Genomic DNA, 72,089 nt, shown 5'->3' on the forward strand with positions numbered 1-72,089 from the left:
TCACATCAAAAGAACTAAATATAAGATTTTAACCCCACCCCCCACAACCAGGCATTACTACAGCCCTTGCCCCGGGGGTCATGAAATTTACAATTTTGGTAGAGGCTCTCTGGGTCATCATTACTATATATTCAGTTAGTCTGCTGTATGCCTAGGATTGCATCAATTTTACAGTTTTTACGCCAACATTAACGCCCCTTGTGGTGGGGTCCATGAAATTTACAATTTCTGGTCCATTTCTCCTACAGATGCTACATATAAAATTTGGTAAAAATTGACCCAGTAGTTTTTGAGAGGCACGACGGACGATGACGTTTGCAGATCAATAGCAATAGGTCACCAATAGGTTTATCATCAGTGGTATTCATAAGATGTTATACTCAGTTCATTTCAGACTTTAAACTGTATAGGAGAACAGTTACGTAATTCCTGTTCAGAAAACGGCTCCTCGAGTAGCAAGGTAACATTTTACAAGGGGACAAATTAGAGAGAAATTTAGTGAATCTCTTTTATTCACCTTTAGATGGATATTAGTAGGATTTCAAATAACATTCTAGAAATGAGTCTGAAATATTAGCACAGTGATTTTGACTGCGGATAACTCTGTTTACCTGATCAGGATATAGGGCTCACGGCGGGTGTGACCGGTCAACAGGGGATGATTACTCCTCCTAGACACCTGATCCCACCTCTGGTGTGTCCAGGGGTCTGTGTTTGCCCAACTATCTACTTTGTATTGCTTATAGGAGTTATGAGATTGATCACTGTTCGTTATCTTCACCTTGCATTCAAGAATAGTCGCTTATTCATATTTGTAAAGGAATATTGCCAAAATAAATTCCACAAATCAGAGAGAAACGCACATGAATGCTAGTGCAGAACTGCAGTTTTAACACTTGAATGATTTTATCACACAATTTTTTAAATTGTTTATATGGAACTTAAAAGTAACAAGAGTCCCATATGGGTCACATCGCTCACCTGAGCAGCAATTCCTATAGCAATAAACAAGCTTGAGCAAAACTATCATTATACCAGCACTTTGATTCAGAAAAATTTCAAAGATAACAACTAAAAATTCATTATTTATTTATTATCCCCCCTGTAAAGGACGTATGGCCCTTCATTTAAACAAATTTAATCTAAGAATGCTTTGTGCCAAGTTTGATTGAAATTGGTCCGGTGGTTTTGGAGGAGAAGATATTTAATCTAAGTCGTCAATGCATTTTCATTATTTCGCTGTTATCTCTACTAGAAGAAGGGTGTGGCCCTTCATTTGAACAAACTCGAATCCTCTTTACCCAATGTTGCTTTGTGCTAAGTTTGGCTGAAATTGGCCCAGTGGTTCTAGAGAAGAAGTCAAAAAGTGGAAAGGTTACAGACGGACAGACGACGGACAATAGAAAAGCTCATTAGAGCTTTCAACTCAGATGGGCTAAATGTTTTAGGAGTGCATGTTAAAAATCAAAACTTTTCCAGAATATTCTTCGTATGGGAATAAAGTATGATGACGTTGTCCATCTGTCAGATTCAAAATAAATTCATCTTTGGAGAAATTTTGAAACGAATATGTATAAATCAAAGTACTGAGAGTACAGCTGGGAGTTACACCGCCTGGAATAGTTACGATAATATCGATAACATATTCACATCTATTAATCCACCGATGACCCGAGAACAGTTGGAGGGGGATGGGGTCCTCTTAAAAGCCTCTAATTTAATTGAAAATTCCACTTTCTCCTAATGAGGTCTTAAGAATCATGTCTAGCGAGAGAACGGGTAGATTCCTTAGTAGCGGCAAAATTTGGAATCAGGAGTAGACAATCAACAGAGTTGTAGAATTTAAGTTTTACTCTACTATCTGTATGAATATCTGTGTTAATCAAGTGGAGAGAGACAATTTTAGTTCCTCGTACGATAAATACTTATCTGTTTAACTAACAAATTCTGAGTTGCCTAAATAGGTGCTGTTTTACAAGCACGAAATATTCTGATTTTACATTCTAAATATATGATTGTTTTACATAACATTCAACTGAATGAAATATTTGTTGAATAATGAATATTTCCAAAAATCCCAATCGAAGGAATTCGGAAATTGACTCTCCATTTAGGATATGAAAGAAATGGATAACTTGAAAAAGATTAATTTCAGAATGGAAAGAATATGTATGGGAATGATCCGCCGTAAACGTAACCGGAATGAAAAGGGGGGGGTCTACTAAATAGTAGGTTTTCCTGGGGGTCATTTAGCTATAAAAGGGGAAAAATCGTACTACATGTACATGTATATATACCACACTTCCGTGGGGGAAGATCTACTATGTAGCCATTTTCCGGGGGGTGTGGCTGGGGGAAAGGCTACTATACAACCCAGTCCCCCTTGCTTGTCGTAAGAGGCGACGAAATGGGGCACTCTTTCGGATGAGACTGTGAAAACCGAGGCAGGTGTGGCACGTTAAAAATCTCTCGCTGCTCAAAGGCCATAAGCGCCGAGTATATGCACTAAACTTTGCAGCCCTTCACCGGCAACGGTGATGTCTCCATATGAGTGAAAAATTATCGAAAGTAACGTTAAACAATATGCAACCAATCAATCCTATTTGATTAGAATTTGTTTTTCTACCCACCCCCTTCAGCAGAACATTCTTCAAAAATCTCCGTAGAAAGGATATGGAGGGCTTTGTGGTGTCTTTTGTTTGGGAATCACAGGGATATATTGAATTGACATATTATGTGAATGAAAATATGTAATGCTAATAGAGAACATGTCGTCGATATATTAAGATGTCGAGTTGAATATCACAAGGTAGATTTTCTTCTCATAAGAATACAAAATCAGGTCAGCTAATAAATGTCACGATTTGTGCCCATGAGAGTTTCAACAGAGTGTTGGAAGACATGACCACCAAGACTACGTAGATGTCAATGAAGGACTGGTTCGCGTTTTTTGAAAAACAAATATTTGTCATTTTTTTTTATGCTAAACCTTAGAAATATAATGTAAAACTTATACGGTACCAATTTTGATGCACCAGATGCGCATTTCGACAAATTATGTCTCTTTAGTGATGCTCAACAATGAAGTCTTAGAGCTATTATAGGCAAAAACAGTGTGCCAAAAAAGTGGAGTCAAATTCGTTTAAGGATAAGAGCTATGCGTCAGGGAGATAATCCTTAATTTTGAAATGAATTTCTAAATTTTATAACAGCAATTAAATATACATCCGTATTTTCAAGCTAGTAACGAAGTACTTAGCTACCGGGCTGTAGAGACCCTCGGGGACTAACAGTCCACCAGCAGAGGCCTCGACCCAGGGGTAATAATGTAAAACTTATACGGTACCAATTTTGATGCACCAGATGCGCATTTCGACAAATTATGTCTCTTCAGTGATACTCAACCGAAATATTTGAAATCCGAAATAACAATGAAGTTTTAGAGCTATTATAGGCAAACTCATTTAATGTTGACAACCAAATGTTGACCTTCTGAATGCAAGGATTATTTAAAGCAATATTGTAGCCTTAACTCTGTGTATTGTAAACAAAGACTCTAGTCTTTTTATGTTTACAAAATGACAAGTGAAACGTTAATTTTGTAATTTAAAGCATCTTAGTTACAAATTCAACTTTAATATGAAACATTTTACTTAAAGAATATTTTAAATGTGATAGATGAAAGGTGAAGATAACGAACAATAATCAATCTAATGTAAAACTTATACGGTACCAATTTTGATGCACCAGATGCGCATTTCGACAAATAATGTCTCTTCAGTGATGCTCAACCGAAATGTTTGAAATCCGAGATAACAATGAACTTGCTAGAGCTATTTTAGGGGAAAACAGAGATAACTCCTATAGGCAATACAAAATAGGGAGTTGAGCAAACACGGACCCCTGGACACACCAGAGGTGGAATCAGGTGCCTAGGAGGAGTAAGCATCACCCGTCGACCGGTCACACCCGCCGTGGGCCCTTTATCTTGATCAGGTAAACAGAGTTATCTGTAGTCAAAATTAGTGTGCCAAGAACAGCCTAACAATCGGTATGAAACAAGTCAGACAACATTAAATTTGACCCAACGATATGTCGTAGTGGCAAACTAGATTGTTATAACGACTATAGAATTTGCGAAATGTTGACTTTAAACGAGACTGATGAAACCCCTGCGCCATAAACTTGTTTGTCAGTAGCCTTCCTCGACTTAAAAACTTATTATACGCAGAACAAGCTCTTGCATATCGAATCGAATGAGAGATATTCATAAACACCATATGCAGGTGAGAATGGAATATTGCTACATGAAATGGGAAGTTGGCGATGGAAAGGCTGAATTAATAAACTTAGATCAATATACATTTCTTTTGAAAATTTCTTGAACAATAGTTACATACCGCAATCTTTGTTTACAAAACGAATACTAAACTCTCTAAAATGCGTCTTTGTGATAACGTATTGTCATATTTTTGTGAAACCTTTTACACACATTTTAGACAGTAGATTGATAGATTGAATATTGTTTAACGTCCCTATCAAGAATATTTCATTCATATGGAGACGTCACCATTACCGGTGAAGGGCTGCAAAATTTAAGCCTATGCTCGGTGCTTATGGCCTTTGAGCAGGGATGAATCTTTATCGTGCCACACCTGCTGTGACAAGGGACCTCGGTTTTTGCGGTCTCATCCGAAGAACCGCCCTATTCAGTCGCCTCTTACGACAAGCAATGGGTACTTAGGACCTATTCTAACCCGATTCCGCACGGGATTAGAGAGTAGATTTTGATCATTAAACGTGAAAATCAAATGGGGGGAGGGGGTGTCGTCAGTCAGTCCCTTTAATATTAACTTTAGAGTATTTGTGCGTAGAATCAGAGTTGTGTTTGACAAAGTAATTGTTTGGATGACTGATCCCAAAATATGAATATCTCCATGTTCCATTTTTAAATAAGCAGTTGTCCATTATGTCTAGAAACCGTCTTTTAATTTATCGTGAGGAATGGTCGCGTGCAGAGTATTGAAATGCAATATGTTGCGATGCTGTTGATTTTGGAATTTTTTTTGTGGTTTCAAATTTTTTAAAAGTTTTTTTTTTTAATGCACAATTGATTTATGAAATTTCTCGAATATATTTTGACACAATACGTCCGAAGATTCTCCTTCACTACAGGTAATTATATAATATAATTGAGCCGTTCCTAGCAAAAACTGGGCCGTTAAGTTTATTAGCTCTAAAGTACGAACTATAGAGAACATCCCTCAAAATATATTGGAGCAATGTTGATTGTCGTTAAAATATTACAGTCAGTCAAAGAGAGCAACCAACTCGTGATTGGTATTCATGACATTTTTCTTTACAAGTATGCAAAAATGACGGCACATTTGACGGTTTTTTTTTTAAAACAAAACATTTTTTGAAAAAGATAAGGGTCCTTTTTGCTAGGAACGGTTCATATCATACTAGCTGCAGAACTGTAGCTCTCCGAAAAAATTATGTTGACAGACTCCGATAATTTTTTCGAGAGCTACAATTCTGCAGCTAATATCATACATACTAGTTACCATTCATATCGAATAAAATCGTCCAACCAATGAAATTTCGAGAGAATAAATTATAGTAAGTTTGTTTTTTTATATGATATGAGTGTATTTTTTCAATAATTAGAAAAATGTTACTATTTATTACAATACTTTATCTTGAAATAAGACACAGAGACGGCGCAGATCTATATGAAATATTTAATGACCAGTGTAAGGAACGATAACTCTGGGTAGCGAAACAGTAGAGAAACTTTCGAGGAGTACCGAATAAAATCGTCCAACCTATTCAACCAATGAAATTTCAATGATAGACGCACCTTTTCTAAGGAAGTCAAGGACGTAGAAGTAATTGCGAGAGTTCGAGAGAATAAATTCTAGTAAGTTTGTTTTTATATGATACGAGTGTATTTTTTCAATAATTAGAAAAATGTTACTGTTTATTACAATACTTTATGTTGAAATAAGACACAGAGACGGCGCAGATATGAAATATTTAATGACCAAAGTGTTGTTTACGTCATGATTCGATCTTGTTTACACAGTTAACGTTGCACCACGTGCGCAATTTGTTTTCATGTTTCTCTAGAAATGTTATGTACTGCTCATTATGGCGGATAGAATCGAACCACTTTATAGCATTAGTACAAACAAATCAAACATTTTAAAACAGTTAATTAACTAAGAATAATTTGAAATAAATTACAGAGCGAATCGAAAGAAAATTTAGAAATATCAACTAGCCTAGTTTAGAAGCGGGATATTTTTGCGCATGGATTATACCAGTTTGATTAAAACCACTCTGTTCTCTTTACGGTATTGCCGACTGTAAGAAGTTAGGAATGGATTTGACAAGACCGGGTTTAGTATCAAAATATTTCTAGAAACGGATCGAATCCATGCACGAATCAACATTTCGCCGCGAGTCATGTCCCTTTGCGGCAACTTTGAAACTTTTTTAAAATACTGGTAGGCCAAATGTATACCACAGGTATCTGAATTTTGATCAATAAATAGACACAGAAAGAAAACAGAAAAATAATTTTATCTCTATATATAAATAGTATATTAAGATATCAATATTAAGAGACTGTGTATCAGAGGATGGAATAAAAGTCACATATGACAGGTAGTCTCTAAAGTAACATGGACACGATTTGAGCTGAAAATTAAATTTTAATTTTCCATTTTTATTGTTTACAATGCTTCACTAAAGTATTTCTAAAGGTCAACCAAAATTTGAATATCAGTTGTTGAGTTATAAGTGAGATTCTTTATTAATGACAACAAGGCTCATGTCATGTATTTGTTTACATTAGACTGTTTAATAGAAAATAGCACACCTGTTTAAAACAAAATGAGATGTGCCAAACCGGTCCTACTAAACAGAGTACTTTAGAGTACGCTGGTGAAATTTCATAATTTAATGATGCAATTTAACTGCTGTTCATAGGTGTTCTTACTTTAGTTTAACCTTATAAATATATATCTGGAATATACTGTGTTTGAATCAATAATTGGCCAGTGGACAAAGAAACAAAATGTAAAATAGATTGATGAATTGAAAAGGGAGGTTTAAAAAGGCATAGAAACCCCCAAAACAACAGGGGGAGAAGAAAATCAAAGATCAAAAATTCTGAATAACTATCAATCATACGTAAAATCAATTGCGGATGTAATATGTCACATCGCTCAATAAATTGAATGTTGTTTTTTGGTCAAAATATCGCTAAAAAACAAATACTTTTGATAAATTTTACAATATTATTTTATAATCATGTTTACTTATCGCAATTCACCTTTGAATTAGAACGCTTTACCCGATATAGTATTGCGTTGTGTGACGACACAATTGAATGAGACGATTGAACAATTTGAATGACATGTTTGATGTAATACAGCAAGAGTTTTCATTGGCCGATTACAGCCCGCCCACTTTCTCGAGCGGATTCAGTGTAGCTGGAGAACTGTACATAGCTCTCTGAAAAGATCCACCTCTTATAAAAACCTTCGATTTACGGGTCACAAAAAGGCGCGGACGGTTGAGGCCTGAAATCGGTGTATTCTTGGGTTGCTGTCTCATAAACTCAATATAAAAAAATCTTAACATATTTTCCTACTATATACTTGCGTCCAAACATACCTTCAAATATTCATTAAAGCCACACACCACCCGAAAACTCGCAGCTTCAAATGATTTCGTTTGTTGACGTAGCCATGTTAGGTAGCCGGTCAATTCGAACTCTTGCTATTGGTATCTATTCATAAAATCGGTTGTAAGTTATGTATTCGCTCTTCATTTATTATCAACACGAATAATTAAAATAGAAATTAAAACATTTTTGTACCAGTTTTTGTAAAGGTAAAATAAGCTCTAGATGAACGAAAATGCTACATAAGGACATTAGATGAAGACCGGCCGGCGCGGCCGCTCATGACTAATGAAAGTCGCACTGCCATAAGTTTAGCTATTTGAATAATTATCATTTAATAGGACTGGGGTGGTATATTATTTAAACAATTTAGCTAAAATATTTGTGGGGTATTAGTACACATCTAGACGCTATTGTGCCAATATGGAAATGAACCGGGATTCGAATTGACTGGCTACCTAGCATGGCTACGTCTACGAACGAAATCATCAAAAGCTGTGATCGAGTTTTTGGGTCGTATGGGGCTTTAATAAATATTTGAAGGTATGTTTGGACACAAGTATAGTAGGAAAATATGTTAGGATTTTTTTATATTCAATTTATGAGACAGCAACACAAGAAGACAACTTTTTTTCTTTCTTCCTTTGAAGTTTTTTTCCCATCTAGCATCTGGCCGTCATGTTTTCAAATGCTGACTACTCCCGTATAAGGGAATTTGGGCGGACTTATACATATGGACCAATGAGAGTTTCTGTTGCATTTCGCAATTGTATTACAAACAGATTCAATTGTGTCGTCACACAACGCAATACTATATCGGCCAAAGCGTTCTAATTCAAAGGTGAATTGCGATAAGTGGTATACATACAAATAAACAATTAAATTGCATTTAATTATGAAATCTCTAAAGTACTCTAGCGTACGTACTCTGTTTAGTAGTACCCGTGCCAAACACTAGAAAATACAGTAAAATATCTGTATCTCGAACATGGTTTATCTCGAATACCCCGCTTGAGTCGAAGTCGACCGCCAGTCCCGGCCGTTTTCCCTATATAAATGATTTTAAAAAACTTCTGATATTTCGAACACGGTAATCTCGAATACTCCGCTTATGTCGAAGTATTTTCAAGGTCCCATACCCTAAATTCACCTGGTTTATCTCGAAGTGCAGTAAATTTTCTGCTCTGCTTACCATACCTGGCGTCGTTAAGTCACACATTCACACCCGCAGCTACATCAATTATAATTAATGACAGCTAATCCACGCTCGCCTTTTCCGAGTAGACCCAGGTTGCAATCAATGGTTCAACAGCTTGGGTGATTAGTGACGCCTTTCAACATTATGGCTTTAAGTTCACCGCCAATTATGAACTAACACACCCGATTCCAGGGATGGTGTTTTGAAAGACACACGCTCTATCGTTAACATGTGGGTTAGATAAACGCACAAAATCGTCGAAGTACGCTTGAAGGTAATGCTCTTAATAACGATAATGTATTTAATAATACATGCTTCATCATTAAAACTAGTACAGAGAAAACACGAACATTTCTTTAATAAACATTTAAAAATTTGGTTTTTTTTAAAATGCGTCTTTTTTGTTTCTTACGTGATAAGTTCTTTCATTACAACGCAATAACTACATCCCAGTCGAGCCTGGACATCAGTAAACTTAAAGTAAGCATATAGTCACGATCATCTTAATTTTGAAACACATTGTGAATTCAATTGGATGTTTATATATATTTAAAAAACGAAATGTTTGTCTTTGAAATTCCACAATATTAATTTATCAACTTGTATTAAACTATAAGAAACGGCAACGGGGTTTTTGTTTATAATGCAAATCCCATACTATGCATCAAATATCCTCCTTCCAAAAAAAATATCCAAGATCCATTTTGGATATCTCGAACCCCCGGATATCTCTAAGTTTTTTCGAGGTCCCTCAGACTTCGAGATAGAGATATTTTACTGTATTTAATTGTGTTAAGAATTCACTTATAAATTGAAAAATCTGCTTTAAACGAAACATTTACTAGGTTATTCAACCTATGTAAACAAAAACATGGCACGAGCCTTGTTTACATATTAACAAGGACTAGTGACCTCTGTATCTCCCATGTACCTTGACTACTGATATTAAAATTGTTGCTGATCAATAGCAATACCTTAGTTAAACATTCTAAACATTAAAAATCAAAAAGTAAAATTGGAAAATTTTCAGCTCAAATTGTGTCCATGTCCCTTTAATACAGGTTGCTGGTTTTCCGCATTGAAGGCATTTAGCAAATAATATACAGAAACAGTATGTACAATGGAGAAAATAACTGTACCTGAATTTTGAATTCATTAATAAGAATATCAAGCATGGTTTCAACAGTTGTGAAATAAAATTGATTATAGTTCAAAATTTAAAACACAATATATTGTCCAATGATTTATCAAAAATTACATTAAGATTTAACCTGTTTAAGAATCTCATTTTATGAAATGCATGCAAATTTCTAAACATTAAGAACATTTTGTTGTGGAGAGATTTTATGTATACTTGTAACTAAAGAAATTGCAATGCTTCCCTGGTGGGAAAAGAAAGTAAGTGATGAATTGTTGCTTCTCCTTTAAAATTTGTACAATAATGCTGGAAAGTTGTTTAATATTCAATTTGAAAGACATTTAGATAAAGCAAAATAACCAATGTGCACAGCATATCATTTTTTAAGCTTTGAATTAATTCAGGCAACTTTCTTTAACCCAGATTTGTCAAATAACTGGGATGTATGACAAAGTGTGCCGCTAGGGATGTCATGTGTACATGCACTTAAATGATTCTAGAAACTTTGGATATCTCGTACAGGAAAATTGCAAATACTCCTTTTTTTTTCAGTTCTAAGCACAATAATTACTTGATTTATGTTGCAAATTTTCCACTCTTTTTAACATAATGGTATACCAGGTGCTAGATTTTCACATCTGATCTGCCTTGCACAACTCAAAATCAGTAGAAATTCATACCTTTGAAAACTAGGCTCTTGTTTCACTGATCCATAATTTTGTTATATAAACAACAACTTTGGTTTGGTTAATTAACCCCACCGATGCACACAACCATGCTCGTTGATTACACATTAATCAGTTGATAGCTTGGGTATAATCATTGATTAATTATTGCAGGTTAAAAATGGCATCCAAAGGCAAGAAGATGAGAATGAGCTGGGAAGTTCCAGCTTCCACGATGTCCCATCAGACATTTAATCCGATCCGTAACATCGTGGATACAATGCAGCTTACCCCCCATCCTGACAAGGAAATGATCGCCCTGTCTATTGGTGGGTTGTATGAAAAGGCTCCAGCTCAAATGAGAGTTGGGATACATAATATATGTGATAGACTATAAATGTGCAGATTCAGAGGGGGAGGAGTACCCCCACCACATATTTGATAGAAATGCATATTTGTAACTACATTCATTTAGGTGCAGTTAAAAATTGGATGCTTTCGACTTCTTGAATAGGTTGGACCAACTCTTTGAAAATATTGTTTAAGATGGATGATCCGATCTGTATTATATAGTTTACTGAGCTTGTAGTACGTTGTAGGCACTTTGTATGTATTTAGGCTTGTAAATTATACTACTGTGCATATTTTTTACAACAAGTAAGGAATAGGATAACAGAAGGTCAAGTATCAACACAAGCACCAGGTATTCTTTTTATACTGGTATGTGTAACAATTTTGATGTCGCAATGATTATGTCTCCCCTTACCAGAAGGGGGACATATAATCGTTTTAGTGTGAATTCTTCTTCCGCTTCTCATACAAAGTTTGTCTGGGCCATAACTTTTTTGTCTTTTTGACATAGGACTTTGATATTTGGTATGATAAGACAGTGTGTCGCGCACCATTTTTGATGAGCCTTGACCTTTATATAAAGGTAAAATAATAGAATTTTTGGGCCATTTTTGTTGTTGTCTGGATCATAACGTTTTTGTTGTTTGACATAGGCCTTTCATATTTGGTATGTTGGTATACCATGATAAAACAGTGTGCTGCAATGCCATTTTTGATGACCTTTGACCTTAAACTTTTATGTAAAGGTCAAATACTAGAATTTTGGGGGGCATTTTTTTTTGTCCAGACAATAACATTTTTGTTGTTTGACATAGGCCTTTGATATTTGAAATGTTGGTAAGTTTAATTTCCTATCATATTTACATAACTCTGTTCTTTGGTTGAAGCACATATACATATAGTTGACTATTATGTGCAGAAATTTTTGATTTTCCACTTTAAAGATGATCCCTGAAAATATTATTTAGAAACTATGCAAATGGAAGGGGGAACATCAGGTTTAGTGTGCTAAAACAATTCTTCCTACTTTATTTGCATTAGTTTCATACAATTAGTCAGACCTGCAATTATCATGCATTACATGTACATTGTACATATACCATTAATGACCCACAATTATCATGCATTACAAATACCACTAGGTCAAAAATCTCAGTACAAAAAGGAAAATTATTAAAGCTGTATGGTCCGAATTACAATATTTTTTTTTCATCTCGTAAAAACGCTATTAATTAAATCATTGCACGTATGTAGTTATGAGACTGTACGACATATCATAAATTATTTCACCTGTTTTAACCCAAATAATTTGATTTTAAATCGATGTTTACAAATAACCGCGTCACTCTGCCATTTCAAGTGACAGTCACGTGACCAGTTTAAACTTTCAAATTATTGGTGGTCTTATCTGTGTAAAGCTGTGTATTTTGTTATAACAGTACCGTACCATAAGTTTAATAGAAATAAAAATATCAAATACCTTTTAGTAATTCGTTGTTTTACGCTCTTTCAGCCTTAAAACTAGACAGTTGCGTATGAGTTAATACATCATGTTGAGATTCCCCTGACGTGCGTGGGTCTATTTATAGACGTCTATTATGGGATGATTTATATATGTAGCCACTATATTTACTTTCTAAATAATATTCGCACTGTTTTTCTTTTACATACAGATGTTTTCAAGCATGTAATTAAGGGGAACTTAATAACTTTATAAAGTAATTAATCTGCTTTAAAGTAATTATGTACAAAAATAATACATGAACATCGGGTCATACAGCTTTAAAGCAGATATGTACAGAATGAGCTTGTATATATGTAAAGCATTCCTTTACAGGAGATCCTACAGTCTTCAACAACCTGCCTATACCAGAGTACATCAACAAATGTGTTGTGGACAAGATCCAGGGACAAAAGCATAATGGATACAACCCATCCATTGGTACGACTTGATTAGCTCTTTACAAAAAAAGTATTGCACATAGCTCTGTATTAACAAAGCTATAACACATATATTTGTTAAGAAAATTTCTGTTATAAAACAGTTTTTATATGCCCATCATTAGACGGGACGTATTATGTTATGGCGCCGGCTGGCCGTTTGTCCGGGGTAATGTTTTCTGGACTTTTTTCTGTATTGGATGCATGTACAACTTTAAAATTTGGTCACAATATGTCCCTCAAGAATTATAAGAGTGAGTTTGCATTTCAGCTGGATTGGTCCATCCTTGACCTACTTTAGGGCTATAAGTAGGTCAAACAGTTTTCCGGACTTTTTTCGTTACAGATACAGATATTGCCCAGCTGAAATTTATACATAAGCTTCCTTTCAGAGGAATACAACTTCAGTTTGCATTTCAGCAGGATTGGTCCATTTGTCCGTGACCTATATTAGGACTAAAAATAGGTCAAACTGTTTTCCAGGCTTTTTTCATTACGGATACAGATACTGCCCTGATATTTAGTCAAAGGCTTCCTCTCGGAGGAATACAAGTTCAGTTTGCATTTCAGCTGGATTGGTCCATCCTTGACCTACTTTTGGACTACGTCCTACAGTACTTTAGGGGTAAATGTAGGTCAAACAGTTTTCCAGATTTTTTTGATATGGTCACAGGTATTGCTCTGAAATTTAGTCACAACCTCCCTTTCAGAGAAATACATAATCAGTTCATATTTCAAACATTTCAACTTAATTGGTGCACCATGACCTACTTTAGGGCTAAAAGTAGATCAGATGGTTTCCTGGACTTTATATCACCATAGATAGATACTGCACCGACATTTTTTCACAACCTCACTCTCAGAGAAATACATAATTATTTCACATGTCAGATGGATTGGTGTACCATGACCCACTTTAAGGCTTTCCTATTCAGAATGTGTGTTGTATCAATTCAGAGTGCACAATATACTTCTAGGTTGAATTTCACTGTCCGACGGGTGTATATTGTACCGTTTGTGGTACTCTTGTTCACAGATCTTGTCTGTGTAACATGTCTTTTTGAGCCTTTCAATGTTCTAAAATTACTAAATGCCAAGTATCCCCACATACAACATGCTTGTAGATCTCTGTACTTTAAATTTTCATTTTGAATAGCACTACTAATATGACTTAATTCACAAACTTGGTTAACTTCATTCAGTTGCTTATTCTTTATCATTTATTGAAATTCACCTTCAAAAAACTTATTTAGTACAGTTCTTTAATAATATCATTATTTAAAAGTGCATGTAATGTTATCTTCATACCATATGAACAGCTTGTAAATATGGAAAATTCCAGGATTTACATTATCTATCGTAACATGCTGATTTTGCTTGTGACAGGTTATGAAGAGTCCAGAGAGGCAGTAGCACGGTACTCATCTACCCCAAATCGGAAACTCACAGCGAAGGTGAATAATTCTAGTACATGTATTTACTGCTTTTATTGTAACATGAATAAAAATAAAATAGCAACGGTTTCTTCCTTAATAATGTTGTAATTTTAATCAATGACACATGCGTACTAATTATTTGTCATGATAATTTTATATACATCCATGGTGTGAATTAAATGTACATAAATGAATTGTCTAGTTCATGCATAGTGTTATGTGCAGATGATGAATAATGAATGTAGGATTTTTTTTTTCTGAGATGGTTGATTTTAATTATCTTCAGCTATGGTACAGAGGTTATGTAACTTGTCTTTCATAAATGCCGTTCCAGCTCACGTAGAAATTCATTTGAAGTACAGATCTGCACTCTTTATAATGAATATCATGACGCAGAAGTGAATTGATATTGTTATTGTCTGCAGAAAGAACTGACATTGAACATTTTCGTTAGGTTTTTAATTTGATCAGCAAATGTCGAACTTTTCAACATGATTGTACATGTCACAAAATTTTCTGTATCTTTTTTTTTTTTTTTTTTTTTTAAATTTGTATGGATTCTAAAGTTAACCATCATCAAGAAAACCATAATTTCTTTGCTTTAAATGAACACTTTCATAGTGACAGACCTCCCAACTCATTTGGTATTTATCACCGGTCTCTGAGTATGAGGTAAAGAATAATTAGATATTTAAGTGATTATAACCAATTTTACACCTCAGCAGGCATTGTCTGTTTGCTGTAGAAGTTGTTCTCGTGTTTCTGACATTATGTGTATAAGTACAGCTGAATAGCTGTGTCATATATATGTTTGTATGCTATTATAACCTGGTTTTGTTTCAGATTCTGATTTATAAAGTAGTTATCCCAGCCAGACGCTAAAAATTTTTTTCACCCAGAGTAAATATTACATTTTCATTATCATTTATTATTATTGCTTCAGTTTATAATCTGACTGTAAATCTGAACATTAATGTTGATGATCCATTATTCCTAGAGTACTTTAATAAAAGGACAAGGATTATTGTAATGGCTGTTTTTGATAAACAGTGACAGCTCAGTATGCATATAAATGAAGTGTTTGTACACGAGAGCTGTTAAAATTATGACATATATTATGCGAAAAGAATGTTATCATGTAAATAAATTTGATGCTATTTTGAACAAGTCTAGCCACTACATATCATATGCATGTCAGATAATTACTATTTAGTGTTTTCACATGTTTTAATGCAATAAGCACCAGTGACGATGGGTTGTTTTGTCAGAAGTTAACATTGACTGATTTGTTGTTGTCAGGATGTGATTTTGACTGGTGGATGTTCCATGGCACTGGACCATTGTATCTGTGTACTAGCCAACCCAGGACAGAACATTCTTGTGCCACAGCCAGGATTCTCCATTTACAAAACACTGGCCGAGTCTCATGGCATCAAAGTCAAGCACTATAAACTCAGGGTAAGGCAGTTCCACCCTCATGTGACTTATCAATATTAATGGATGAAAGTGGAAAAACTGTATTGATTTCCATTCATTATAGTTAAATTTTATTAATAGCCAAAGAAAATGTGTATGTTGCCACCCTTTCTAAGATGTCAGACATACAAAAACAGAAGTATAGTTCAAGATCAGAAAATCACACACTTTAGTAAAACAGAATAATGAAAAACTTGTAAGTTATAATGAGAAATGTTTAATGTCAGCAATTTATAAAAAAAGAAAACCTGCTTATTTATGAATATGTTTAAATTAATTGTGGATATTAGTGTAACCAGAGTTAGTTGGTTTTATATTTAATTACATGTTTTATTAATTAACTTGTGCTGTGTGAGTGTGTTGTGTGCGAGCGTTACATACCAATGAACATAGACAGACTGACCATTATATGCATGACTGGTTCTAACCCACGTCACATTCCCGCCACTTTCTTACCGATCGGACACTCTCTGCCAGTCTGTTGAATAGGGCAGAGCTTCAAGTATTACATACAGCAACTTATGTGATATCCTCAGAATTTATGTCCCGGTTTTGTTATATATACGATTGTGAACTAATAAATGCCCATGTTGGAAAAACATTGTACAATAGACATACAGTAGAGGAAATACTAGCAAAGGAGTTATTGCCCTTGACAACATTTCTTTCTTATAAACAATTTAATTGATTATCTATGGGAAATATAAACTTTTTCACTATCAAAAGTTTACCAGATTTTCTATTAGTCCCCTACCGACGAAGTCGAAGGAGACTTTAGGTTTGCGCTCTGTCCCGTCTGTCTGTCAGTTCAGTTTTCCGCACTTTTTTTTTCTTTTCTTCCAGATATTTATTTGGTATGTTGGTTTGCCATAACAAGTTACAGATCAAGTTCGAATTTCGTCTCTGTCCATTGATTTTTTACTTAGTTACATGTGTATGGCCCTAGGATTTAGAAAAATAGCTTGAATTATCAGTTTTCCAGACTTTTTTTTGTTGTTGTACTTGCAGATATTCATTTGACATAAATTTGGTACTTTACTTTGCCATAACAAGTTACAGATCAAGTTTGATTTTGGTCCTGGTCAGTTGATTTTATTATGGCCCTTGGACTGATAGAATCATGTGATGGTGTTTTGATTGTTTGTAGCCTGAGAAGAACTGGGAGGTGGATCTGGACCATTTAGAATCTCTGATTGACGACAAAACGGCAACGATTCTAGTCAACAACCCGTCCAATCCATGTGGTTCAGTGTTCAATCGGAGCCATCTTATGTCCATACTAGAGCTGGCCAAAACACACAAAGTTCCCATTATTGCTGATGAAATATATGAACACTTCGTAAGTTTTGAAAGAAAAATTTGTGTCATCTTTGTAGTTCAGGCTTAGAAATAAACTTAGTAAACTGCTTTTTAGGCCAATTTTTTAACTGAAATAGATTTGGCAAGGAAGCATTTCATTTAATATCTATTTTTTCAAATTTTACATGGAGGATAAGATGCAGTTGCTACAATTTATGAACACAAAATAATGCATACAGATTGAAAATTGCCTATTTTATAGCAATGGCAATAATTATTCAATTAGATATGCATTAGAATGCTGCTTGTGCAATAATCAGCTAATTTACAAAAACAGGCATTGTTTAGGGTCTCATCGTATGGCAGATTGTTTGTGGTGGATTGCTAATTTTGGCCTATTTTGACCAAGACTAATGATAATTGTAGGTGTTTTCTGGAAACCAGTATCACTCTTTAGGATCCCTGTCAAATGATGTACCCATTCTGTCGTGTAGCGGACTAACAAAAAGGTGAGAACCCCCTCCCCACCCCCACCTACACCACTCACACCACCCACACCATTCACACCAACAACAGCGGACTAACAAAAAGGAGAAAACCCCCTCCCCACCCACACCACTCACACCACCCACACCAACAACAGCGGACTAACAAAAAGGAGAAAAACCCCTCCCCACCCCCACCTACACCACTCACACCACCCACACCATTCACACCAACAACAGCGGACTAACAAAAAGGAGAAAACCCCCTCCCCACTCACACCACCCACACCAACAACAGCGGACTAACAAAAAGGAGAAAGCCCCCTCCCCACCCCCACCCACACCACTCACACCATTCACACCACCCACACCAACAACAGCGGACTAACAAAAAGGAGAGAACCCCCTCCCCAACCCCACCCACACCACTCATACCACCCACACCAACAACAGCGGACTAACAAAAAGGTGAGAACCCCCTCCCCAACCCCACTCACACCACCCATACCACCCACACCACTCACACCACCCACACCAACAACAGCGGACTAACAAAAAGGAGAGAACCCCCTCCCCAACCCCACCCACACCACTCATACCACCCACACCAACAACAGCGGACTAACAAAAAGGTGAGAACCCCCTCCCCAACCCCACTCACACCACCCATACCACCCACACCACCCACACCAACAACAGCGGACTAACAAAAAGGAGAGAACCCCCTCCCCAACCCCACCCACACCACTCATACCACCCACACCAACAACAGCGGACTAACAAAAAGGTGAGAACCCCCTCCCCAACCCCACTCACACCACCCACACTACCCACACCAACAACAGCGGACTAACAAAAAGGAGAGAACCCCCTCCCCACCCACACCACTCATACCACCCACACCAACAACAGCTTTACTTGTAATGATAAAGATTTAAGTACACATACAGTAGGGAAAAAGATTACATGATTCTTTTACATGTATTTACTTATTACAATTTGATGTGAAACCATACATTAACTAAGTTTTACTCGTAATATTAGAGGTTCTAAGATACATGTATGATGCAATTATGGAAATTTGTACATGTATAATAGAAGCAAATTAAGTTGGAAAACAACTTTGTCATAAGTAATATTGCTTGTAGATTTCTAGTCCCAGGCTGGAGACTTGGATGGATAGTAATTCATGATTGTAATGATGCATTGAAAGAGGTAAGAATAATCTGAATTTTTTTAAGCTGATTTAAGTGTCAGAGTACTTTGTTGTTAACTAAGGCAATTATATGGGGGGGGGGGGGGGAATAATTATGTGGTCCCAGTTTCTTTACTTACCCTATTTTTAGTCCCCTACCGACGAAGTCGAGGGGACTTTAGGTTTGCGCTCCGTCCGTCAGTCCAGTTTTCTGCACTTTTTAGCTCACCTGAGCTGAAAGCTCAAGTGAGCTTTTCTTATCGCTTTTTGTCTGTCGTCTGTCTGTCTGTCTGTCCATCTGTCTGTTAAACTTTTCACATTTTCGACTTCTTCTCCAGAACCACTGGGCCAATTTCAACCAAACATGGCCAAAAGCATCCTTGGGTGAAGGGCTTTCAAGTTTGTTCAAATGAAGGGCCATGTCCCTTTCAAAGGGGAGATAATCACAAAAATGCAAAAATAGGGTGGGGTCATTTAAAAATCTTCTTCTCAAGAACCACTGGGCCAGAAGAGCTGAAATTTACCTGAAAGCTTCCTGCCATATTGCAGATTCAAGTTTGTTCAAATCATGGCCCCTGGTGGTAGGATGGGGCCACAAGGGGGGATCAAAGTTTTACATACAAATATACAGGGAAAAACTTTAAAAATCTTCTTCTCAAGAACCACTGAGCCAGAAAAGCTAATTTTTACATGAAAGCTTTCTGACATATTGCAGATTCAAGTTTGTTCAAATCATGGCCCCCGGGGATAAGATGGGGCCCCAAGGGGGGGTCAAAGTTTTACACACAAATATATAGGGAAAAACTTTGAAAATCTTCTTCTCAAGAACCACTAAGCCAGAAAAGCTGAGATTTACATGAAAGCTTCCTGACATAATGCAGATTCAAATTTGTTCAAATCATGGGCTCCGGGGGTTGGATGGGGCCACAATAGGGGATCAAAGTTTTACATACAAATATATAGGAAAAATCTTCTTCTCAAGAACCACTGAGCCAGAAAAGCTGATTTTTACATGAAAACTTTCTGACATAGTGCAGATTCAAGTTTGTTCAAATCATGGCCCCCGGGGATAAGATGGGGCCCCAAGGGGGGGTCAAAGTTTTACACACAAATATATAGGGAAAAACTTTGAAAATCTTCTTCTCAAGAACCACTAAGCCAGAAAAGCTGAGATTTACATGAAAGCTTCCTGACATAATGCAGATTCAAATTTGTTCAAATCATGGGCTCCGGGGGTTGGATGGGGCCACAATAGGGGATCAAAGTTTTACATACAAATATATAGGAAAAATCTTCTTCTCAAGAACCACTGAGCCAGAAAAGCTGATTTTTACATGAAAACTTTCTGACATAGTGCAGATTCAAGTTTGTTCAAATCATGGCCCCCGGGGGTAGGATGGGGCCACAAGGGGGATCAAAGTTTTACATACAAATATATAGTTAAAATCTTTTTCTCAATAACCACTGAGTCAGAAAAGCTGATATTTACAAGAAAACTTTCTGACATAGTGCAGATTCAAGTTTGTTCAAATCATGGCCCCCGGGGGGTAGGATGGGGCCACAAGTGGGGGGGGGGTCAAAGTTTTACATACAAATATAGGAAAAAGCTTTAAAAATCTTCTTCTCAAAAACCATTGGGCCAAAGAAGTTGACATTTACATGAAAGCTTTCTGACATAGTGTAGATTCAAGTTTGCAAAGGGTAGTTTGGGCCATAATAGGGACTAAAGTTTTACATGCAAATATGTATGGAAAGTCTTCAGATATGGGCCAAGGTGACTCAGGTGAGTGATGTGGCCCATGGGCCTCTTGTTTTCTCTGTTCTTGCAGATATTTATTTTATATTTGGTATGTGGCTTTGCCATAACAAGTTACAGATCAAGTTCGAACTTCGCCTCAGTCTGTTGATTTGTTTTACTTAGTTATGGCCCTTGGACTTAGAAAAATAGCATGAATAATCAGTTTTCCAGACTTTTTTTGGTTATGCTTGCAGATATTCATTTAATATTAGGTACATTGGTTTGCCATAACAAGTTACAGATTAAGTTTGAATTTCATCTTGGTCCGTTGATTTTCCATTAAGTTATGGCCCTTGGATGTAGAAAAATATCATGAATTGTTAGTTTACATCCAAGTTTATTATCTCTGTAGATAAGACTTAAGAATACTACACTCATTAAAACTTCTAGCATAGCAATACTACAATATAGCTAAATTATTCATGATCATCTACATGTCACAGTTTATTGTCTTGGTTAAAGACCTAAACCTAATTATAAATTTGTCTCTTTTCTTGGCCTAGTCTCTACTCGAATAGTAGTTGATTTCCAACCATTCCTATCCTGGTTCCCCAATTTTCCCTTTTACCATAACCTACATAATGAACTTTGAATATGTTGTTGTGGTACAGTGATTTTTGCAACTGGTAGGGGACTATGTATTGCCATGCAATACTCTCAGAATGCTTGTTCAATCCGCAACCCTAATTCTTTTAGCTCACCTAAGTCGAAGGCTCATGTGAGGTTTTCTGATCAAAATTTGTCTGTTGGCATCAACAGCATAAACTTTTCACATTTTCGTCATCTTGTCCAAAACCACTGGGCCAATTTCAACCAAACTTGGCAAAAAAACATCCTTGGGTAAAGGGACTTCAAGTTTGTTCAAATGAAGGGTCATGCCCCCTTCAAAGGGGAGATAATCACAAAATGCAAAAATAGGGTGGGGTCATTTCAAAATCTTCTTAAGAACCACTGGGCCAGAAAAGCTGAAATTGGCGTGAAAGCTTCATGGCATAGTGGAGATTCAAGTTCGTTAAATCATGACCCCAGGGGTTATGTTTGGGCCACAATAGGGGATCAAAGTTATACATGCAGATATATAAAAAAAAAAATCTTTAAAAATCTTCTTCTCAAGAACCACAGGGCCAGAAGAGTGGAGATTTACCTGAAAGCTTCCTGATATAGAGTAGATTCAAATTTGTTCAGATCATGGCCCCCAGGGAGGAGGGTGGGGCCACGATAGGGGATCAAAGTTTTACATGCAGATACATAGAAAAATCTTCTCCAGAACCACTAGGTAAATTTTAATCAAACTTCATACAGATCATCCTTAAGTGAATGGGATTCAAGTTTTTTCAAATGAATACCCATTTCAAAATCTTCTCAAGAACCACTGGGCCAGCAAAGCTGAAATTTACATGAAAGCTTCCCTACAAAGTCGAGATTCAAGTTTTAAAAAAATCATGACCCCTAGGATTAGGATGGGGCCTTATTAGGGGATCAAAGTTCTACATGCAAATGTATAGGAAACCAAACTTGACACAAAGCATCCTTAGATGAAATTTGTTAATATGAAAGGCCATACCCATCTACAAGGGCATATGATGATTAATGGATTTGTAGTCAACTTTGATACTTAATGAATTTATAGTTGTTACCTTTGAAAAAACATTTTCTGAACCAAGTGCTTGTATAATGATAGTTTTGTTCAAGCTTGTTTATTGCTTGGAACTGCAGCTCAGATGAGCGATGTGGCCTTGGGCCTCTTGTTTAAGTTCAGGATCAATATCCAATTCTTGTAATCAAATTATCTACCTTTGGTTACCCCCAAAATGTTGATGACACTGAAAATTTAAGACGTCAAAAAGGACGGATGGTATCATAGTTTTGAGTGATATTTACATAATATTTCAGTGTCATAGTAGCATGCATGTTTTTCATTTATCATCATATATCCAGTTACAAGACCTTTCTAATACTTCATCCACAAATAAAATCGGACCTACCTACCCTATTTCTGAAAAGCATGTGATAGGCACCACACAGTAATTTTTTTTTTTTGCCTAATGAGTTTTAATTACTGGAAACAGGTGCGTCAAGGCCTGATCAGATTGTCACAACGACTTCTTGGTCCAAATTCCATTGTACAAGCAGCTCTTCCAGATATTTTGTCAGGCACACCCCAGCATTTCTTTGATGAGACATTGCAATATGTGGAGGAGAATGCAAGAAATTTCTACAATAAACTCAACAAAATTCCTGGACTGAAGCCTGTGGAACCCCAGGGAGCTATGTATTTGATGGTATGGTATACTTATATTACAGAAAAAGGTTGCAGTTTGAAAGCTTAGCATTAAATGGTTATGCTGTGGTTTTATCAGTATTTTTGGAGCACCAATTTTCGTGGATTTTGTTGTTGAATCGATCCACAAAGTTTGGTGTTTCCAATCCATTTTGATTTCTATTGAAGATACCTGTTCTGATATACGTAAATATTTCGAAAATAATTTGATGTAAACATTATTGATAAAATGTTCAGATTGTCCCCATTACTATGATTAGCATTGAACATTTCATATTTATACTTTGTTCCATAAAAAATTTGTATGAATATATTAAATATTAGAAAAGTTAACTAAAACTAGATGTGACTGTCGGCAATATATACTGATAAACACTCTACGGCAAGTCAAAATGCAATCATATCTAATCATTGTTACATGTCTACGATTAGAAAAACAGGTATATCATTGAAGTTTTTCATGGTTTACAAAGCCAATAATATGCATTTTCATAACTTTCATTGTTTCATGGGTGCTAATGACCCAGCACGTATGGATAAAATTAACCACTAAAGTGCAAAGATCAACCAGCAAGGGGGATTCGTCATCACTCTCAAGACTTATGCCCAACTTTCTCTGCATACCAATCATGAATTGACCCTTTAATTTACTGCAAGCAAGGTCAAAGGTTTAAGTATATTCGTGCAACATGCCTGTACAAATAAGGGATTAATTCTATTCTCCTTCAACAATTCTAGCAGGTTGGGGCCTTGGTGCACCCACATCATTTTATTTTTCACTAAATATTTTCTTATCATCAATTTAAATTAAAGTGAACTTTGAATAAATGTTTTTGATAAATTCTATTTGAAATAGTTTCTTTACGATAAGACTAGAGTGGGCATTTGGAATTCTCTGTCATTTACTTTACATAAATGTAGAATACACAAGGGTAATCTGATTGTGGAAGATGGTAAATTATGTTTTGGAGATAATCTCTGCCCATGAATTTACATATCCTCAAAACAGTAGATTTTGTTCAATCCATGAAAATTGGCACCCACAAATTCTAATGAAACCACAGTTTAGTGCAGTCATGTATTTATTAAGGGGTGTTTCTTGATTTTTGTACCAAAGATTTTATGAAATGTTTATGACTGTCACAAACTATTAAACTGTAGAAAATATCCTGTAATGGACAAGAAATTTTCCATGCATTACGATTGAAGTTTAGTTTATGCCACTTTGAAAAAGAGAGGGCATATTGTTTTGCATATGTTGGTCAGTCTCTTGGTGGGTCTGTAGACCAAGGTTCGTCCACTCAATACCTAAAGAACCTTTTGATTGACAGTTACCAAACTTGGTACAGTTGTTGCCCCTGAAGAGTAGATATCCTATATTGATTTTTAAGGTCAAGAGTCAAACTGAACATTATACATTTATTGCATGAAAGTCGGGAAGATATGAAGATCTATTCACCCAAGAAAGATCATAATGCCCAAGGGGAATATGATTTTTCTTGGGTGAATTGATCTTCATATCTCCTAAACAATTATTCCAGGGTTTATTATACCAAAACAAAGCAAGATTACAAAAATGCATCTGAAATTGGGATCCAGTTATTTATATAAGCTGAGATTACTATAACTGTAGCACCTTGTCATCAATGTATTAGAGTGTTCAAGCAGCAAAATAAATAGATATGATAACCATTTTGTGGCTTTTTTCCTCCCTAATGCTGATTTTAATGAAATGGCTCGAATGGCTTCAAGGGGGAGGGTATATATGTTTCTAAAACATATCATGCTAAAGATTTTGAACCACCTTTATCTTTAAAATTGTCAACAAAATTTTCATGACTTTTGAATTGTAGATTAAATCTAATAAATACATTATGTGAATTGTAAATGTAAGAAAATATTGTATACATGGTTATAAGGATTGGCTGATTACAAAAATGTGCTTACAGATTGGTATAGATATAGACCATTTCCCTGGAATTAAAGATGATGTGGATTTCACTGAGAAATTAGTCAAAGAACAGAGTGTTTTCTGTCTTCCTGCTAAGGTAAAGTCACTCTACAGTTTTATCTTGGTTTTTTTTGCGGTTACAAATGTAATTTCCAACATGAGTGCTCATCACAAAATTTCTTTCTTTCTTTCCAGTGCTTTCAGTTTCCAAACTTTTTTCGGATAGTTTTAACTATTCCCAAAGCCAAAGTGTCTGTAGCCTGTGAGAGAATAGAAGAATTCTGCAGAGAACACTACAGTCCAGAAAAAGTATCCACTGGAAAACTGATGAATGGCAGCGAATCTCACTAAAACTGACCACTAACTATACTGTATATATGATAAGGGAAGTCTAGCTTAAGGTTTTAAAAAAAATTGCTGTTCCACTTCAAAAGATACATTGTAATTTTATGCCTCAAAGGTCGAAGATCAAGGGATATTATATCTAGCTTCTCTCCCTTCCAGTTACATTGACCTATACGGACAAGCCAGTTTCTTTCAAATTTTCAGGAATGGTAACTTGCCTAAGAATCTGGATTCCCATTGGTTTCCCCAAATGTTACAGTTTAAAGTTAGCGAAAGGGAAATTCCAAATTTTCGTATTTGCACAATATACTGGTATGCTACATTTCTGATTTCATATTCATCAGTCTTTTAGGAATAGTGATTTGCATAAAGTTGGTTTTTAACATCAAAATGTTAGCAGTTAAGATTACTGGAAAGGAACTGCCAAATTCTCTTGTGTGTAGGACATTTTAGTGTATTTTGTACCCAATTTCAATGATATAATCATGTAGTTTTACAATTGAAAACGAAGACCTGGGTTCCATTTTGGTTTAGGAATCTTGGGATAAGTTTTTTGAAGATATTGGGAATATGTTGCTAGGTGATAACATTGCTTTGTAGATTCCTTGTTCAAAGTTAATGTGAAGACCACATACAATGTATCAAGTATTGTTTCATGGTTTAAACTGCTAGTCAACACTTGGTCCTCAACAAATTAACAAATATAGTCAATTTAGATACATGTATTTGGGTTGTTTGACCCAAATAATGATTCAATTTAAGATATTGAGTGCAGTGGAGGTTAATTTATACATCCTATTAATGTGAATATGTATACCGGTAGACATTTTTAATTCAGGACTTTTAGAATTATCAGTCATAGTGTTGTTATGATATATCTGTTGTACATATGTATATATATTTTGTTCTTTTGAATTGTTACATATTGCATTTATTTTGTGCAGAATTTTGTGCTCTCCAATATATGCAATTTATGTTTACATACTGTACATTTGACTAAATATGATATTATGTATTATATATATATATTGTATAGGGGGTCTCCAGATTATCAATCAGTAAATTTACATTGTACAAAACTTATCTCCCTTTGTTATTGTTTTTTTTTTTTTTTTTTTTTTTTTGGTCTTTGTTATTACTGTGGATATTTGCTGTGTATTTATCTTATATCTTTTATGATAATTTTACAAAAATATTTTTTTTTTAGTTGGTCGTTCTTTTTGTTTGATGAACAAACTAGGATCATTATACATATTTTGTAACATCCATGTATATGATGGTTTCTCTGTTCTGTTCTACATTTTCGTTACAATTACAGGAATAGTAATTCCAGTCTATGGGAGAATTAACAGTGTTTCCTGAACTATTCAACATTCTTTCAATCTTTAAAACCATTTTGTAAATTACCATGACAGTGTATAAAGGTAAAAACTTTTACTTTACAACTCAACAAGCAGTTACTCAGAGGTATATTTTTAACTTAGTCGACAATCTCAGTATTATTTTTAGTGACATGTATGGTATTGGATACATTTTTATATAGAACAATGTACATAATGTATATAGATATAACCCAAGGACAGCATGTTTGGGGTAGGTCATAGTGGTACACCTAGATTGGAAACCACATATCAGGTATGGTGCAGCTTAAATGGTCTGATGGGAGAAGACCAAATTCTTTTGTTGACAAAATGTTTCTGTTTGTTAGATAATCATAAATATTCCTTTATTCTGTTTTTTGTCTTGTTGAAAATAAAAGTGAAGAAAAGTAAATGTGAAGCTTGATTTATTAATAATTATATCATGCACAGTTTAACAACACAAGAAATACAAACTGGGATTTTGTTAATAAGTAGCACTGTCATAAAGATTTGTTAGAGTAACTGACACATTGATGATGTAGTATATGAAATATCTCAATTTATTTTTAACTTCTTCTTTGAAATATGTATTTTGCCTAAAGGTGATATCATTTTATATGTTTGACCTTGAACACTTTGACAAGGCCATAATATCCCCCAATCCACAGCACGTCCCTATACATGGCAACGGAGAACGGGTAAATGAGCCCGTCCTTCTTTGTCAGTAAGTGGCGCAGAAAGTTGCCATCCTGATTAAGGATGTGGATGACGTGGCTAGCGCTGTCGGCCACAATGACGTTGTTTTCCCCGTCGCAACACACACCGTTGGGTTTGAATTCCTTTATCCCGCCTCTCCCCTCGTAAATGAACCGAACACGCCCTTCCGAATCCAGCACACACAGCCGACCAGTGTTTGAGCTCCTGTGATCGGCCACGATGATGTCTTTGTGACTAGACAATGCCATTCGGTACGGTTTGGTGAAAAGTGGCGTCTTCCCATCGGCTTCATACTGGTATGTGGCGTTCACTTGACCTGATAAAGTCATCCTTTGCACGACGCGCGTGCTCGAACGAGAACGAGAGTTCGAAAGATTATCCACCAACGACACTAAAATCTCCCCAGGTGCAGATTTGCATACGCATAATGGAATTAGTGGTTTGGTGCTGAAAAGAATATTTACTTTCTCGGCCGACACTGTTCTCACAGTTTTGTCCGTGCACGCATATACATGACTTCCATCGTCCTCTACAAAAAAGTCGCGCGAGTACGCTCCGAGCTCCATCAACTGTTTCATCTGTCCATTGGAAGTCACCTCCTTGCTGTGGCGAGAATTGTCGCTGTAGAGCCAAGCGTTCGTTGGAGATATTGGAACCACGGCAGTAATGGCCTCTGATCCGTTCGTGAAAATTCCGATTTCCTTTACATGGAATTTGTTTTCAGGTTCCTCGATTCTGTATTTCATGAGCATTTTCTTGTCGTAATCACTTGTGTCTATATGTCCAAACATGGATTCCAACAGCTCCATTTGCAAGTCCCCTTTCTTGAACTTCATCATGTTGGCCTCATCCGGATTGTCCAAATTTTTAGTTTTGCCGAGTAAAGCATTATATTTCTGAACCATACTAACCAGCTCGGCATCTGTGAAGTCCCCAGCATTCTTTTCCACTGCTTCTGTGAAGTTTCTGAGATCAGTGACATGAGCTTTCAGCTCCATTATTTTCGTCTTCTGTAGTTTAGCAAGATGTCTGCACTTTGACATGAGTTTTTGTGCCACCTGAGTTACAGCTATAAGGAGTTTATGTTCCTGTTCTTTGATGACCTGAATTCGTTTCGTTGTGGCATCGTTAATGGCGGAGATAGCATCCCGGATTTTGGGAAGATGGGAGTCCCTAATAACGCGACACTTAGCTTGTAAAACGCTCCTCTGATGCCGGATGTACTTTGGCAGAGCCTCGACTTCGTGTTGATGGTGGTCGTTATTGGAACAAACGAGGCATATAGGTTTAATGCAGCTCTTGCACATCAAAATCAAGTCTTCGTCGTGATGAATATAACAGTTTTTAAGATGGGTAACCTCCCCACGGTACGACGTCGCTTGGGAGAGACGGCTGGTAGTGGACACCGTCGTCCGGATAGACATCTTACTAGTTGCTCTGTCCATGTTGGTGTATTAGTGGAATGACTGTTTCCAAGGTCCTGCGTGAATTCGTGTGGCGCAGTGATTTGCAGTATTCTGCTTGACTGGGTCTCTAAGCAATCAGCGGTCCTTTTGTCTTATTCAGCTTGATAAGATATCCAATACACAAAGACCATGACAGGGGGGATTTAATTTAAACATGCCTAATCTCTGCAGTGAAAGCCAAACTTTGATCTGAAGTCGCATTAATCTGATCTAGTCACTTTTTCTCTGCTGTCTTAGTCTGTTGAAACTTTCATCGGATATTTACACTCATCAGTCGTGCGATCTATTGCCATTTTCCTTCTGTGACATTTTGTTCTAGAAGTGTATTTACATAGAACCCCTGTAATTAATACCCATTGGGTACGGTTTAATTCATTTCTTCAATCGCGGGGCTTTACAAAACAAATGCATGTATAACAGAGATAAGCTAGACAATTGGTCTGTACTACTTAATGGAGACGATTATATGTTGCGCAATTAATACATTTATAAAAGAAGTCTTGAATAATTTTGTTCCTCCCTAATTATTATTTTTTTATTGTCTTGGGTAGTAAAGTACAAATTACAGAGAAGAACGTCTCGTATTAGTTGTAGGAGGGTCATTGATGAATGTTGAACTTTCCTGTAATCACCAAGCAATTTAGCTTTTTCAGCTAAAAAGATATAACTAAAACTGTTATAATAATGAAGATATCTAAACATTGAATTTTAGTGGTGTTTTGCACGTGCATTTAATGAATAAATCCAGATAAACTGAAAGCTGTTTTCTAAACTGTTTAAATGTACCCTTGCCCTGATCTACTGAGGAGGTGTTTAAGAATTGACACTAATTACACGAATCTCCCGCTGATGTTTAAATAATTCTCTATGAAATCCACATCCCATATACCTCTGATCCCTCTTGCACAAAACAAGACAACGAAATTCTGAAACTAACACGAGGTTATACCACCGTCTCCCCAGGTGTTTATTAAAGAATGGATGTCAATTTTTCGGAGCCATTCCAACGTATTTAACATATCGACAGATGAAACTCGACATATGTACTGCACGTTTTGATTCCAGTACCTTGCATTCTTTCATACCAGACTGTAGATGAGGGATTTTTGTAAGCCTTGTAACATTCTGGAGAATGTGAATTATCCACAAGGATTTATGTTCATCAAAATAACAGTTTTGAATTTTATTATTTCTGGAACGTTTGCATCTTCTGGCGCCTGTCGAAAATTGAACTCTTAGATTTTCCAATACCTCATTCCATTTGGTAAATAAATCTAGAGGAAGTTTTAAGCTCACATGAACTGAAAGCTCGTGAGCTATTCTGATAACTTTTTGTCCGGCGTCTGTCCGTAAACATTTAACATTTTCTACTTCTCCGGAATTTCAGCCAAACTTGGCACAAATCATCCTTGGGTAAAGAGAATTCTAGTTTGTTCAAATGAAGTGCCACGTCCTTAATAATTAGTAAAAAGTTTTATGGCATCTTTGAAAAATCTTTTCAAGAACCACTGAGCCAATTCCAATCAAACTTGTCACACATCATCCTTGGAAGGAAATTCAATTTTGTTCAAATGAAGGACTATGCTCCATCCAAAGGGGATGTAATCAAGAACAGGCAAAATTAGGGTGGAGTCATAAGAGCCACTATGATAGAAAAGTTGAAATTTATATGAATGCTTCCTGACATAGTGTAGATTCAAATTTGTTCAAATCATGGCCCCCAGGTGTAGGATGAGGCCAAAATAGGGGATCAAAGTTTTTCATGTGATACATAAGATAAATCTTTAATCACACAACAGTGCCATGATTAATCATATTAATATGCAAGCATTCCCAGATGTAGTGCATATTCAAGTATGTTCAAATTGTGGCCCTTTGGTGTAGGGTGAGGCCACATTAGGGGATCAAAGTTTTTCATAGAAAAAAATCTTGCAGTAGACTCTCATTTATATGAAATCATCCCCAGGTATAGTGCAGTTTGTTCAAATCATGACCCCGGTGGGTAGGATGGGGTCATAGTAGGAGTTCAGAGTTTTAAAGGGGGATAAATCTTTTAAAATCTTCTCAAAAACAATACGGTCATGATCAATCATATAAATATGCAATCAGATTCAAATTGCGGTCCCCAGGGGTAGGGTGGGACCATAATAGGGTATTAAAGTTGTACATGGGAATACAGTATATAGGGAAAACGTCAATAACAACAGGGTCATGGATACTCGTATTGATATGCAAGCTTCTGAAAATCGTCTCAAAAACACCAGTTCGGGCTATGATTTAGTAATTGATATGCACGGATCTTCCGGTAGTGCCGGTTTGACCAATTCAGGGGCTCCAGAGGTAGGATGGGGCGATAATGATAGGAGATAGAAGATCAAAGTTTGATATGGAAATATAAAGGAAATTAACGAAAAAAAATTCTTTTCAATATAAACAGGACCAAATTAAATCATACCAAAATCCAAAGATCTGTGAATTCAATTTTTTACTATGTCCCCGAGACTAAAGACTGTAGGAGGGGAGGGGTATCGTTTTGTCCTGTCTGTCTGAAATTGAAACCTTGCTTGTAAATTCTGAATAGTAAGTGATACATATTTCACATATGCATTCCTTGTGACAAGACTTTTTTTTTAGTTCTAAAGATTTTGACGTAAACATGATCTTGTATTTTGACTGACTTTTAAGAAAGGTTAACTTGGGCAATATCCCCTGAACTGTTTAAGGTAGGAATTTCATGTGGTGGATATAGATTCCTTTTGGAAAAACCCTACATTCCATGCCATGTTTTTTTTTATCTTGTGACCTTGTATCATGGTTATATCGTGACCTTATGGGGTTAGGTTGGAACCACAATATGGGGTGAATTTTTTTTCAAGGGAAGAAAGATTGCAAACAAATTTAGAAATGACTATATAGCTGAACAACAGGACACTTAATCAAGGTGATTCATGAGAGCGATGTGGCCCATAGGCCTCTTGTTTGGGTTGGCTGAGAAAAGCATCAATTTCATCAAATAGATTTAAAATATTTTATTGACTGTTTGATCAATCGATTTGATTGACAGATTTATGTGGTGATCATAGTTTTAAGAGATATAGGGGACAAACCGCAAACATTTCAAAGGGGGTTGCGACACACCCTAAAAGGGGAAGGGGGTTGTATCTCCAAATAATATATTTGTTGGAATTTTTTTCAACTATTTGAAGTGGACATATGGTTACAACTTCTGTGTCATCTCCCTTTAAATCCGCCCATGACTACTAGTATGTTAAATTGGAATTCGGTTTATATTATCTGCGAACGACTTCCAGGAGAATATTCGATACACATTATAATGGTCATATATTTCTTATGCTAGAAAAACTAGCACAGCAACTCTTAATACTCATCATAGATATACTCTGTGGTCAAAGTGACAAAGACAGGAATAGCCTCGAGGTTCTGAGTACCATGTGTATTAACATTGGTGATACAGAGGCTAATGCCATTGATATCAGTATCTGAGAGGCATCAATCTCTCTCTGATGAAAAATGAAAAAAGAATCAAAAGTGAATTAAATGGCATTTACCCTTATCTTATCATTTCTTTTTCATGTGAAATTGAGAAAATAAGCAAAATGCCGCAAGGTTATTCAACCCTTAATTTAAACGTGTTTGTTCCGATGACTATGTAATTCTTGCATTTCACTATGAAAAAATAACTAATTCTTTTTTTCAATTTCAAACAGTGAATTTACATTGTGGTGCGGTAGCAAATTCGTTCAGAGTTTGAATGCGTTTTAGACATGCAGTTTTAGACATGCAGAGTTTGCTTAACGATGGGTTTTCTGAAGCAGTCATTGTTCGTGGATTGTAAAATTAATGGTTTTTCAGAAGGGCATTTTGCATTACCAGATCAATCGCTCTGACACCTCTAAAGACAGATTGACTTTATCTGATCTCCAAAATACACATAGAGCATGAACTGCCAAGCCTAATTTTTATTCCTCGTAATGTAATGGTTCACGCACCTGCATAAAATGAATCTTCTGTTTTCCGGATGAAGTGATTTATTGGTCAATCATACATGCAGGGGTGCGGATCGAATAGATTTTCAGATATGAAGGATGCCTTGTTGAAATATCACAAATTACGACCCCAACGGCAGTTCGACAAATTCAACAGCGGAAAAAATAATTTCAGTAGAATTTCTTTGGTTTCATCCTTTCTAAAAGAAGAGCTTAGTAGTTTACAAAACACAGACTCTCCCCCCACCGTTTTATTCCTCTAGAGTTACAGTGTGTGTTTCGTGTAGACGGTTGATGAAGTCAGTATCACTGATATGGTCGATACAACTCCTCAGGCGAAGCTTTTCTCAGTTTACGCCGATTTTGCGGTATTCAGAGCTAAAGACATACACTGTATTTACCTGATTTCTCAATAGTTACATTTTGTAGTAGTTTGGTAGTAGAATTGCATTTCTATGACGATCGAGTAAAATTGCAGTCAACATTCGATATCGCGTGAATCTGTCATACTTACTGCAAAAAAGTACCCGGTATTCAAGTAATGAATTATGAGAAAAAGCTTTGAAATCTTTGTTTTCAAGTGATTTTTATATCAGCTCGCCGGTTCCCTTTATTTTAAAAAGTGGCACACTTTTCAATTAGCTAAATTATTCCCTTGGTTTGTTGTTATAGCAGCACTCCTTTACATGCGTAACAATTAACGTATGCGTTTACTGAAACCATAGGCTAGCGGGTCTATTTTTACAAGGCATTAAGTGGAATTCGTTAACAAAAATTCAATTAATTAGATGCAGCTTTTCTTCTTCTTAATATTCTATGCGATCAAAGTGATTATCGTCCATCTTTATTCCCAGAATATGACCAAAACTGTTCTTACTATCTCTTTTAAGTCAGGTCTTTTGTTGAAAAGTTTATTTGTCGGCATAGATCTGTGATAATGCGAAGATAAGACGCACTTTTTATCAGAGTTATACATTTAGCTAAATTAAATCTTTTTTGTTTAATTTTTAAAATGACAACCATTCTTTCAACCTAATTAATTCTTTTGAGAGTTTACTTGATACCATTTTTACTTTGAAATAAGTTGAAACCCCTGATAAGAAATTCCGATAAAAATCAGCGTATATGGCGAAATACAGGGAAAACAAATTTTTAACTCTTGCATTTCGGCCACTTGTATGAAGATGTTGAAGCTGTATGCACAAAGTTTATATAACTAATCTACCAAAACCATTTGCAAAACGTGCATTTTGGTAAATTGTCTGTATTAACGGGTCCTGTTCATCGCGTTATGATCCCAAAAGAACAATTTTCAATAGATGAAAAGTTTAAGGCTGGAAAAACGTCTTCTTGGCTGCCTTGGGTACCAGATCTTCCTTGGTATCTCAGTTGGGTGCTTTTTTCGCACACCTTGCAATCGCTTACTTATCAGAAACATTACATATGGTGGCAGGTGATTGTATGAAAAATATAACAAGATCTGTCAATTTTTACAGGCAATTAATTACGTATTCACTTTGTGGGGGAATTCATAAGCGCTAAAGATGTTAATAGAACACGATAAACAAGGTCAAAAGTGTATCCCTTTTATTCATTCTATATAAATTTCCAGATCATATAATTTCTCACAGACTCGCATATCAAATTTATGAAAAATGAACTATTCAGCAAAGGTGATATGTTTTGCGTTTTGCAACATAACACCTAAAGTAGAGTCTCGTTAACTTAGCACCTAAAAAACGGATGTAGAAGCACAGGCCTTGGTAGAGAACAGAAAAGAAAGCAGCCGTTTTAAGTAATAAACTGAAATCATAGTTATTTCACCAAAAAACGTTTTGACTTTGTTTGAAATGTTTCAATTCGAAAAGAAAATGTAACTGAAGCTGAAACAATTATCATCATTTGCTGATTTCTCTGAATCTGGTAATTTTATTCGCCATTTCCATTTAAGTTTGAGAAATACGTTTTAGACTCAAAGTCACACCTGATTTCACTTCCGTTTGCACCATATCTAACACCCCGCTTTCTCTTCAAGGAATTGGCAGGAGAAAAACTGCTCACCGTCATCATCCTTTCAAATGTATGTTTCACCTTAAACCGACAAATCATAACTTTTAATGTTTCTCTAAACCTGGCGCTTAAAGCTACATAAATCCAAAAGTTACAATGGTAGCTCAGCAGAAGCACGAAGTTCTGTAAAATGGCTATAGAATAGTCTGTTTCATTATCAATGATTACGTGATTCGTCAAATCTTCATACACCTTAATTCCGAAGACGACGCCGTTAGGGATTTCCACCACCAAGAAGATGACCATGATAATCACCACCATCAGCGTCGTCCGTTGTCTGTGCTGGAAGTCTCGCTTTGGACCCTCGACCGCCGTGGAGATGCATCGCTGGAGGATCTTCCCGTGCTTTAATTTGTACGCCAGCACAAAAGTAGTGATTAGCATCAGCGTGCACGGCAGAAACTGAACAAATATACCCCGAAATGAATAGTTTATGATGGAATATTCGTACAGTCTTTTACGGAAAAAAGGGTTTAATTTAACACCGCACACAAAAGATGTGGTGTTGTTCTCTGTGATTTCCACCTCTTTGTACTCATTCATGAAAAATAAAGGAAGGAAAAACATCACTGACAAGAGATAAGCCATGAGAGTCATAAATGCCGACTTTTTCATTGTCCAGAGTCTTGGTCCCCAAAATGGTTTAACGACAATGATACAACGTTGTACGCCAAGCGTTGTAGTGAGCCAGACGGACGTCGCATGAAACATCACTGCCAAATACAACGCGTAATCGTGAAAGACACACAGAGGATACTGCACTGGGATCGTGTAGTCGCTTTTTATTCCGTAGAAATAGAGATGCCCCACACACCACAGAATCACAGAGAGGGTGTCCGAGCATGCTAAGCCGGCGAGAAATAACGTGGTCACGGAACGCATCTTCTTTTTCAAGAAAACACATATGACAAGCAAGTTAGATACCAATGTTAAGATGGTGATGATTGGCACCAAAATCCCGTACACAGGGAAAGCCAGATCTTTTGGGAAAGGCACGAGTATGTAGGGCTGATAATTATCCGCGGGAGTTTCATTTGACCCGGATACACTGACTATGTCCACTGGCATCCTATGGAAAACTGTCTGGTTGTTCATGACTCCTTGGCCCTCACTGTCTGAACCAAATACCTTGTCCGAAAATTCAGTCATTGATGACGATCTGGGAAACAAAATATAGAAATGCACATTTTGATATCATTTTATAGGGGAAAATGGCTCCAAGAATCGCCAAGTGCCCTGGTACGATCTGATAATTTTAAAAGATAATGGATGCAGATATACCATGACGGATAACATTGACGTGCCCATAACACTAACGGATTTCTTTTGAATGAATATAAATCAAAGAACATTTCTTATTTCATTCCCTAAAAGAGGCTATTACTGGAAGATATCTATCAAAAAATGTATTCGTCTACTTGTAGAATGTTCACTAAATTAGATTTTCAAAAGCTAAACTTTAAAATAAATAGAAGACATAATTGAAATTAAATAAAATATGCCATTGTACTCTGTATATGAAAACAACAACTTACTCTCTACAGCCGAAGTCAATAACGATTACGTCGTGTTGAATTTCCGCCCTCAGATGCTTGTTAAAAGTCCATTAAAGGTACAAAATCTTCAAAGAATATGTTAATCCAGTCCGAGTTTTATACTAAAAAACACGAAATTGAATAATGAGATTATGCTGAACAAAATCTAATGAAATTCTACATTATTCGCTATGGTACATCCACGTAATAAAACTCGACAAGAATCCTGTCGTAAAATATTAGCGGTGAAGCTCAATCTTGGCCCGTTTGTATAAGCTGTTCAATAACCAATCGCTGCCTTCATCCGCCGCTAAATACACGAAGCACGAGTTCAGGCCAGAGCCAACGAATCACCGCCGTTAGAAACCCTCACTTTCCAGATCTAAAATAAATTAATTATGAAGGGATATAATTCACTGCTGTTTTGCATTGTTTGAAGTACTAAAACTATACTTGTATCCAACATAAGGTATCCAAACAAGATGAAAAACAACTCAGTATATAAACTTTCCAAAGAAGCCTCAAAATCCATCAATGACGTTTTAATGGGTAGACATTTTACAATATAAACTCGATAAGCAGGCGAAACATTTTTAAATATACAACCTAAAAACAACAAAATATCAATCTGAAAGTATTTGGTACGGTTTCGCTTAGAATAGTGTTTCATACATTCAAACGATTTTTGTATATACTGGTGGTAAACAATCGTTTATCGGCGTTATTAAGAGCAGTAAACACTTTGAGGATACCTAGCAGATCACCAATAAAACGACCTGGATCAAATATCGAGCATTGCGAATAATGGTACCGTAGACATCCTTCCTGAAACAAGATACAAAAACAAAATGATGATATCGAAAGTGATATGGCCGGGCATCCATCCAATCCAGAAAACGGAGAGCACATTGAAGAGGCGTGTACACCAGAGAGGAGGTAGCCCCTGTCGTGGACTTGTTCAATTTTTCTTTGTTTGAAACTGGTATTTCGTTATGCCACCTGTTTTAGAGAAAAATCTTGTATTTCAATCTGATCAGTTTCATTGGTCTACCTCGTAATGCCTCCACCCACCCAGCCTTTCTTTTATAGAAAACAAATCGTAGAAGTTTGACTTTTACCATGGTATAAACACTCCAAGCAGAATGTCCTGAACCGAACCATTCATAATGACCCACGAGGAAGCAGAATGTCCTGAACCGAACCATTCATAATGACCCACGAGGAAGCAGAATGTCCTGAACCGAACCATTCATAATGACCCACGAGGAAGGAAGACAATGTACAGCATAAAACAAAATGAAACCTGCACGCGCGTAGATATCTATTTGTACAAACAAACTTGTGGGGGAATATTAATTTAACCAGATTTACGTATAAAGTCACTTTGAATCAAATCTGGTGAAAACCGTTCGCGGTAGCTCAGTAATAGCACGTTCGCTTCGTGAGTTCGAACCCCGCTCGTTCCATGACCGGTCAAACCTAAGGCGTAAAAATAGGTATTCACCAAACGCTCGGCATGTAGAAGTGAAAATCAATGGGTTTCTTGGATTTGACCTTAAAGGCGGGGGTCCCGTGTTGCAGCAGGTGTTACATCCCCTGTTGAGCGGTCACACTGTTGAGTGGTCGTTATCAAAATCAGCATGTAAAGAACGTCTAAACAAAAATTGGTAATGGAACTCGCCAGAAAGCAATCGACCTACTGACGTGTTGTATTTGTAAATCATCATCATAACGACCATGGATATCATTTGCGAAACGCTGAATATGTGATATGAAATGAAATAAGCATAGTTCCACTTTCGGTTAAAAAAGAGGAAGAAGTCGGGTTGTTCAAAAGAAATCCTTGTATTTTATGGGAATTTTAATTCAGTATTTTAACCTATTGAAACAATATTTTTTAACCGAAATGGAATAATTTCATCCTAAATATTCAACTGAAAAATATTTGTGGGGGAAACAGTTAAGGTTGCTTCTAAATCCATAGCGAAAGTACTGACATTGCATATCAACAACTTAACATGGCTACGTCAACAAACAAATTTTTGAAGCTTTGAAGTATCGGTTCAATCTGTAGCTCTCTGGTACAATGTATATCCCAATCTTTTTCCCCAGAGAGCGTACAGTTTCGCAGTTATAGATATGCTTGTAACTGTCGGAGAAACACCGACATTGTACCAGATATAACCAAATACTTGTTGGTTTCCAAGGATTAGTCCACCGCAGAAATTACCTGTTTGATATTCAACGTGTTTGAATTTTTTCTTCCTACATCAAGCATCCGGTACTGGAAGTGAAAATCGCGGATCTTTCGGATGATACCTTAACCCAAGTCCCGTGTCACGACAGGCGTCAATGAAGAAACCCTCACGGTACGGCCTTAATCAAGCACCTTGCATAAGTAAAAAAAAAATCTTGTTTCTGTGAATGAAATATTTTCGACGGAGATAAAACAACAAATCCTAACACCCCCCCCCCCCCCCCCCCCAACTTTCAAATTGTATACCGTGCCATAAACACAAGAAAATAATAGCGTGTGTGGCATGACATAAATTTAATATCTTATTTCCTAAAAGTCAATACAACGGCTGCATGGGCTTCATTCACCATGTCATATTTACATTGATTAACTGCGCTGCAGAACAGATATTACGGAAAGATTAGATTCTATAAACAAATTATTAGGATGCAAAAGATTAATCTCGTATATTTTAAAGACAGTCTACAGATCATTTTTTTCTTTATATTTCTTTTCTTATTGAGTTAAAGAAAAATAATTGGGCATGATGATAATTCTGGACGTCATGCATTGTACGCCATGCCCCAGACGAAAACGCCGAGCCACTTCCGAGACTTCAATATGCCAGGAAAAAAAGAAACGTACTTAATTCATTTCGTTAGCAATGAACATAGTCTTTAATTCGATTTCAGTATATTTGATATCATACATATGTTATTTTATTCACGTATTTATTCTTCGTGGTGCAAATCAAGCTTAATTAAACGAATGTTTTCTTCGTCTGATAACAATATTATCATATCACGCGGGCCGTTATCCACCCGAGAGTGATACGAAAAGTGGTTTTCTTCATTATGTGCACAACATATATAATAATGACACACAATTAATGAAATAAGTAATACCATCGTTATAAATATTACCGGTATATCAATGGCTCAATGTGATTAAAATAAGATCTTTGATCCGCTCCGTTATTGTTATTAGCGACATAACAATATCGGAGCGGATCAAAGATATTATTTTAATCACATTGATCAATGGCTTATTTGAGAAATGAATTTATTAGAAATATGACAATTACATCTTCAATGAAAACGCGGAATTGAAAAGTTTGATATCATTAATTTCAGATCTGTACATGAGGTTAAAGGTCTATATTACATCGTCATAATGGCTGACTTCCTTTCAAAACATCAATGAAAATATAGTTATCAACAATATTTATCTATTCCTTTCAAATTAATTACGTAGCTGAGTAGTTCAGTGGGTCACCTGATGAACTGCTGATCGTGAGTTCGAGTCAAGCAGGAATTTAAAAAAAAATTCTGATTACTTTCTAGTAAAACTGCATTTATTATTTTTTTTTACTAAAGAAAGTAAATTAAAACGTTTTCAATTTCGATCAGAATATTATTTATATTATTTGCTATTGACACGGGAAATATGTTTGCCCGAGGACGTGCTTAAGGGAAAGGGACCGAATTTGCCAGGTTAGCTTCCATGTAGCGGCTGAGGACGGTCATTTATTTCCCCGACATTCAGTCAATAACCTTTTTATTACCTATTTTTCAAATTCTGTACACTTCTGATCTACAGAGAGCGCACATTCCTTTACACGAAATGTTTACGTCCATCATTATTCCAAAAACAGATGTGACGTCACAATCATAAGCAGTAGGACGTGGGATAATTTTTCAACAACAAATCTGTACACAAGTTTGCAAAAAATGGTAAAAAATATGTACATGATATTAATCATGAAATGACTACATATATTTTGTGTACAATCTGCACATATCACATGTTTGTTGAGTTAAAATAGTCCCTGGGCATCCGTAATGGCCAGACACATTCGTACTCGGTTATTTCCGTAACAGCAAATCGGTTACGGAAAAGGACGAGTGAGATCCGATTGGGCGAGACACGATATGGCTGTTGTAATATCACTTGTGTCATGTTTAAAATCTGCATTTATTTTTAAAGATCTGAGAGCATACGAGATGTATGACACGCCATAGTTATATTTATTCCTCCATAAAGACATCTTATATATAATTTATGAGATATCTTCTATTTTTGATAAAATATCTAATGAATTTTATAAGATATCTCTAAAATTTAGAGTTGATAAGATATTTCATAAAATATATAAGATATCTTATAAACTATATAAGATATCTCATAAAGTTTATAAGATTTTTTATATATCAAACAAAATATCATATAAAGTTTATGATATGTCTTATAGAAAAAAATATATAGTATATTTTTATAAGATATCTTATAAAACATATAAAATATATCATATGTTTTATTAACAGCAGAACTGTTGCTCTCTGAAAAAATATTACGACAGATCAGAGAGCTACAGATCCACCCCTTATAAAAACCTTCGATTTACGGCGCACAAAAACATGCGCACGGTTGAGACCTTATATCGCTATATTCTTACATTGCCGTCTCACAAATTTAATATAAAAATTTCCTTACATATTTTCCTACTATACGTGTGTACAAACATACCTTCAAATTTACATTAGAATCCCATATGACCCCAAAACTCGTAGCTCTTAATGATTTCGTTTGTTGACGTAGCCAAGTTAGGTAACCAGTCAATTCGAAACCTGTTGCTATTGGTATCTATTCATAATATTCGTTACAAGTTATGTCCCAATATTTTGTCAGAGAGCTACAGTTCCGCAGCTAATGTTTTATAAGATATCTCATAAACTATATAAGATATCTTATATATTTTATAAGATATCTCATAGATGAATTTTTATAAGATATCTCATAAACTTTATAAGATATCTTATAACATTTATAAGATATTTTATAAACGAACGTTTATAAGATATCTCATATAATTCACAGTTTATATCTCATAAAATATATAAGATAGCTTACACTATATAAGATACGGTACGGTATCTCATAAATCTTAGGATATCTTGTATATCTAACAAAATATCTTATAGAGTTTATGAGATATCTTTCTTTTTTTTTTAAAATATAGAAGATATCTTATAAATTCTTTGATAAGAAACATGTCTGTTGTAGAGTTGGCATAATTTAATAGTCCCTGGTTGTTGCAAGTAAAGATGTAAAATCAGCTCTATTGTGTTATAAAAGTTTGTAACTTTGTATACATGGACATTACAAAGTTATAGTAGCAAAAAACGGTGACAAATCTTTGGAACAATCGTCGATCGAACAAGGGAACCATCCATTACTAGTTAGATGATCTAACCACTGAGCTACCCGGGGCTTATGAAGTACGGTAATATTACTGCAATATAAAATTCAAACCTATTTCGGAAATCATACAATAACTCTTCAATATCGAGGAGATAAATGAATAATTTACGACAAAATGTAAGAAACATCGCGTATGTCCTTAAAATAAATTTAATTTGTGAAATTACACGAGAGTGTGAACTGCGACACTTCAAACCGGCATACCTTTCATGAAGCGCGTTCATGTTCATACCCACATGTATTTTTTAAAATTTTTATTTACATTCTACTTTCATTTTCGTCAGAATTCCCAACCGTTAAAATAGATTTACTATATACATCAAGATTCATACGCCCATTGTTCATGCACACCTGCAGCACATGAATAAGGAAATGTTATCGAAAGGGGATGCTTACTCCTCCTAGCCATCCGATCCCACCTCTGGTATGTCGAGGCGTCCGTATTTGCCCAACTCTCTATTATTTATTGCTTATAGGAGTTATGAGATTGATCACGGTTCGTTATCTTCACCTTTCAAGAGATAAAACAATGGAAATGAAGATATTTCTTAAACCGTGATCTGTTATATATGTAGGGATATGAATTCATGAAATGTGCAAAACCGTGGTCTGCTACATATGTAGGGATATCAATTAATGAAATGTACGTGGAATAATATATTTCACAATGCTTCGTGCTTTTCTCAATATTTCTAATCATATTGTATCGAACGCTGGATATCATCCAAATATTGAAAACTCAGTAAAAGCATATGAGCATCGAAATGAAACACAGGCAAACTTACGCTTATTGAAGCAGTTTTCTTTAAAAGCGACAGAAGATGACGTGGGCTATGTTTAATACAGATTTGATTTAAATTTACATTACAGGGTTTAGTATTTTGACGGAATGTTTCCGTTAGATGCAAGAAGTGATGTTCGCAAATTGTTCTTTAAATGTTGTTTATGATTATAGCGCACGTTCGCTGACAAATTCCATTCGAAGAAAATTGTGGAATGATTTAAAACATGCTGTGTTACAACGCACCACGGTCACAGCGCCACAACTTATCCACAGGATTAAATTAATGTGCGAATCGAAACGAACTCACTAAGCTACCGCCTGATAAAAAGATTACATCTAGCGCAAATCCCGAGGCGTGAAATTTTGGTGGAGTAGAACTATCTCAATTTCGCTAAAAATTAATTATTATTTCCTTTAAAAAAATAATTGTGAATCCCCAGGTATATGGACTGGTGAGCCGCTAGTTCAGAGGCGATAATCTCGTAGTTACAATCGGACGGATCACCTTAACAGGAAATAGTAATATGTTTGTGTTATCTCTGTATAGCCCGAGAGAAACGTGTCATCGCCTGCAGAATTCCTTTGAACACTTTAAAAGATAATTTTATTACAGAAAAGGACTTCTATAGATATCCTATATATAGGCAAAACAGTCTTTCTCTCTCCGACTTTATAATTAAGTCATTCTGTTTATACATGTATATGTGATTAACACGTGTTTCAATTATACCTCCTTAAGTTTCATGATTTTTTGGGGGGGTGGGGGGGGGGGGTCTTTTGGGGGGGATTTTTTTTTTTTTTTTTTTTTAGTTTTACTTACATATGTATCAAATGGAGATCAGAGGGCTTTAATCAATGGAGGACACCTTTTTTCAATCGGGTATATTTGCACGGGCGAGATATCTTTAATCTTTAAAACAAGAGGCCCATGGGCCACATCGCTCACCTGAGTTACATAAGCCCCGCCATTGTTCAGACGTTGTGATTTTTAAAAGATTTTTAAAAATTAATTTTTATTTCCATTAAAAATTTTGACCCCATATTGTGGCCCCAACCTAGCCCCAAATGATCATAACATAGCTGAAAATGAATTCACATAACACAGAAATGCCTCAACACCAATGTGACTAATATGATCTTGTTGTTCTGGATAAGACCAAGGTCATATATTATGGTATGATACGAAAGACCTTGCCATGAGAAATTTATGCACAAAATATGAAAGTTTTATCTTGGATAGTTAAGGAGGGATTGAATAGGTAAGGTTTTTGTTAAAAGTAGCTCAAACGTCCAGGTCAAGGTCACAAGGTCAAACACTGAAGAAAATCAAGGTCTTGCCATAACAATCTATAAACAAAACATCAAAATGTTTCCTTAAATGTTCAAGAGATGTTAATTAGATCAGGTTTTTGAAGAAAGTAGGTCAAGGTTACAAGATCAAATATGATATATGACAAAATTTTCTCGTCATAAAGAATCTATTTACAAAATATGAAATCCATACCTTGAATACTTCTTAAAATATTTAATAGGTTACGTTTTCTGAAAAATATATCAAAATTCAAGGTCACAGGGTAAAAGATTATAGTATGAAATAAAAGGTATTGTCATAAGAAACGTATATACAAAATATGAAAGATCTATCTTAAATAATTCAGAAGATAATGAATAGGTCAGATTTTTTTTAAAAGTAGGTCCAACTCGCAGGTTAAGAACAAAAGGTCAAACTTCAAAAAATAAGGTCTTGCCATAAAGAATCTATATACAAAAAATGAAAGCCCCACCTAAAATAAATCCGGATATGTGTTCTTTAAAGGTAGGTCAAAGTCTGAGTTCAAGATCACAAGGTCAAATGTCATGGTATGAAATGAACTGTTTTTGTTATAAGAAATATACATACAAAATAGAAAAGATCTATCTTCAGGACATATTTTTTATCAAAAGTAGATCAAACTTCTAGGTAAAGGTCACAAGACCACACGACATTGCATTACATGAAAGGTTTTTCCGTAAAGAATGTACATGTATATACAAAATATGAAAGTCCAAGCTTAAATTGTTCAAGAGATATTTTTTAAAGATATATATATATATATATATATATATATATATATATATATATACATGTATCAGCATATTACCTGATCAAGATATAGGGCTCACGGTGGGTGTGATCGGTCGACAGGGGATGCTTACTCCTCCTAGGCACCTGATCCCACCTTTGGTGTGTCCAGGGGTCCATGTTTGCCCGACTATCTATTTTGTATATCTTATAGGAGTTATGAGATTGATCACTGTTCGTTATCTTCACCTTTCATATCACACTTTGATCCCCTATTGTGGACCCACTCTACCACCAGGGACTCTGAATTGCACAAACTTGGATCTACTTTACAAATTTCCACTTTTCTGGCTAAGTGGTTTTCGAAAAGAAGATTTCAAAAAGATTTCCCCAATATACTCGAATGTTAAACTTTGATACCCTATTGTGGTCCCATCCTACCCTCGGGCCATGGTTTTTGCACTATATCAGGAAGCTTTCATTTAACTTTGAAACTTTTCTGGCCCATTGGTTTTTGAGAAGATTTCTAAAGATTTTCCTTAAATATAATGCATATTCCCATGTAAAACTTTAATTCCCTATTGTAGCCCCAACCTACCACCAGGGGCCATGAATTGAACAAACTTGAATCTGTACAATGTCAGGAAGCTTTAACGTAAATTTGAACTTTTCTGGCTCAGTGATTCTTGAGAAGAATGTTTTAAATAACCCCACCCTATTTGTGCATTTTCGTGATTGTCTCCCCTTTGAAGGAGGCCTGGCCCTCCTTTTTCTACAAACGTGAATCCCCTTCACACAAGGATGATTTGTGCCAAGTTTGATTGAAATTGGCCGAGTGGTTCCGGAGAAGAAGATGAAAATGTGAAAAGTTTAAGGACAGATGGACGGACAAACATACGACAGACAATGGCTCACTTGAGCTTTCAGCATAGGTGAGCTAAGAGAGAGAGAGAGAGAGAGAGAGAGAGAGAGAGAGAGAGAGAGAGAGAGCAATGCTAATTTACTTTATATCAAAAGAACATCAGTTTAACATGTGATCAAAACATATTTGAACGAAATGCATTGTGTCACGTGATCAGATTGACTATCAGTTTCAATCACCTATTCAAAACCAGCATGGCTCTTCAATAAAGAAAGGTAAAATTGCCACGAAAGTTGTGAATGACCGTTTGGAAATATTAGATTAAGACGTTACATAGTCCGCTGCAGTTTGTCAAACGTCTGCTTACTAAATGATACAGTGCCTTGAACCCAATCAATCGTGTTATTAGAGAAAAGCTATGAGCAGTTATTACCCACATAAAAGTTCGATAATGTTGAGTAACCTTGGGAGACATCAGCGGTCAAGAAATAAACAGAATTGGGGAAGTTTACAATAAAGAACTAAATTTAATTTGTACTCTCTTTCCAGTGACAATTGATACAATTTATCAGTTTCATCAGTACACTTTACAACTATTTGTGCGAGTGTATTAATATGTGTGGTTAGATTTTACCGGAAGGCAAGGTGTTCACTGCCCAGATATATTAAGGTGATAACTCTTAATTGGCATCGACATCTGTCCAGATAGAGTTCAGGTATTCAAGGTCACCCATACCAAATAGATTTGTGTTCTATACCATCGGTAATGTTCAGATTCACGTAAGTTTTCACTGCCATCAATACTGCCCAAATAAATTACGCGAATGTCATGTGTCCGATATGGCAAGCCCTTTTACTATTTATTCGTAAAATAAGAGAGATATCTCTTTTGGTTAAAGAGATATCTCTGTAAGTTAGAGAGATATCTTTTTACGCTTGGGAGATATCTCTTTAACCAAAAGAGATATCTCTTTAAACAAAAGAGATCTCTCTTTTGTTTAAATAGATATCTCTTTACGCTTGGGAGATATCTCTTTCTCTTTGAGAGATATCTCTCAAAGCTAAAGAGATATCTCTCAAAGAGAAAGAGATATCTCTCTAGTGTAAAGAGATATATCTCTATCAATGTAAAAAGAGATATCTCTTTTTAAGTTAGAGAGATATCTCTTTAAATTTTCAAAAAGAGATATCTCTTTAATCTAAAGAGATATCTCTTTAGATTTTTCCTCCCGGTGATCATAATGACTTCTCCCTGTTGCATTGTTATTGAAATGATGTAACCTTATTTTTTAACCAAGCAAAATACTTCTAGTGTACAAATGGCGGGAAAGGTTGAAGAGGTGGTTGGGGTAACATTATCAAGTTGCCGAGAGGCGAAATCTAGTCTAGCTCGCATATTTCATCAATTTATTGTCTTTGTTTTTTGTTACCTTTAAATGTATACATTTCACATGCGGTAAAAGGCAACATCTTCCCACGGGATTGCAGCCATCAGGGTGTTGCCAAAGCGCGGAACGGAAAACGCAACGGAATTTAAGATTTAGAATGATTAATGTAGATAAGATAACGGTAAAAATCGGAGGGGGGGGGGGGGGATTCATTTTGATTAAAATCACCAATTCGGGAATTGTTTACAAGCGATAAAACAACTTTATCTTAAAATTTTGCATCAGAAATTGATTAATCGAATTTAGTTAAACGTTAGTATAAGAATTTACTAGGCATTTTACAAGAATTTCGAAATTTCGGCAATGACAGGTGTTAGCGAGCAGTGACACGTATGGGTAGAGAATGAAAAGAACACACGTGGTTTATACCCCCACCCCCCCCCCCCCCCCCCCCGGTGGCAAAACGTCATTAACGCACATGTACACGTATTTACACATAATACCGTGTAAGCGTGTACTTACAACAAGGAGCGTGATATGTATAAAACAATAATAATTCATGATCTTATTTAGTCAACAAGTTAAACATCTTTTGTTAGATTTATCATTTTTTAACTAACAGGAGACTTAGTAACCGGAGCTCTCCAATCCTAAATAGGGAGGACTTCTGGCAGTTAATTTTTAAACTAAATACTTGTATAGCTTAACATTTGGATTAATAATGAGATTACTTTTAATTCCATTGAAGCATAAATTCTGTGTTAGCTTTTTAGCTATTTCATATATTATGAAATAAATCTGTTAATTCCTCTTACTACTGGTCGTAAACTTCACCCTAGATAGCATTGGTTTTGTTTCAATCTTTCTTTCCTGTTGTATCTCTTCAGTTTCAACACTACTCCGCAGGATATCGGTAAAAGTACGAACTTTCACATAGATTCATCCCAAATGAGGAAAAACTTTTCTTCACCGGACTCGTTCGCTTTAAAATTTGATGTGATACATGAATGTATATTGTACCAGTTGTAGAACTAAATTCAAATTCAGTTATCTTATAAACATATGTAGTTCGATTAAAAGCACGTTCGATTTAAAAAGGCTATGTTTGGGGAAAATTGTTCAAAAATTTATTTTATCTTTTACAATGTTGTTTTCGGGGGGGGGGGGGGGGTGTACCTTTTATTCATTGGATGGGCTCATAAAATCTTTTCTTACCATACCAGCCAGAATAAAGTAATAGAATTTGAAAGAGGTTGAATTATAATTCAAGTCTTTTTCAGTATGTTACCTTATTTATTAAAGCCGGGAAAAAAGATGGTGCCAAAAGGCTTGCTTAATATTTTTATTAAAACTTACTATGTAAAATATTAAGCAAGTGTTTGTTGGTACATTCATCCACATAACACACCGTGTAAAAATACATAATAATGCATTATATCAATATGAAATGGTGGATTCTGAGGATGACTTCCTGTTCTCTCTGTAATTTCTGCATTCCTTATTCAAAATAAGCTCTTTGATTTTGCAAAATGTTGACCTCCTCATAACATTATTGCATAATATATTTTCCGTTTTCCGTTCCGTCTTCCGTTTCATTTTCCGTTCCGCGTTTTAGCAACACCCCAGCTATCATTGTAAGATTTGTTTTGGCGGGCTTCCGTTTTAGGGAGAATTACTTCAGTATTCAAACTAATAAAAATATTGGAAAGATATTTCTTTCTCTTTGAGAGATATCTCTTTTTCAATGATTAAAGAGATATCTCTTATACTTTGAGAGATATCTCTCTAGGAATTCATAGAAAGATATCTCTTTAAGTGAAGGAGATATCTCTCAAAGTAAAAGAGATATCTCTCAGAGTAAAAGAGATATCTCTTTAAGTGAAAGAGATATCTCTCTAAGTGAAAGAGATATCTCTTAAAGTATAAGAGATATCTCTCAAAGTGAAAGATATATCTTAAATTGAAAGAGATATCTCTTTAAGTGTAAGAGATATCTCTAAAAGTAAAAGAGATATCTCTCTAAGTGAAAGAGATATCTCTCTAAGTGAAAGAGATATCTCTCTAAGTGAAAGAGATATCTCTTATTTAGAGAGATATCTCTTAAGATTAAGAGATATCTCTCATTTTAAAGAGATATCTCTTTAAAATAAGAGATATCTCTTTAATCTAAAGAGATACCTTATTTTTCGAATAAATAGTAAAAGGGCTTGCCATAGTCCGATGTCACCGGTAAAGTTCAGATAGATTCCATGTGTCCGATCAGTCCAGAAAGATTAAAAACATTCTGGACAAATTAATTCGGGACTCAATAACTAAAGGTGCTATTCGTGCATATGCGAACTTTTAATATTCATTTAAGAAATTTCAGTTTCTTCCCTCATGTATATCTTTAAAAAATGAGATCCATTTTTCAATATTTACATTCTACTTTCATTTCTGTTGAAATTCCAAGCCGTTAAAATAGAGGTGCTCTATTTATCAAGATTCATACGCGCGTTGTTCACAACTGCATCGCATTCATGAGTAAATGGCCATCATTACAATTAGTAAAGATATCAAAGGCAAAAACATTGGAAATGAAAAAAATGATTAAATTCTATGATAAATGCTCACTTAACATTTGAGCAATATCGTGCAGATCACTATAACTGTGTATAGGCACTTGTTCAATACTAATTTCATTAGTCCAGATATATTCTACATTTATTACTTATTAAATCGATTCAGCTGAATTTTGTGTGTGTGCATTAGCTTGTCCATACATGTATTTATATTGTGAAAGGATTTGGTTCTGCATTCATTTAATAAATTGATTGATTTGTGTCACTAAACTAACTTATATGAAAATATAGCAAAAGTTAACTTCAATTGCAAAAGGGTCAAATTTAACAAACTGTAGCTCAATAACAAGCACTCTGGCCCACTTTTTTTTTTACTTGCATACTTCCCCTTCAATATAGAAATTAGAATTATGCTTCCCAAAAAATTGGCAATGCTACAAAACTCAGACCCAAAACTCTTTAATGTACAATTTTGATTGTGTATCAGCTGATGATGGTCAAATAGCTTTATATACTTTTTAAACACTTTAGCCTTAATTTTGAAATCTGAGTATGATGGACACGCCAAAATCTAAGCGTGTTATGTGGAAACTAAATCATTAAATACCATGAAGCAAATCCAAGGCGTTCATAGTTCCGAAATTATTAAACGTATAAATTCGCTTTCCCTCAATTGTAACGATTTACTTGATTTGGACACAGACATTCAAGAATTTTGAATTTAGATAAGAATGCGGAGTTTTCCGAATCACTTACTGCTGACGAAATATCGTCAACGGTCGCGAGATCTCAAGCGAGAATACAAATAAGTCAAATAATGATGAAGCTACACATTTTGGAGACCAGACAGTATGGGGCGCCAAATTAACATAAACTCAAATAATTGAAGATATCTTCAATTATTTGAAGATATCATCAATTCATTTGATGCGCGTAACAATTGAATAAAAGGTCTCTTCAAATAATTAATGATATTTTCAATTCTGAATTATTGCACGCATTAATTGAATTTATGATAGCATTCATTCCTCAGCTGCATTGATGCGCGCTTTCATTGAATTAATGATCTCTTCAAATGAATTAATGATATCAACAATTGAATTGATGCGCGATACAATTCAATTGAAGAGAGCAATAATTGATAGAATGTGTGCATTAAATCAATTGATGAGAGCAATAATTGAATTGATGTGCTCATTAATTCATTTGATGAGAGCAATAATTAATTTAATGCGCGCATTAATTCAATTATTGCTTTCGTCAATTGAATTAATGATATCTTTAATTGGAGAGAGCAATAATTCTTTTAGCGAGAGCAACTATATAATTAAAGATATCTTCAATTCAACATATCCACAATTGAATTAATGATCTCTTTAATTGAATTGTTGCTCTCTTTAAAAGAATTGATGCGTGCATTAATTTCTTATACAAAAGCATTATAAATAATTAAAGATATCCTCAATTAAATCAAAGAGATCATCAAATTATTTATACCGAGCTCTAGATTAATTATTGCGAGCAATATTTCTACGAAATTGATGCTCTCATCAATTGAATTGAAGAGAGCAATAATTGAATTAATGCGCGCATCAAATCTATTATTGCTCTCATTCATTAAATTCATGCGCGCATCAGTGGAATTGAAGAGAGCAATAAGTGAATGAATGCGCGCATTAAATCAATTATTGCTCTCATTAATTCAATCGATGCGCGCATTGATTCAATTGATGAGAACAATAATTGAATTGAAGCGCACATGAATTCATTTGATGAAAACAATAATTGATTTAATGCGCGCAAAAATTCAATTAAAGAGAGCAATAATATATTGATGATATCTTCAAATAATTGAAGATATCTTCAATTATTTGAGTTTATGTTAATTAGGCTTGAATGTCTTATACTCAGAATTAAAATAATCAACAACTGAATCTGCTATGGACTTTATATTCCGAATGACTGATGATACAATTGACATGGTTTTCAACAACAACAACAAAAAATATGTGTTTATTCAATCTTATTTAAAGTATTAAAGATAATGAAAGTCTTCAAGTAGTGCAATGCAAAGAGAATAGTTTCATTTCTTGAGACAGTTGCACACATACCCCCACCCCCTTTCGTGATATTATTTCCATTATTGTTGACCATATAATGGGAAATTACTGTACACCTAAATGTCATTACTTTACGTGAAGCAATTAATATAGACGACTGTCGAATGTAAGGTAAAGGGGAAATGTTAGGTAGATGGAAAAAAACCTCTGTGTCTTCGAATGTCGATGCTGAACTGATCAGAAAAGGAATGTGTGCATCCAGTAACGTCGGAAATGTCTCAGTGAATCACAAGCAGTGACACGTGATCAACTACTGTTTGGAGATGTGATGTTTCCTCACGGAAACAATGCTTTCATTTGTCTATTAAAGATGGAGACCAGACTTACTGGAACTATTTTGAGAAGGTCGGATGTATACGACACATTACAAATACATCCACTTGCCATACAAATCTACATATTGTTATCACCGTTATAGAATTTTAGTTCCCAATCAATGAATAACCAAAGATTCGGGTCACAGACAGGTTCCGACGGCCAAATTAAAAATAGGGTCCCTTCCATGGATCGGAATCTTGTAGTGCGGAGTGATATCGATAAACTTAATTCATCAGTTTTGATGAACTCCATGATATCCTTACAAGAGCTTAATTTTGGCCCATGCTTGAAAAGCAGCGGTGGTATAAGTGACGATCACTTTTTAATTTTGTCTAAAAATGAAATAAATTTGACTTGACGAAATTTTATAATGTTTTCCAATTACAGCCCAGAGAGAGGATAGCCATGCATGTATGTTGACTGAAACTAGCCCATTTCATTAATGTACAGAGCACTATCGCTCTGATCTATTAAGGCCATATGACCGAGTCGCAGCCACGACTCGTTTCTTTCCAGACTGTCTTCTCTACCTAGTATGGATCGGGCCAAACAGGTCAGGGCTGAATGGCTTTTAGGTGATTTGGCATATCCATCTAGACTATGAATACATCTGCAGAAAATCGTTACAACTCTGCATATGCGAACCAGCAACTATACTAAACCATGATTAACTTTGTGGAAAGGGGGGGGGGGGGGCTTTTAATCATTCGATCCTTTTTACGCTTGCAAAATAATTATTTTGTAATTAAAGTTGAAAGTATCCAAATTAGTGGAGCATACAACAATGATAGCATTTGTATCTGTGGTAGTTACAACAACCAACAGAAGTGTTGCAGTTATGTGCAGAAATTATATGCATAATGTGTAAAGGTTTAGCATGGTCCTACATGTAAGATTACGACTGTGATGAGTCCTTTACTCTTAAAGTAAATTCAATTCAGAAATCTGGCCTTGATTTCTCAAAAGGAATTTAAGTCGGAACTTGGACTTCTAAAGTCTGGGATTTTGTTCAAATAAAAGAAAATACACTTAAGTTTGAGATTTTTTCCCCCGCGAAATCCAAGCCCGAGCCCATTAGAAATTGGGTAATAGGGCTTAAATACAGCTTGTTAACGTAGAGGTTTGAATACAGGAAAGATGTAACAAATTCTGGTTTTCCTGGCTAATGAAGTGGGGTTTGAAATTCTGTGTTTTGAAATAAAATTCACATATGGTATTCGATGTATAATAGTAATTAATGATAATATTAATATAACTTGTATCAACAATAATCTTATATCGATAATACATGCAATACACAAAAGGCATGTATTGGAGAACTGTTTGTAAAATAGACATTAAGAAATAAATTTCATTTTTAAAAATTCATGAGGTTATGAACTGCGACGCTTAGACTTATGAAGCGCTAGTTAGGGCGCTACATGAAGCGCTAGTTAGGGCGCTACATGAAGCGCTAGTTAAGAAATTTATTTTTCACTTTTAGACGTACGTGTACTATATTTATCAATATTCATACTCGTATTGCTTACAACTGCAGTGCGTTCATATGGAAATGGTTATCACTACAATTTTTAAAGATATCAAATGTAAAAGCATATTGAAAATGTAAACATTTCCGCATACAATTTGTCCAACACGACTCAAATCTGCGAGAAAATCAACTTACAAGTTGTGGCTAGATTTCGCTTGGTGACCAATATTTTTTCTCTACAGCTTTTGAAGTAGTATTGCTTTATGTGTCTTTTTCAGCACGACTCTATCTGCTTGTTGTTGGTTTTTTAATGCCGGAAACAGATATGTGTACGTTCCTATAGTGTTCAGTGTTGAATTGATAGGTCAGTGTAAATTCTCTTGGTTAATGATTCACTTGTTATGATACCAGAGTTTCTGTGATAGTTTAGGGGTGGGGGGTGGGAGGTAACCTTCGTGTAAGAATGTTCCAGGCATCACACGTGTTGTGTGTATTTTCTGTGGGAGGTGTGGGTCATAGAAAGGAAGAGAGTGTGGTCTCCGTTTGATGTTTAATTATACTTAAATATTTCCAGCTAGGCAGAGGGGCTATCGTTTGTTGTTCTAAATCAGCATTGTTTACAGAATGATTGATACTGGATAAGGCGATTCCATACATTCTAAGTTCACTAAACTCTGCTAAAATAATGTATACAACGAATTTAGCGTATTGATAACCCACACTGAACTTGCAAGTTTTGGCCACTTGCAAATAAACCAATGCATAACACGTTGTCCAGTGCACGACCGCACTCCGAGGAAAATCCCTTGTCTGCTTCTTGTAACACTGGAAGGTCAGTTAGGCTGATAAGATGTAGTGGTTTCTGTCACGAAGTACAAAATGTACTTATTATCCACACCCCCCCCCCCCCCAAAAAAAACCCACAACAACACCGAAATCTCATGAAGAGCGTGATTACCACATTGATTGGATAAAGTGCAAAAGAAGTAACTTATCAACAAAATCACAATCATATTCCATCAAAGATTTTATCATTGTGTGCAGAGCTCAGTTTTTCCGTCGTCGCCTGGTCGACTATTTAAGCCATTTTGATAAAAACTATAAACTTTTTCAAAAACCCCTCCTCAAAATTTAATTGCCTATCTACGTCCTTACTCAGATGTTAATACAGGGTCGGATGAGAGCAAACTAACTTAGATACTACTCAATGTGGGTTCACAGAGACAGTAACACCAAAGGCAGACGATATATATACAGGCACGGGGATTAAGCTCGCAGACTATTGTGTTTTTCGAAAGAATCAAATATTGGTTAGATTAATTGTGAAAGACGTTTAATGCATTGAAAATTTAAAGAATTTTACGTCTATTTTGCTACTTAATAACAAACCCAACTAGCAAATTACATTGTCTGATTAAAAATCTATCCTCATTAATTATTGATTAACGGCAATCTACTGGTGAGCAGACAAATGACAATTTTTGAACTGTTGGCACTAATTAATGAGCTACATGTACTACACAGACGGACAGAAATCTTTGACCTGAGTCTCTGGCAGAGATGAGCTATTAATAGCACAGGCGGACTTCATCCTTTGGTTCAGGAGAGATACTACATGGAATGAAGACAAACCGTTGACCTGAGCCGGTAACTGCATAGACGGACTACCATTTATTTCTTTAACCTAATCCTTCGGTTCGGGAGACAAATTACACAGACTGACGACAGCCTTTGGCACGATGCCTTCGGACGGGTACACATTACATGCGCCATGAAAGTTTCTAGATCTAGTAATATGTTCAGCTTCCGGTGCAAATCTGGGCAGTTTACAAAGATCATCATACTGCAAGTCACCAGAGGCTGCGGCTAACAGATAAGATAATCGCTGACTTATAGATCAGATAATCGCTAAGTTAGAGGCATTAAGATAATCGCTAATTTAGAGATAAGATAATCGCTAACTTACAGACAAGATAATCGCTAACTTACAGATAAGATAATCGCTAACTTAGAGATAAGATAATCGCTAACTTAGAGGCAAGATAATCGCTAACTTAGAGGCAAGATAATCGCTAACTTAGAGGCAAGATAATCGCTAACTTAGAGGCAAGATAATCGCTAACCTAGAGGCAAGATAATCGCTAACTTAGAGGCAAGATAATCGCTAATTTAGAGGCAAGATAATCGCTAACTTACAGATAAGATAATCGCTAACTTAGAGGCAAGATAATCGCTAACTTAGAGGCAAGATAATCGCTAACTTACAGACAAGATAATCGCTAACTTAGAGGCAAGATAATCGCTAACTTAGAGGCAAGATAATCGCTAACTTACAGACAAGATAATCGCTAACTTTCAGATCAGATAATCGCTAACTTAGAGGCAAGATAATCGCTAACTTACAGATACATGTATATCTACCACAACACCGGGTATATAGAAAGCTACACACAGAAATCTGATATATCTACCACAACACCGGGTATATAGAAAGCTACACACAGAAATCTGATATATATACCACAACATCGGGTATATAGAAAACTACACACAGAAATCTGATATGTATACTACTACACCGGGTATATAGAAAGCTACACACACAAATTTGATATATATACCACAGCATCGGGTATATAGAAAGCTACACACAGAAATCTATGGAGCGCCAAATTAACATAAACTCAAATAATTGAAGATATCTTCAATTATTTGAAGATATCATCAATTCATTTGACGCGCGCAACAATTAATTAAAGATCTCTTTAAATAATTAATGATATCTTCAATTCTGAATTATTGCGCGCATTAATTGAATTGATATATCATTACTTCTTCAACTGCATTGATGCGCGCTTTCATTGAATTAATGATCTCTTCAAATGAATTAATGATATCAACAATTGAATTGATGCGCGCTACAATTCAATTGAAGAGAGCAATAATTGATATAATGCGCGCATTAAATCAATTGATGAGAGCAATAATTGAATTGATGCGCGCATTAATTCATTTGATGAGAGTAATAATTGATTTAATGCGCGCATTAATTCAATTATTGCTCTCTTCAATTGAATTAATGATATCTTTAATTCGTTTGAAGAGAGCAATAATTCTTTTAGAGAGAGCAAATATATGATTAAAGATATCTTCAATTCAACATATCCACAATTGAATTAATGATCTCTTTCATTGAATTGTTGCTCTCTTTAAAAGAATTGATGCGCGCATTAATTCCTTATACAAAAGCATTGTAAATAATTAAAGATATCTTCAATTGAATTAAAGAGATCATCAAATTATTTATACCGAGCTCTAAATTAATTATTGCGAGCAATATTTCTACGAAATTGATGCTCTCATCAATTGAATTGAAGAGAGTAATAATTGAATTAATGCGCGCATTAAATCAATTATTGCTCTCATTAATTCAATTGCATGATGCGCGCATTAATTCTATTGATGAGAGCAATAATTGAATTGAAGCGCGCATTGATTCATTTGATGAGGGCAATAATTGATTTAATGCGTGAATTAAAGAGAGCAATAATTGAATTGATGATATCTTCAAATAATTGAAGATATCTTCAATTACTTGAGTTTATGTTAATTTGGCACTCCATAGAAATCTGATATACATGTATATACATATGTACTACAACACCGGGTATATAGAAAGCTGCACACAGAAATCTGATATATCTACTACAACACCGGGTATATAGATGTAACAAGAATAGAGAAAATGCAACGGACCAGACCGGGATTCGAACCCGGGCCCCCCGAATTATCTAGTCATGTGCTCTACCAACTGAGCTATCTGGCCGTCGGCGATCGAACCCGGCTGACAGCTACATTCCGCCCTCCTTAAATGTCTTCACACCTGAAGACATCAACCCAGGATCTTTATCCCCTGGCAGGCATTTTCACCTGTCAGTTCCAGGAGCTGGTCTACGGCACCAAATGTAACAGGAAGGGAGAGAATACAACAGACCAGACCGGGATTCGAACCCGGGGCCCCTGAATTCTCTTGTCAGGTACTCTACCAACTGAGCTATATGGCCATCGGCGATCGAACCCGGCTGACCGCTACATTGAAAACTGCACACAGTAATCTGATATCTACAGTAACTATAACAACGAGTATATAGAAAGCTGCACACAGAAATCTGATATATATATATATATATATATATATATATATATATATACACACACACACACACACATAACACATACATACACTACAACACGCGGGTATATAGAAAGCTGCACACAGTAATCTGATATCTAACGGGCAGCAACTCAAAAAGAAAATATTTCATCAACTTCATTAGATAGGCGTCTGGGATTCATGTCTTGGAATGTCTCAATATCAAAGCTTCTTAATGTCAAAACTGTGTATTACTGATAAATATGTTCACAACCAAATGTACAACAAGGACATTTTTCATCAACAGTATGCAACAATAAAGTTTGACTCCCATTCTTCTAAAAGATGATTCGCTATCTACACCACGCTTGTTTGGGCCGACTTTGAAGATTCAAAGCTGAACTGTGTTCAGCATGACCACGTGACGACAGAAGCTTCTTCTCTGCAGATAATATTTGGGAGTTTATAAAACTTTAGGATTGAAATTATGACTTGCCATCCTCTAAATTATATCAATATTTTACCATAGTTTCCACAATATTCAAATATGCAGGATGTCTTCCTTTCTCTTTTTACGTACTAATTGAAACATCAAGTATTCTTGTACATTGTATATACATGTATACTAGTAAAAATACATCTTTCATTCCTTTCGTTATTTCTTTAGAGAGGTCGTTTTAGTACAAATAAAAATGATACTCTCCACCCGAGTCAATATTGGAACCAAATACTAGCACACTTTTAATGGAGTAGCCCGGATTCGGTAGTGGTACTAGTTGAATTTAGAACATTTTGAAGTAACGTTAGTACCAGTTAAAAGGCTTACGAAGAGGTCAATTGGGATATTTTGCAAAAGTTACTCTATCATATCACTTTTCTTTGTCCTGACCATATAAATGAGGAAAAAAATTCGAAACAAATCAAATGCCATGACTACAATTGTACGAATCGAGTGTGTAAATGTTTTGATATATTGGGTAGTAATGAGTAAAATATATAACTATCATAAGTATTTATTATAATTGTTACCATAGGTGTATTTTAAAGGATTAAATGTCTAGTTTGCATCGCTATGACGTAATTTTTATGCAGCAATTACCCAATGTTTGGTCAGTCATCTATTCCTCATAAATTGGATGTAGCCTATGTCAAGAATTGCGTCAGTGACTTTATCGATAAAAATTCTTACAAATGTTAAAAACAGCATTTTCTTTATTGACGTCACAACGCATTGACCAGTGAATGTAAATATATAAATGTTACATGATATACATGTATTGATTATCTAATCTGATTAAACATTAATTAAAGCTTCTGATATATTGATTTTTAAATATCATCAAACTTAGGCTACATTGATTATCTTTCAAAAATATTGATAAATTTTCGGCTATATTACTCCTTCAGCTATATTAGATTTTATAGATTTCAACTATACCAAAAATCATAAATCTTCAGCTACATCAGATATTATAGATTTTCAGCTACATCAAATATCATAGATTTTTAGCTATATCAAATATTATAGATTTTTAGCTATATCGAACATTTAAAAAAACCCAAACTTCAACTATATCAAATATTATTAAGTTTCAACACTATCAAATATAATAAATCTTCGCTTAGGTGCAATATTCATGATAAATCTTCTGATACATTATTTTAAGATATAATAAAGCATAATACAATAATGAGAAACTCTATTTTACCAGTATCAGATCATCCACATCGTCTCCCAACTAACAATGCCCCACTTATGAACGGCCTGACGCCCCCTACCTGTGCAGAACCTCGTTTGTTTCACTTTATGTGACTTCGCGTTTTTGTTAAAAATAATATCAAACAAGAAATCTACACATGTCTCTGACAGAAGTGAGTTGTTGGTGATCTACTGGCGATGGCACACGGCGACACGAAGTGAACAAGTAACATTTAATGTTACAACTTTGTAACAAGCAGTTTGCACTTTGTGTGTGAGGTGCAAATCAGAAAATCTTGTATACTGCCAGAAATGTGAAAAACTATCCCATGTCTCGAGCTATTGTCAATCATGTTTCCATAACTGATCAGGAAAAAAAAAATGTTCTTCAAATGTTTATTGAGAGCCATTCTTTAGAATTAGGAGATCGTTAGAATGTTTAACTTTGTATATAATTAATATATACTGTTTGGCGGCCGATTCCGTATGTCCCGACACAGCCTCGTTTGTGCACTGAATATTCCGCCTTAGACTGGCTCTAAAACTCATTATACAACCCCGCTATGAAACACTTAAATCAACGTTTACAAAATTATTGTTTGTTTCATTTCCGAAATCAAGTATTTCATACGAAGCTTTCTCTGTATGCTATTTACATTTTGATTTGAGAGAATTATTCTCGTCAGACAGATAGTTAGATAATCGCACCATGAGGCGAAAGAAAGAAAGGGAAAAATAAAACCTATGTAAACCTTGTGTGCCGAATTTTGCGGAAACTGTTTCCGAGAGTCCTGGCAAAATCAAGAAATTGTGTAGTTTTCTATTATTTGTTTCCCCTTCTAGTTTCACTTTTCATTTAATATACGAGCAGAAACATGAACACATTGTACAATTCACCTGTTTAAGAAAAGGAATTAAAAGCATCCAAATTTGAAGATGTCTACAACAAAATAGGTTTAATGGTATATGTATGGTAAAAAAAAAAAAGGGGGGGGGGGTATGGTTTTAAATGCATGTCTTCAGTGCAATCTAATTAAAATCATATCTTCTATAACGGTTAGAGAAGATCTGATTTTAATTAGATTGGGCTTCAGTGATATATGTTTTTAAAAAAATGCTTTTAAGTATGGCAGGCTGTTTTTATAAAGTTTATCAGATATATTATAAAATATATGAAATATCTCAAAAATTCACGTATAAGATATCTTATAAAAGTTATAAGATTTATTAGATATCTTATAAAAATTCATTTATGAGGTATCTTATAAAATATATAAGATATCTTGTATGTTTTATAAGATATCTTATGAGATACATTTTATTATTATCACAAATTTTATATAAGATATCTTGTTTAATATCTAAGATATTCTATAAACTTTATGAGATATCTGATATAGTTTATAAGAATCTTGCATGTATGAAAGGTGAAGATAACGAACAGTGATCAATCTCATAGCTCCTATAAGCAATGCAAAATAGATAGTTGGGCAAACACGGACCCCTGGGGATTAGGTGCCCAGGAGGAGTAAGCATCCCCTGTCGACCGGTCACACCCGCCGTGAGCCCTATTCCTGATCAGGTAAACAGAGTTATCCGTAGTCAAAATCAGTGTGCCAAGAACGGTCTAACAATCGGTATGAAACATGTCAGAAAGCATTTGACCCAATGACAGGTTGTATTGACGAACTAGATCGTTATAACGACCATAGAATTTGTGAAATGCTGACTTCAATTGAGACTGTTGAAATCCCTGTACCATCAACTTGTTTGTCAGTAGCTTGCCTCGATTCAAAACTTACTATACACAGAACAAGTTCTTACGTATCGAATCAGTTGAAAGATATAAACACCATATGCAGGTGATAATGGAATATTGCTACATATAAATATGGGAAGTTGACGATGGAGAAGCTGAAATCATCCCGTTTGTCATACAGTTGAGTTGTCAGTTTACCGTTAATGTCTACTTTCAATAAAATATCTAAGTATGAAGCAGAAGTGGACGAGTGTTTGGTGTCTTTTCTTTCGGGCTCACGGGGATATATCGAATCGACATATGAATGAAAGTTATTATTATTAATAGACAAAACGTCGTCGATATATCTAAATGTCGAATTGAAGGCCATAGCAAAAGATTTTTTTTCTTCTGACCTAGAAGTTTTTGAAAAAATTCTGCTTCATGTGAATATAGAAACAGGTCAGCTAACAAAGGAACACAATTCGTGCCCATGGGAATTCCAACAGACTGTTTGAAGACCTGATCACCAAAGATCACGAAGATATTGTCAATGAGGAACTCTAGCATATTTTCTATTTCAACTTGGAGTACTTGTGCGTGGAATCAGAGTGGTGTTTAACAAAGTAAACTTGTATTAGGATGACTGATCACTAGATATAAATATTTCCTTTTCCCAATTTTGTTCAAAAAGCAACTGTCTATCATGTCAAAAAGTCTAGTCTTTAATTTATCGTGAGGAATGGTCGTGTATAGTGTTGAAAAGTCATAGGATTTGATGTTATTGATTTGGGAAAAGTTTTGCGATTTCAAGTTTACTAAAAGTACTTTAGAATATTTTAGAATCCAAATTGGATTAACACCACTTCTGGCATATGTAGTCGCACAGTAAGTTTGAAAATTTATTTGATGTCATATGAAAATAGAAGATATCGCATAAATTATATAATATATCTTTATAGAGGTTTGTTGTGTCACATTTAACTTAAATTAAGGCTCTTTGATAAAGCTGCTTTAGAGTAAAGGCAAATGAACCCGAAGAACAAAATTCCAAATCACATTCAAGTTCAACATAAGCAACGTAAACTCAATCTCAATCGCACATCCTCGGACCTTCCCGTCAAGCTGAAAAACAACCCGAGCTTGCCAAAAAGACCCGAGGTGCATGAGATTGAATCAATCTCAACCCAGAGTTATCGTTCCTTTTTGTCATTCCGCATCACTTGTAGATGCGGCAAATAATTATACTTTATAACTGGTAGCTCCGACCAACAACATTACAAATATCTTGAGCACACTCATCAGAGTCCAGATTTCTCAGGCGAGCTCTCGATCTAGTTTGTCAATCAGTCGCTCGGCTGTCTCCGTAAATTTACGGAGACAGTCGAGCGTCTGGTTGACCCGTTAGAAAATATCATCGGGTTAGGGATTCTTTTTCGAACCGTTCAACTTTCTTTTCGCGTAAGGCTAATCTGAATCTCATGATAAATCTGCAATCTGCGAGAAGAAGCTGGGCAATGTCTCTTCGATCCGTCCTCCTCAGAGCAAGTATCAACTCAAACATAGAGTTGCAACACCAGGCAAAACACATGCATTCGGATTCGGGGGACCCTAGGTAAGGATCACTAATCTCGGGTCAGTCTGTATTTGCTGCATCAATCTGACAGCACACCTTCATTGTACCTCGGTATTCACGGTAATATCTTTGTGACAGTATTCTTCTTACCATGTATACACTAGCTCGAGATGTTTAAAATTCATTGGAAGGAGATTACTTTGTACATGGAATTCATACGAGGCACTACCGTGCCCCAGGGTTTTAACACACACACACACGTCACACACACACACATATATATATATATGTAAGACTCCAAAGTGCGATGGTCACGCCAAAGTGCGATGGTCTGCGCCAAAGTGCGATGGTTTGTTAACGTTACGGACGTCAAAGTGCGATGGCCACGCCAAAGTCCGATGGTGCAGAGTTCAGTAACGTTTGTGACGTCACGTAATTGTGACGTCATTCTTAACGTCTTTCAAAATAAAGCCGAAATGCAACACGGATGACAGCAACGGCAAGGTATACATGGTTGAGTACATTTGTTGTCGAACTATCTACTTCGCCCAAATATTCTTTAATTCATGATCATTTATTACTTGTGACGTACATGTATTTAAATCCTGGGGATATGCTATAATGCAAAACATTTTATACGATTTCGCGTTGGAAAATTTTGTGTTTAATAACACGACAACTAGATGATAATGAAATAAGTTCTTATTCTTATTTTTCGTAAGTTGAACATCTTATTTTTGATGCATGGATTTTGCACTGATATTTTAGTGAAACAACACACGGTTGGTACAGTCTGTACCAAAACACGGTGTCATTTACAAACCAATGGATTTCGGCATGTCACACCATCGCACTTTGGCGTGTCAGACCATCGCACTTTGGCACATGAGTGTGGACCATCGCACTTTGACGTGTTATACCATCGGGGTTTGGCGCAGACCATCGGGGTTTAGCGTGACCATCGCACTTTGGAGTCTTACATATATATATTTAAAGGAAAATATCATCTGGATCAGAGATGACACAAGCTTGCCAGATATCAATTGGAAAATTTACACCATTGAACATCATCATTACCCTTCCATTATTAGCCAATCTCATGGGGATCTGGGTTAGAATAGGTACGCAGTACCCCTTACTTGTCGTAAGAGGCAACTAAATGGGCTGTCATTTGGACGAGACCAAAAAAACTGAGATCCTGTGTCACAGCAGGTGTGGCACGATAAAGAACCCTCACTGCTCAAAGGCCGTAAGCGCCGAGCATAGGCCTAAATTTTGCAGCCCTTCACCAGCAATGGTGATGTATCCATATGAGAGAATTATTCTCGAGAGGAATGTAAAATTATATTTAATCAATCAATCAACCAATCTTTTATTGACACATTTAATGACATTAGCTGCCAGCAGATAGTAGATTTTCCTAACCGCCAAAGCAACATCTTGGGACAAATTTTTAACAAATCGTCCATCTTTATAGTTGATAAATGTTCTACAATACCAGGACTTAGTGATCATGATATAGTCCTTGTGGATACAAAAGTTACAGCTCAGAGACATCAACCAATGAGACACCTTATCTACATCTGGTCCAAAGCAAATTTACAAGCTAGGGAAAGAGAACTTGGTGACTTCTCAGTGGAGTTCCAACAAGAAGAGGCAGAATCAGAAGCGACTGCAACCTGGTTAAAGTTCAGATTTAAGTGCACAAGTACCATCCATGCACATTTACCATCTAAATACATGTCCACACATTTCAGCCAGCCTTGGTGTAACAGAAACAGCTGACGACTAAGCAGACAGAAGAAACGAGCACACAGGAGGGCCAGACACACTCAAAAACCTGACGACTGGGGAAAGATATAAGCATATCAAAACGAGAATAGAAAGGCATGCAAATCATCATACAACAAGTATATTAGAAACATGATAACTGAGGATGGAAACAACAAAAAGTTATAATTACGTGAAAAGCAAGAGGTGTGATGGTACTGGAAAATCCCCACTTTGTGATGGCGGTACTTTTCCTTCATCACCAAAAGAGAAAGCAGAGATACTGAACAATCATTTTGCATCAGTATTCACCACTGAAGACATGAGCCATGTTCTAAACCTCAGCTCCAGATATCACAGTTACAGAAAATGGAGTGCAAAATCTGCTGGAGGACTTAGATCCCAACAAAGCCTGTGGACGAGACCAAATATCATCTCGGTTCCTGAAGTCCATGTCATGACTTTTCAAAATGTGTTAACATGTATTCTGAAGATTTTTCAATTTTCTCTTTGATCATACAGTAAGCAAAAAACCCATAGTTTGGAAATATTTTTGTTAAAAAACTAAGAGGTGGGGCACCATTACAACATAATCTTGACATTGCAAACTATGCAGGAAATTTTACCAAAACACAGCTATTGTAAAGCATGATGTGCTGGTCGAATGTATAATGAAAGTTTCAGAAAATGAATCTAGTTACACTGTATTAGATTTAGTCTAGAGTCACTAAGAAGAAGTCAGAATTATTTGTTTGTTATTTTATGATTCTATTTGTTGTGTTATTTCACTTGCATAAATTCTATATTACCCAAATGGACAAATATAAGTGTAGCAGGTCTGGCATTCTTATAGTCTGTACTTCACGTTGTGTTTGTTTTATTTTATTTTGATAGTGGCGACTTCGAAATGACCCAACTACACTAAGATTAGAAACTTTGAAAATAAATTCAATAGAAATGAAAGTAATTTAAGATAAATAACACTTTACAGATTTATTACCAGTATGAATGTGACAAACACAAACTCCTAAAGCCTAGAACTTAGCCTATAAACTATCAATAAATTCTCCAAACCCAAAGGTAATGATAATAATTTAGTAAGTAAAAAGGGGCAAAGTAGACAAACAAAACGTAATTCCAAAATAGGAAGAATGGAAGGAGAAGTGTGGCTAGCAAGGCTAGCTGTCTCGCTTCCACGAATAGTAAGCTGCATGGCTTTATATAGCAAATTCAACAATAGAAACTGTCATTAAAGTTATTGGCTAAAAGATAAAGTGGGCATGGTCAAATACAGCGGGTGAATAATTTACATCGGGATCGAAATCCAGTTATAAAAGTAAAACCCAAACTACCACATAAGTCAGAAAATTTCTTTAGTTTTAGTCTTTGATTTTTGTAGTTGACATGTTACATCTGATAAAGTGTAGTAAGCAAACAATTTCTTCTCGGATGAATATATAAACAAAAATTTACAAATGAATTTGAATAAGAGAGTTAATCATTTATTTGCTTCTAATGTATTAAGAAACTGATTAAAATCGATAATTGCATCGAATTGCTTCTCCGATTATTCCGATTAATTGATTATCATTTTTCATCCAATTCCCAATACTATTAAACACAATGGGGGAAAAGGGGGGGGGGGGGGGGGGTACCACCGTATACTAAATATAGAAGAAACCAGACTATTGCAGTTAAAGTAGATTTTACATGTATTTAAAAATCTTAATTATGGCATTTATTTTGACAGGTTTTATTCACTTATTCGACAGGGTAACTCAATTTTTCTCGATGAACAGAAGAGAAGGTAAGAGTTTGGTGATTACATGATAATTAATGTATTGTAGAATAATAGTTGAAAGCATTATACTTACTAAGGACCGATTTATCGTGCTGGATTAAGTTAACACAGATTGATTTAATCCACAATAACTCGGATCATATTCACACAAGCGAGTAAATTAATGTAACTTAACCCACCATTGTTTGAAGTGAGTTAACTTATTTATTTATTCTGAGGATGTTGTAGAAATGGACTAACTATAAATATCAACATACGCATTTTAGCTCACCTGGGCTGAAAGCTCAAGTGAGCTTTTTTGATCACCAGTTGTCCATCTGTCTGTCTATCCATCTGTAAACTTTTTACAATTTTGACTTCTCCAGAATCACTGGGCCAGTTTCAACGTTTGTTAAAATCATGGCCCCCGGGGGTAGGATGGGGCCACAATAGGGGATCAAAGTTTTACATACAGATACATAGGGAAAATCTTTAAAAATCTTCATCTCAAGAACCATTGGGCCAGAGAAGTTTACATTTACATGAAAGCTTTCTGACATAGCGCAGATTCAAGTTTGTAAAAATCCCTGGGGTAGGCTAGGGCCACAATATGGGATCAAAGTTTTGCTTATAGGAGTTATGAGATTCATAATTGTTCGTTATCTTCACCTTTCATGTGAATATATATAGGGAAAATTTTTAAATATGGGCCAAGGTGACTCAAGTAAGAGATGTGGCCCATAGGCCTCTTAATTGTCTCATATATTTTGCCCTTTGGGCAAGTAAACTCCTAAGTTCTTTCACTTCTCCAAATGAAAAATATTTGACTCAAATTTGATTTAGATGCTCAAGGTTCTGTTTCAATTTAATATGCATCATGTCAAAAATGTAACATATAAGTTTTTATTTAATAACTCAATCAAAATGTGCACAGATGCCATCAATTTGGTATGTTGTATTACTGGTAAGAAAAGACAAAGTGTCCATGATAGAGCTGATTTTCTGACAGGTACAGACCATTTTTATATAAAAAAAAAACCATTTGTTAGGTTAATACACAAGTAATGTAATCACATACTGATATAATCACTTGCCGGATTCGAAAAGTATGTATTGGGTCTCACTCGTCCAAACTGAGCTTTTGCTTGCCCTGGACAATCAGACGACCGAAAATATCTACCCCCTGGACTATTGTATTCATTCTATTCAGCATCCTACCCCTATAAGCACTCCCTAGGACTTTTGTCAACTCTCAAAAATTAAGAGCCTGCTATTTGAATACAGTACAACTTCCCTTATACTGGTAACAGCTAGCTATTATAACTTTGTGTATTTACCGGTGATTTGAAATAATGAATAAGACGTGAGTGGATTATATTATCATAAAGAAAAGTATAACAATAACTCATTTAGAATTTAAAGGGACATGGACACGATTTTTGATAAAACTATATTTCATTTTTGATGGTAAACATTAAAAATATAACTCATTTAATACATTATGTATTTACAGCCAAAATTTTGACCTTCTGAATGCAAGAATTAAAGCAATATTTTAGCCTTAAATCTGTGTTATGTAAACAAAGACTCGAGTCTTTTTATGTATACAAACAAACAAGTCAAATATTGATTTTGTAATATAAAGCATCTTTATTTTGCATAGTCACGAATTTTAACTTTTAGATGACACATTTACCCCAAAACTGCTACGAAATGTGAAAGATATAATAAACTTAGATCGATATTCATTTCTTTTGACAATTTCATAAACAATAACATACCGCAATCTTTGTTTACAAAACAAATAATAAACTCTCTAAAATGAGCTTGTTTGATAATGTATAACCTTAATTTTTATGTGAACTCTTTTAAACACATAAGACAGTAGACTTTGATCATTAAAAGTGGAAAAGAAAATTTTGGGGAAAATCGTGAATCAGTCCCTTTAATATCTCTTCAAACATTTCTCAAACTCAAAATTTCACAGGAAATATATCAAAACAATATTTTAAATACCCCCCCCCCCCTTTCCAATTTTTATCAACACCCAGGGTGTCCAATAGGATGAAAACAGTACTATAAAAGTTTGTAAATATTAATTATAGTTTGATGGATTTTATCACAATTTTATACAATGCATCGCTTAGGGTCGAATTTACTATTAAAGAGTATTTTTCAATAGTAAATTCGACCCTAAGCGATGCAATTGCCTGTGATTTTTATGTTATGACACAGTTCTCTGCAGTACGTCTATATACCTGTCCGTCTGCCAGCACCTTTTTAGGCCATATAAAAGCAATACTTAATAGGCTAGGATCAACAAACGTGGTATACATGTTTCCAATGAATAAAGGAAGAAGCATATCATTTTTGCAATAAATAGGTCGTAGGTCAAAAATCCATGTCAAATTTGCATGGGTAATTTTATAGGCACAATACGAGATAAAATAATACCATATTTATATAGCACCCTTTTCATACACTATGTACGCTCAAAGGTGCTTAAAAGCAGTCCTAATAAGGCTAGGATAATTTGATACACAGTGAACCATTATAAACAGGATATATATTTGGTATGGTGCAGTGTTTTTTTAAATGTGTCTTCATCAGTATCTTGTAACTCGGAGAAGGATAGTCAAACCTGGTACATATGTCCCCATGGTGAAGAAGATGCCTCTAATTTTTTAACGTCATACTCTGATAGTTGATCCTCACTTATATTAGAGAAAGTGCCAAAAAGAACACTCAACATCAATTTCTTGAACATTGAATAATATTTCAAGATCATATCACATCTGATTAATTAAAGTCAACATACTACAATTGTATAGATTGTAACACTTGTGCAGCTTAATCCATATTGGGTTGACACTGTGCTTGATCCAGGTGAAGGATAGAGATATGCACCTTAATTGCAGATGAGGTTTCTCAGTTTATGAGATATCTTGTTTAATTCTATACAAGTTATCTTATAAAGTTTATGAGATATCTTGTTTAATTTTATACAAGTTATCTTATAAAGTTTATGAGATATCTTGTTTAATTTTATACAAGTTATCTTATAAAGTTTATGAGATATCTTGTTTAATTCTATACAAGTTATCTTATAAAGTTTATGAGATATCTTGTTTAATTTTATACAAGTTATCTTATAAAGTTTATGAGATATCTTGTTTAATTTTATACAAGTTATCTTATAAAGTTTATGAGATATCTTGTTTAATTCTATACAAGTTATCTTATAAAGTTTATGAGATATCTTGTTTAATTTTATACAAGTTATCTTATAAAGTTTATGAGATATCTTGTTTAATTTTATACAAGTTATCTTATAAAGTTTATGAGATATCTTGTTTAATTCTATACAAGTTATCTTATAAAGTTTATGAGATATCTTGTTTAATTTTATACAAGTTATCTTATAAAGTTTATGAGATATCTTGTTTAATTTTATACAAGATATCTTATAAAGTTTATGAAATATCTTGTTTAATTTTATACAAGTTATCTTATAAAGTTTATGAGATATCTTGTTTAATTTTATACAAGTTATCTTATAAAGTTTATGAGATATCTTGTTTAATTCTATACAAGTTATCTTATAAAGTTTATGAGATATCTTGTTTAATTCTATACAAGTTATCTTATAAAGTTTATGAGATATCTTGTTTAATTTTATACAAGATATCTTATAAAGTTTATGAAATATCTTGTTTAATTTTATACAAGTTATCTTATAAAGTTTATGAGATATCTTATTTAGTTTATAAGATATCTTATATATTTTATGAGCTATCTTATAAATAGTAAATTATATGAGATATCTTATTAGATTTGTAAGTCTCTTGTTAAAATAGAAGATATGTCATGAATTATATAAGATATCTTTAGATGGTGTGTCATACTTTTCAATGCATCCAATGTGAATAGATATGAGAGTTAGAATCCATCCTGGAGTATTATACATCTCACTTCCTGTCAGAAGCTGATTACCTTTTGTCCACTTGAAAGTGGGTTGTGTTAACATAGGAACAAATGATGAGTTTATTTTGACAGGATCATTTTACTGAGTAAGCTGATTTCAAAACAACACACATGAATATTACGCAACCATAATCTTTGAAGGTTTAGTACAAAAATTTCTGACTGTCAATAATTATGTTTTCAGAGGTAAAAATTTGCTCTTATAAAACAATGTACAGTAATGGTAATGATCAGTTTTATTTTTTTTTTGTCATTAATCAGAGGTTATGCTTTGTAATCTGCTCTTCTTTTACTGAATTTGTTATTTATAAATTATAGAAAGGAGTCATTTTACTAATATAATGAAGTAAATTGACGGGTTCTCAGAAATTGGCGGTAACCTTGTTTTACTGTATACGTTGGTATATGTTTACATTAATGATAACAAAGTTCCCTGAACAAAATCAGTATGAAACTTGTCTTATTAATCATCTACCCTTCTCCTTTAGAAAGAAATGTAATTTTATCCATTTGTGCAAGTTTTCACATGTGCCGCATTTGTATTTTTGTATTCGCTCAGTCAAAATATGGATTTTACTTTCAGTGGCATTTTATCCCATAAAATTTCTGTGAATGGGGCACGACTTCATTTTGAAACCACTGGGAATGGACCACACACTATTCTTCTTTTACCAGGCGCTCTTGGCAAGTACCTTAACTGATATTGAAAATTTTCAGGCTGTTTCTAGCAGCAAGGGATACCGTAAAAGTGCAATTTTTGCGGTTGTCCATCTTATTTCTTACAATCGATACATAAAGGTATAGATATGTATAATGAAACTGCAGAAATAGCAAACGCAGAATAAAATTACTATCTTTTAGGGATGGGGTTGGAAAAATTTACACCCACAGAAAATACCCATTATATAGTATAAAGTCACTTATTTTTATAAAGTCGTGCTAACTGGTTTTTAGCTCACCTGAGCTGAAAGCTGAAGTGAGCTTTTCTGATCACTTGTCCGGCCGTCTGTCTGTCCATCTGTAAACTTTTCATATTTTTTACTTCTTCTCCAGAACCATTGGGCCAATTTCAATCAAACTTGGCAAAAAGCATCCTTGAGTGAAGGGCTTTCAAGCTCATTCAAATGAAGGGTTATGCCTACCTCAAAGGGGAGATAATCACAAAAATGCAAAAATAAGGTTGGGTCATTTAAAAATCTTTTCAACAACCACTAGGCCAGAAGACCTGAAATTTACATGAAAGCTTCCTTACATAGTGTAGATTCAAATTTGTTAAAATTATGACCCTCAGGGGTATATTGGGGTCACAATAGGGTATCAAAGTTTTACATGCGAATGTATAGGGAAAATTGTTGAAAATCTTCTTCTCATTAAAAATCATGAAAGCTTTCTGACAGTGCAGATTCAAGTTTGTATAAATCACACACACACCCCTCCCGGGGGTAGATTGGGGCCACAGTAGAGATCAAAGTTTACATGCGAATATATAATAAAAAATTTATGGGCCAAGGTGACTCAGGTGAGTGATGTGGTCCAATTGGGCCTCTTGTTTCTAAATGCCTAGAGATTGAATTGTTTTTATGTATTCAGATGTATATTAATATGTTACAGATGAAGTTTGAGCTTTGTTCTGGATCGTTGATTTTTGATGGAGTTGTGTTGGAGTGTCCCTTTAACTCAGGAGAATTACTGTTGCGATCAGTTTTATGGACTTTTATTCTAAACTCCTTGAGATATTGAACTGATTTTCTGTATGCAGATGCATATTGATGAGATAAAGTTTGAATTTTGTTGATGGAGTTGTGCCCTTTTAATGGAGAAAAATTAATGTAATTATTATTTTTCAGCTGTTAAAACATATAAAGGATTATTGTTGAGTTCGTCATTGTACTAAATGTATGTAACCTACAATCTG

At 35.1% G+C, this 72,089-nt stretch overlaps 4 protein-coding genes across 4 annotated transcripts in view; 2 read left to right on the plus strand and 2 right to left on the minus strand.

The window, feature by feature from the left end:
* The first annotated feature begins 5,830 nt into the window (after nucleotides 1-5,830).
* LOC125675857 (tyrosine aminotransferase-like) lies at nucleotides 5,831-27,028 on the plus strand. The gene is made up of 11 exons (XM_048913690.2): nucleotides 5,831-5,923; nucleotides 10,872-11,026; nucleotides 12,886-12,990; nucleotides 14,376-14,443; nucleotides 15,725-15,883; nucleotides 17,049-17,240; nucleotides 17,627-17,709; nucleotides 18,834-18,900; nucleotides 22,748-22,960; nucleotides 24,909-25,007; nucleotides 25,106-27,028. The coding sequence occupies exons 2-11, from the start codon at nucleotides 10,879-10,881 to the stop codon at nucleotides 25,259-25,261; spliced, it is 1,290 nt and encodes a 429-aa protein (XP_048769647.2). The 5' UTR covers nucleotides 5,831-5,923; nucleotides 10,872-10,878; the 3' UTR covers nucleotides 25,262-27,028.
* A 196-nt stretch (nucleotides 27,029-27,224) lies between these two features.
* On the minus strand, nucleotides 27,225-28,778 carry LOC125667276 (uncharacterized). The gene has a single exon (XM_048900734.2). It carries the CDS (start codon nucleotides 28,776-28,778, stop codon nucleotides 27,225-27,227), a length of 1,554 nt encoding a protein of 517 aa, XP_048756691.2.
* Nucleotides 28,779-34,378: 5,600 nt separating this feature from the next.
* LOC125664810 (mas-related G-protein coupled receptor member H-like) lies at nucleotides 34,379-36,655 on the minus strand. Its single transcript, XM_048897617.2, has 2 exons — nucleotides 36,412-36,655; nucleotides 34,379-36,035 (listed from the first exon to the last, which is right to left on the minus strand). Exon 2 carries the CDS (start codon nucleotides 36,023-36,025, stop codon nucleotides 34,736-34,738), a length of 1,290 nt encoding a protein of 429 aa, XP_048753574.2. The 5' UTR covers nucleotides 36,026-36,035; nucleotides 36,412-36,655; the 3' UTR covers nucleotides 34,379-34,735.
* A 25,813-nt stretch (nucleotides 36,656-62,468) lies between these two features.
* The window catches only part of LOC125675851 (valacyclovir hydrolase-like), a 26,013-nt gene continuing 16,392 nt past the window's right edge, over nucleotides 62,469-72,089 (plus strand). The window contains exons 1-3 of the mRNA XM_048913679.2: nucleotides 62,469-62,679; nucleotides 66,161-66,217; nucleotides 70,758-70,858. Of these exons, the coding sequence (XP_048769636.2) occupies nucleotides 62,546-62,679; nucleotides 66,161-66,217; nucleotides 70,758-70,858 (292 nt within the window). The 5' untranslated portion in view covers nucleotides 62,469-62,545. The remainder of the gene's footprint in view (nucleotides 62,680-66,160; nucleotides 66,218-70,757; nucleotides 70,859-72,089) is intronic.

Source organism: Ostrea edulis, chromosome 1 (assembly GCF_947568905.1).
Source record: "Ostrea edulis chromosome 1, xbOstEdul1.1, whole genome shotgun sequence".
In the NCBI taxonomy this organism is placed as follows: domain Eukaryota; kingdom Metazoa; phylum Mollusca; class Bivalvia; order Ostreida; family Ostreidae; genus Ostrea; species Ostrea edulis.

Bases quoted from the DNA above. Each gene is read 5' to 3' on its own strand.
- LOC125675857 (XM_048913690.2), top strand. From the start codon at position 10,879: ATGGCATCCAAAGGCAAGAAGATGAGAATGAGCTGGGAAGTTCCAGCT. The intron at 11,027-12,885 runs GTGGGTTGTATG...ATTCCTTTACAG, and splicing joins AATGATCGCCCTGTCTATTG to GAGATCCTACAGTCTTCAAC. The intron at 22,961-24,908 runs GTATGGTATACT...ATGTGCTTACAG, and splicing joins AGGGAGCTATGTATTTGATG to ATTGGTATAGATATAGACCA.
- LOC125667276 (XM_048900734.2), bottom strand. From the start codon at position 28,778: ATGGACAGAGCAACTAGTAAGATGTCTATCCGGACGACGGTGTCCACT.
- LOC125664810 (XM_048897617.2), bottom strand. From the start codon at position 36,025: ATGACTGAATTTTCGGACAAGGTATTTGGTTCAGACAGTGAGGGCCAA.